Source organism: Notolepis coatsorum (genome assembly GCF_963971535.1).
Source record: "Notolepis coatsorum genome assembly, chromosome: 5".
NCBI lineage: Eukaryota > Metazoa > Chordata > Actinopteri > Aulopiformes > Paralepididae > Notolepis > Notolepis coatsorum.
The window spans coordinates 113347461-113419549 of NC_140169.1; the positions used below are offsets into that span (position 1 = coordinate 113347461).

A 72089-nucleotide genomic window follows, 5' to 3' on the forward strand; every position below is an offset into this window, starting at 1 on the left:
TAGCTCTTTATACTCTCCCCTGCCTTTGTCAATCAAAACAACCAATCGCGTGAATACATGCCCCCTACCCTATAGTATAGGCAAATGCATGGGCCCCCATGGAGGTGGACTTATGCTTGAGGGAGGTTTAAATCAAATAGACACATGCATGCATCATGCATAAATACACACACATCCATGCACGCACCAAGACACTAAACTGGCGGTTTGAACTCCAGTCACAGTATACCACGCCACCCTATATAGGTAGAGCTGACTCACCGTGGTTTGAATTCCAAACAGGACCATGCCCGCCAGCAGCGGCTCTGAATTATGCGGTGTTTAGAAGTCGACAAGACATCAAGAGTGCACTTGAGCTGAAATAATACTTGCCCTACTTTTGGCTTTTCTTCTGCCTCAAATCTATTGCACGTCCTCAAAAGGAATGAATGGGACAATGAGTTAACTATTGTCTATTGTGACAGCAAGAAACTCTTTAAACAGCGTTTCTAGACTATTTCAGCTGGACAGTTATAGGTACGCTATTTGATCATAAACGGCTGGAGTTGTTCAGCACCTTGGACAGCGCTCAACAATGGCCCCGGGTCCATACCACATTTCGCCGGTAGATGTCAGTAAAAAGCTGGTGTGAACGGAATTCAGGATGAGTGCAGCAGGATGAACCAGCATCAGGCCAAAAAGCCATTCCTGGAAGAAGGATCTTAGCAGGATGCTGAGGCAGGCAGTGTGAAAATCCTGCAGCACGAGCAGAAAAACAATGAAGTTGGTGTAAATCCTAATCAGCCGGCAGGGACTAGTTAAGGGCACTGTATGCAGGAGAGCAGAGGAATATCCACCAGGCGATTAACACTTTGATCAGATATATTATGTTTATCCAGTGCTACTAGCCTCTCCTTAAAGCAGGTTATCCCAGGAAATATACAGGGTGTACTAGGGCATATGGGAAGCAGCTAAAGATTGGAATATGATCTTATCCGGTTGCATTATTAATAACCTTCACCATTCAGCAACAAACCCTCACAAGGCCACCTCTTCAGGCTATCCCTCACCACTAAGGTAATATGATATGACATACTTGTGTTGGGACTAAATCTTGCCCTTGAACAGGTTATCATTACGGGAATCCAGTATTTTTCTATCCCATCAGGACCCATTGTTGAAATACCATTGTTTCTCACATACCTTCCACAAATAACACCACCCCTCAAATACACACACAAGCAAAACATTCCATCTTTTCCAACAGGCTTGGGATGACCCATTTTATTGTGGGCAATTGAGATACATGGGTGTAAATATAAACAAAGGAAGAGTTATGGCTGACGCCTGTACATTACATTCTAACAAATAAAGTGATGGTCACGCTGTCGATTTGATGTGTGTTCGATGTACTTCTACTGAGACGAGAGTACTTTTACATTATTCATTTATCCGCATGAAAAGAGTCCATAAAAAAAATAAGGATAAAGCAACTGGAAAACTAAAAAGTTTAATCGGTTAACACTTTAAATCACGCCTCTATGTCTACAATATTTTCAATACAGCCATACAATACAAGTATACAAGGTTATTTTGTGGTTAAGAGAAAATTACAACCAAGGTGGGGATGGAAAGGCAAACAAACATTTGAAATTTTTTTCCACTTCTGAAAACATAGACGTAGGTCGCTCACAACTGCTCTGAGGCCGTTCCTTACATTAGGTATAGATCTCATAATAACTCAGGAGAATAAAATAATAATAATAATAATAATAATAATAATCACATAGTCTTAGTAAACAGCCCAAAATAAGTGTACAATATGCACACTTGGAGAAGAAAAATAAAAAGAAGGAAAAATGACAAGTTATGCAGCGAAAATTAGATTAAAGTGAAAAGATGACCAATCGCTCTCTCCTTCTCTCGGCTCAGGGGGTGAAAAGAGGAGTCTCTGATGTTTGTCCATGAATCCCATCTTCTGGCAACAAAGTGCCACTGGAAACACAGAAGGATGTAGTGACAGGGGATGTGGGCATTCGAGTAGTCACTGTGTTCCTCAGCCAATACAGCAGCAGAAGAGGGGGGGGGGGGGGGGCTGGTAAAATGTCACCGTTTGTCAAGTCTTTTAATTTCTCTGGTTTAATCAAAAAGTCTCAATCCATGAGTTCATGTCCTCTTCAGAGTAGGTGTCTGGCTTTTGGATGAGATGCTTTCCTTTCTTCTTCCCTCCTTTCTTTTTGGGGATAAGTGGTTGGGGGGGAAACAGACACAGGAAAGGGCTTCTCATTGGTTGTTTTTGGCTTTGGCATGTGTGAGGATGTGGGACTTGAGGTTGGTGGACTGGGCGAACTTCTTATTGCAGCCGTCGAAGGGGCAGACGTACGGCCGGTCCCCGGTGTGGATCCTCACGTGCGTGCGCAGGTTGAAGTCCAGGGAGAACCTCTTCCCACAGCCCTCGAAGGTGCACTGAGGAGAGGCAGGAGGGGGACATGGTTAACCGCGGCGATACTGACCATCCATTTTCTGTTATTTTAACGCTTTAAATCATTTAAATTAATCTCCAAAATTAAAGCATCAACTTTGACAGCCCTAATAAATAAAAGGTTCCTACGGTAATCTTATTTTGCACAAGATATAATAATCAGTTGTTCACATTCATCCAGTTCTTCTCATCGGAATGATACCAATACAAATAAATTCATTCATTCATTTGAATAAAATAATCGGTCGACACGGATACCGTGGGCAATATAAACGCAAGGAATTCCATGATTAAACGTTTTTATAATACCGGTACTTAGTTTTCAAGTGTTCGTGCGTGAAAGGCCAATGTAAGTCAGCTTTATGCTTACTGTGGGAGGTTATTCACATTGCACAACCTCTTATCTACCAGTGAAGTGGCAACATGTGTGATAAGAGCAGGGATTCAGACCCACGAATCCACTATATCTAACGTTATCTCCATCTTAGCTTGATGGATCGAAGCACAGACAAACACACACGGACACAAGTGCAGCAACATTATGTTACTAACATTGTTAGAGCGGTTCTTCCTCGTTGGTAACATTATTGATAGCATTCGGAATCCTGTTAATTTTAGCCAACTTAATCATTTATTAGGCTATCTAACCCATTAACAAATGCAGCATGACTTATCATCATGTCCCAAAAGACAAATAAAAAGAAAAGGTACAGCTTCGGGACAATAGGATGCCGCTCATATAGTTTCTAAAGGGGAAAAAAAATTTAGAATATATTTCTGTCGTTTTGTAAGAGCAGTTGTTGTACCTGGAAGGGTTTCTCCCCCGTGTGAACGAGTTGGTGACGTTTGAGTTTAGAACTCTCCACAAAAGCCTTGCCACACTCGGCGCAGACGTGCACGCGGGGCCCGTGGGTGTGGAGATGCTTCCTCATGGCCGAGTTGTCCCTGAACATCTTGGTGCAGCCCTGGAGACCACAAGGAAAAGTGCAGCAGGGTAAATATGAGGAGGAAGGCATCCCTTCACATCATACAAACACATGGAGCTGAATGAGGCCTTGAATATTCTTACCACATTCTGCTACTTTTCAGTTAGCCTTTCCAGAAATTCTCAGTTTTACAGGCAGAATAAAAACATGGCAGACCCTGCCCATGTGGTGACAAGTAGGGGAGGGAATCACCCAGAGGCGCTCCCCGTTTAATATGATCACAATGCCAACACAATATGCTCATAAATGCCATTCTTAATACTTTTGCAGTGTTGTGGTTCTATAATGTGACCATACTGTGATCTGTTCGTTTGATTCGGTCTGTCAGCGGGCTGCAGTAACAGGCAGGCTTGCGCAGCGAGCTCCAGAAGTAATTGGAAGGCTACATATTTCACAGTGACTGAATGTCAAACGGTTGAGTTGACTAGGAGTGTGCGGTCCTCCCACTGCAGCGTCCCACAGTTTGGACAGATTAAGATGATTCTCACTAAAGATTCTACCCGACAGGGTTTTTCCTGGCTCAGAACGGGAATTCAACCGTAACAGTCTTGCACAGTTGGTATTTGCCCAAAGGGCAATTTATTTGACTATATGCATTTTGGTTGAATGCACAATGAATTATTGAGGACTTTGTCCTGCAGGTGGAAACATAAGCAGTTTTCATAACTCAAAATACCAATACATTTTTGGCCAATGTTTACAAATGTAAATAACTCTTCACAGCAACGGAACACATACAAAGTTCAGGTTTAAGAAAGTTTAGCTGACAGATGTATGAAACCCCCATGGTGTGGCTTTCAGTGGTGGGTCGATCCATTTGTTTACATTAGGACTACAGATTGCACCTGCTTCAAGATTATGTAGACATGTGATTTTTCTGCCCATATGCTGAACTGACAGGCTTGCAGAACTGCCAATATACAGTCAGGTCCATAAATATTTAGACATTGACACAATTTCCACAATTTAATTTAAGGGTATTTTAAATGTTAAGCTTTAATTTGAGGGTATTTACATCCAAATCAGGTGAACCGTGTAGGCATTACAACAGTTTCTACACGCTTTAAGGGACCAAAAGTAATTGGACAAACTTGACAATCAAACAAATTGGTTTTGACGCAGAGTTTCATCCCTGGTGATGCTCTGCCAGTCCTCTACAACAACTGTCTTCAGTTCCTGCTTGTTCTTGGGGCATTGTCCACAGCGTTGTCTTCGGCAAGTGAAATGCATGCTCAATTGGATTCAAGTCAGACTTGGCCATTGCATAACATTCCAATTCTTTGCCTTAAAAAAACTCTTTGGTTGCTTTCACAGTATGCTTTGGGTCATTGTCCATTTGCACTGTGAAGCGCCATCCAGCGAGTTCTGAAGCATTTGGCTGAATATGAGCAGATCATATTGCCCCGAAACACTTCAGAATTCATCCGGCTGCTTTTGTCAGCAGTCACATCATCAATAAATACAAGGGAACCAGTTCCATTGGCAGCCATACATGCCCACGCCATAACAGTACCACCACCATGCATCACAATGCTTAGTTCCTGTCCTTCTCCATACTCTTCTCTTCCCATCATTCTGGTATAAATTTATCTTTGTCTCATCCGTCCATAGGATGTACAGGCTTTTTAAGATGTGTTTTGGCTAAATCTAATCTGGTCTTCCCGTTTTTCAGGCTCACCAATGCTTTGTTTACATCTTGTGGTGAACCCTCTGTATTCACTTTGGCGAAGTCTTCTCTTGATTTGTTGACTTTGACACAGATATGCCTACCTCCTGGAGAGTGCTCTTAATCTGGCCAACTGTTGTGAAGGGGTTCTTCCCAAGGGAAAGAATTATTCTGTCATCCACCACAGTTGTTTTCTGTGGTCCTCCAGCTCTTTTGGTGTTGCTGAGCTCACCAGTGTGTTCTTTCTTTTTAAGAGTATACCAAGCAGTTGATTTGGCCACACCTAATGTTTTTGCCATCTCACTGATGGGTTTGTTTTGATTTTTCAGCCTAATGATGGCTTGCTTCACTGATAGTGACAGTTCTTTGGACTTCATATTGAGAGTTGACAGCAACAAATCCCAAATACCACACTTGAAATTAACTCTAGACCTTGTATCTGCTCCTTGTAAATGAAATAACGAGGGAATAACTCACACCAGGCAATGGAACAGCTGAGCAGCCAATTGTCTAATTACTTTTGGTCCCAAGCGGGAACCATATATAGAAATTGTTTTAATTCCTACACCGTTCACCTGATTTGGATGCAAATATCCTCACGTTAAAGCTGAAAGTCTGCACTTAAAGCAGATCAAATCCATTGGGGTGGTGTACAAAGCCAAAACGAAGAAAACTGTGTTGACTGTATCTCTTCCAAACTTGGACTTGGAACGCATTGCTTATTCAGGCCTTAGTTGGCTGGCATTTAAATATTCAGATAATATGAAGGGAAGAGGATTTATTTGAACTATGATTTATATATATATGGCCCCTCTGGAAGAATGTATACAAAAAATATGATATACTACTATATGCATGTATATATTATATATAACCTTATAAGAACCAATGGGTGGCCTGTGCACAGCTGTGCTCTCTATCCAGAGTGCAGCCAGAGCAAGAACAATACAACGTTTCAAGATCAAAGTAATCCATCAGCACACCAGGAGTGTTCAAATCCACTTTCATTTAACTCATAAAATACATTGGCAAGAACAACCTCCAAGAGCAAATTCTTTATTATGAATTACACTAAAGTGAATTTGCACTCCTGGTGTGCACTGGATTACTTTGATCTTGAAACAATATAAAACCATATATATATATATATATATATACACACACACACACATACACAGTATATATATATATAATATACATAGACACACACAAATATATATTGTTAATTGCCAATCTTAATGACAGATTTCATATTATTATTATTATTTCATAATCTCATAATTGTTCAAGGCATCAAAAAGACTGCGCCCACTGTGTGTAGAAAGGCCCAGTTATGCAAGGCTAGCACACCCATTGAACGTACACAAGCTAACCCCATAGGGTCTGAAAGCACCGCATTGAGAAATAAACAAATAGCTTGGAGGCGAAAATGGCCTTCAATAAAGTCAATTTGACTTGTCTCTCATGCGGCAATGAATTCATGGTGCTGTAATCGTATTAAAGTGTGAGAAAAGAGATTTTGTGCCCCTCTGTGTACTAACAACAGCAGCAAGGCACAGCTTGTGCATGAAGGCTATTCTAAACATTAATATAAAAACCCCTTGTCTGATTTCACACAGACAGCCTTGGTAATGGAGAAATTGTATTTTTCCTGTACTTTAATGTGATCCCAGCGCGAGGAATTCAATGCAGCATGAGAGACAAGACACCATCACATCCCCATGGTCAGTCAAATCGACTTTATCGACGACCGTTTTTGCCCGGCAAGCTATTAATTTATTTCTCAATGTGCCGCTTTCAGACCCAGTGGCGAGCTAGCTTCCATGGGCCTGACGTGTCAGGCAAGTGAGGCAACCCATGCTCCAGTTTTGTATGCGTGTTTTACTGCAGCCAAAAAACACCCTGCAGTGGGCTCCTTCTCCTTGCTGTTGAGCTTTTTGCAGTAAAACGGCAGGGACTGGTGAAAAAATACCCAGCGTCAACAAAGTGTCATATGCATGAACACACAGCCTGCCTGCCAGCCTCGCTCACACAGGTTATTAAGCTACTGACTGAATCCTACACTTTCATTCTTTAAACGCCTTTCACCTTCGCTACCATCTGGTAGCCTCCATGAAATTTATTTCTTGCTTCCTGTCCTGTGAAATTGTTTGTTTGGAAATTTCTTTCTTCCCCCAGATGAGATTCAGTTGTCAAATTGCTTGTGTGGATTGTTGCCTTTGTTCTGCCACAGTATTGTACATGGGGTGCCAGACACCCCCCCCACCCCCCCCCAAATCATTGAGAATTAGCTGGCTGGCCAAAACTGGCATGTTTACAGACATACCAATTAATGTGCATTTTCCCTGTAAATAAATCAAAACTAAATGCTAAGACACTGGGAATTTTGTTATGGTTTACAAATATGCTAATGCACTGATGAAGAATACAGTTTGGATATGTTGGATATGACCGGACTGGATCGGTTTGCATGGTAAGGTTCAATAATTGGTCACAGCTGCAAGCACTTTGTTGATTTTTTATGTTGAAAAATTGTGGAGATTGGGAAACTGGCAAATGTTACAGGGATTGGTTGAAGTCGGACTAACTCATAATTTTCTTGACTCTGGTGTGAAGGAGCTCACATTTGAGGGGCAAACCAACAATTTCCTATGAAGGAGAAACCTTGATACAGGTGCTTTTAGCATTATTTCACATCAAAAGACCGGTATAAGCTCCTGAAGCCAAACCTAAAAAAGCCCTATAAAGTCAATAAAATGTCATACTAGAAAATAAAAAAGGACCATTTCCACCAACATCATTTCACTTAACATCTTGATAAGGGATGTGCAAGAACATCCGTTTAGTCAGTCATTTTAAAATAACCGGATATCCTTAACACTTTGATTGCCTAAGGCTAAATTCATGATATACCATCCCTTGCCAGCTCTATTTGTCTATGGAAAAGTTCCCCTTCTTTGCAGGGCTATAACTTTTTAAATTCTATTGCTAAATTGCCATTATTAGGGCCCATTCAAGGTCCTATATGTATTGTTCATTGTGTAGCAACGTTAAACTTTTTCATTCACATATTCATAGTAAAATATGGTCTAAAGTATAAGTATGTTTTCATCTCTTTCTGCAGCTTTCTCCAGAACGTGATTTATAGCCCCAAATGCATTATATTGATGATGAAATACAGTTTGGTAGGAATCTGTGCGAGATCAAAAATTTCAATTGGACGTACTTCTAGAAGTTTCTACGTATCATCTGATGATGACCGGATGGGCGGGGGATCGTTTATAATTCCGTGGGCAGCGTTATATCATTAATCTAGTGTGGGTGATATGATCATCAGAGCAGTTTATATCGAACACGTTCAAAAATAACGCTGAATCTTACCGTATCTTCCTCGCGCCGTTGGACGATGAGCGTGGAACTGAAATATTCCTATTATGGGATGTAGAAATACGCTATCTATTTCCAGGTTGTATAATAGTATATACGTCCAAATCATGTTGTTTATCGAGTTATTGGCAACGGATCGCTATGTATTGTGTCGAGATCGAGTCCCGGGACCTATAGAGAGTGCCCGGAAGTAATATGGACGATCAGCACTTCAACCACATAACTTCCTGTTTGGCGCTTCTGCCGATCGGCCACCAGATGGCGCTCTTGAACCGCTAGAGGTTTGAGAGGAGCTCAGAACTGTGTGTGAAGGCTGCGGATGGAAAATATGATTCCGATCACAGATTTTTGAAATATTGATATTAAAGACGAGTTACGGCGTCCTCGGCAACTTGAGCATGGCGGGGAAGGACGCCTAAACACGTTTTCGGCACTTAAAGTGTTAACGGTTAATCAGTTTAAAATATTATTTTGTATAAATTGTATAGGGAGAATGTGTATACCGACGTCTTCGATTTAGAGCGGAGTAAATGTTTTCCGTCTAAATGACCATTTTTATCACAGCCACAGAAAGAATTTTCATCTACACTACCTCTCCTGAAAACACATATCTCAAGACCCTTCACTACACTAAGGCTGTCCCCGAAGCCTGTTTTTGGGATTCGAACTTCGTCAGGGTTTTACGAACGAACGTTCGAACCTTCGTTTTTAATTAAAAAAAATAATTTTTTTATATTTTTTAAAAAATATCCTCAAACTAAATCCTCAATTTGAATAAAGTGATTAATCTGATTAAATGAGTATATTTTTTTTATTAAATCAACTTTCTTTAATGAATATAACGTTTTTTTTAATACTATAATATTAGTGTAGCCTAATATTTATCTGAAACTGTGAAGAAAAACCACATTGGTTCAAACAGAATGAATAGACGCATAAAAAAAATATATATATATATATTTATTTTTTTAATTAAAAATTAAAAATTCGAATTTTGATTTAGAATTCTAATGATAACATAACGAATGAACGTTCGAACATTCAGGCTCAGCCTTACACTACACTGGGCCTCAGTTTGTAGTCGAGTTCTAACAGCGCTTGCCTGTGAAGTAGGCAATATGGTGGAAAACTGGTAAAATGTCAAAAAGATATTTGTTGAATCAACAGACTGGCGATTCTCAAAAGGACTGGCTGATCATGAATTATCAAAGGACATACAATACTGCCCGAGAGACACCCTGGGAATAAAGCTATGAAGCAGAACGAGACGGATGGCTCCATGGCTGTTTTGTGGGCTTTTGAATAAAATGGTATGCACGCTTTTCATTGCCATTCTCTGAGTAGTATTGATGATCAATAAGGATGATTGGTGACAAGCATATCACTGTAAACCCCACAGCTAGTGGGCGCTTGTGCAGTGTGGTGAAATGAGTACGGTCAATTATAAGTCCCATCGTTGTGGGCATAAGTGTTTACTTGTAGTCTCTGCCCATTCACAACTACCATGCAACCCTTGAATTAGCTAATTAAGACGGGGTCTGCACTATGGACATGAGTTGTATTCAGTTTTACTGTAAGTCGTGTAAGTAAGTGTTGCTACTAATGATGAGTGATTTAGTTAACTTGCAGACGCGCTGTATTTTTGGAGTTAACATTATGCACTAGCGAGCATTGTTGTGACGATGAGCAGCGTTGTATGGATGTCATCTGGCAACTTTAGATAGATGTGGATTGTCGTGTTGAGAGAGAGATCATTAGAAAGTGAAATGGGGGTCCTGGGGGAGGAAATGTCTTGTGGTGTCTGTAATATAATAAAGTTTTTATGTTCTGCATTTATTCTTTTTGTTATTCTATTGTCATTAGTACAATTATTGTCCTGTGAAGTCCTGTTTATTATTATTATTATTATTATTATTATTATTATTATTATTATTATTATTATTATTATTATTATTATTATTATTATTATTATTATTATTATTATTATTATTATGTTATATTTCATGTAAAAGAAAAGAAAGAAAATTCAAAAATTTGATTAAAAAAAAGAAAACAAGCTTTGATTAGCTCAGCTCTTCCGTTAAAATTGGATGCATACCGACATAACCAGATAGTGCATCACTCTCTTAGAATCTGGATACAATGTAGGAAAAGGTTCGGTCTACAATCAATGTCGTCTCGGGCACCAATCCCTTGCAATCATATGTTCCCACCGTCCCTATTGGACTCTGCTTTTAAGATCTGGAGCAATAAGGGTATATCTAGTTTTAAAGATCTGTATATTGACAATGTTTTTGCCTCATTTACTCAGCTGACTCAAAAGCACGACATCCCCCGGACTAATTTCTTCCGCTATATGCAAATTCGTGACTTTGTACGCAACAGATATCCTACATTTCCCAACTTGCCTGAAAAAACAACTTTAGATGAATTTCTAGATGTTAATGTATATAGAAGGGGAGCGATTGGAGTATTGTATGATATATTGTCGACCCTATATTCCCCCTCTCTCACTATTATCAAATCACATTGGGAGGATGATCTGTCTGTAGAATTTTCGGATGAACAATGGCAATCTATTCTCCGGAATGTTCACTCTTCCTCAATATGTGCCAGACATGGGCTCATACAGTTTAAGGTGCTACACCGTCTACATTTCTCAAAGGAGAAGTTGGCTAAGTTTTATCCAGGGACAGATCCTTTGTGCAATAGGTGCAAGACGATGACGGGTTCTCTCGTTCATACATTCTGGACGTGTCCAAATCTATATAATTATTGGACATCTATATTTGATACTTTTTCTGCAATATTTGGAACCAAAATTGACCCTTCCCCTATAATTGCAATCTTTGGAGTGGCACCAGAGGATATACCTATTCACATAAAACACTAGAAAATCATTGCTTTTTCTACTTTAATTGCTAGGCGTGTAATACTTATGATGTGGAAGCAGGAGGCCTCTCCCACACATGTTCAATGGACCAGAGATGTAATGGGGTTCCTGCACTTGGAAAAGATGAGATGCACCTTAGGAGGCTCTACGGATAGATTCTATAAGACATGGCAACCCTTTTTGACGTATATGGAGAATGAAAGGTTGGGTACACTCCCATAGTGGAATCTATGAGACTATGTTGGGACCTCGGAGCAAGTTGAAGATGTGAATGTGTTTTTGTTTCGTTATGTTTGCATTTTCTGTTAGTTTAGTGTTTGCCTAATGTGAGTCTGAGTTGAATCTGGGAGGGGGGGGGATGGGCTGGTGGGAGGGAACTGGTGGGGGGATGGGCTGGTGGGAGGGAGAGGGAGTGGGGGTGGGGGGGAAGAACCAAAATGGATGATTCTATATTTTGACACTGACCATATCATGTATGTATCCATGCTGGTTGAAAATGAAAATAAAATTATCAAAAAAAAAAAAAACAGTGAAATGGGCAGATTGTGCGCACGGCAGACCACTTGGTTAATGCCAATGGAGCCGGCTTTCAAAATAACCGCTACGCACATCCCTAATTCAAGTTGCCCAATGGACCAAAAACACGGGACTCACTTTGTGAGGGCAGGCTATCGTCCTGGGAGCATCGTCCTCTTTGATTTTCCTTGGCTTCATCCTGTAAAAACACACATCAGACACAGCTTGAAATTTGACACCCGCCGAGAAGACACACACACGGCACCCCATTAAAGAAGATGTCCGGGTACTCTACCATCACAATCCATCCCATGTCAATAGCCAGTGGGAGCCAGTGACTCGACTCGCTCACTCATGTGTTCTGTGAAGTTGACTCGAGAGTAACTCTGTTTCAAAATGTGATTTGTGCGTTTATCTGGCTCTGTGGAGCGCAGCGAGTTAGACCGACCTTTGGAATAGAAAAGACATGTTCTAACGACGGTAACATGAGCCTGTTGACAGCGCATTTGGAGAAGGCTGCATAGGCCATCTGGTCATTCTGGGAAATGCAACAAGGGCCACTCCACATTTGGTCTAATCTGGGATGTCACTTGCCAGAGATGTTTCACCGACAATAGATAAGTGGGCTGGTAGAGGCATGAACTACCATGGCCAAATGATCAGACTCTGCACTAGCCATTAACTACTAGGTTGCTTTTGGCAGGTGAAAATGTTTAAACCCTGGATAATTCAAATCCAGCAGGACGTGTGAATATTAAAGGCAACCAACTTGTGTTCGGCTTTTCTCTGATTGGCCGCGACCCCCCGCCCCCACGCGCAGGCAAGCGGCAGTCGTCCCACGTCCCAAATGAAATCCAAGGAGCAAGCGAGCGGCAGCGCGGGCAACCAACTTGTGTACCAACCAACTTGTGTTCGCTGTTCCAACCAACTTGTGTTCAGCTGCGGTAGCAGTGGAGCGCTATGAAATGCGCTGAACTAGAAAGCGTAACGTTATTATGTTTCGCGTTTTTAACAACCAACTACCAGATTCACTCGTACCAGATTCACTCGTGTATAAACAAAGCCCATACAGTTATGAAATGCGCTGAACTAGAAAGCGTAACGTTATTATGTTACGCGTTTTTAACAACCAACTACCAGATTCACTCGTCACTGTACATCACTTCAGCTCCAGCAGCAGCGGGCTCCGTTGTAGGAAGCCCTTCAATGACAGCGCTCTCATATTTTGCGAATGCATAAACTATATCTTAAATTATGGCTATGTGTCTAATATGGCTGTCGCTTATCAATGACTTCGCGACAGCCATATTAGACACATCGCCATAATTTAAGATATAGTTTATGCATTCGCAAATATGAGAGCTCTGTCATTGAAGTGGGTGGTGGCACTAACAGTAGCGATTTTTATTGTTTTGTCATGAACAAACATAATCCCAACATAGATAGGAGGTGTACTGTATGTCAAATGTCGGTCATGTGGTGGAAGAGTTTAGTACAGTCACACAACAGAACACCAGTGTTTCTAGTAGATATGTTTATTAATATAAATAAACACCTCTGTCTGAACTGGTTCGACCAGCGCGTTGGTTCGACCAGCGCTTCTGCCGCGTCTCTCAGCGGAAAAGGGCGTGTGCTAGGGCGGTCACGTGGCCAATCAGAGAAACGCTGAACGAAAAGCTGAACACAAGTTGGTTGCCTTTAATATTCACGCCACCAGCGTACACAAACTGCCAGGAGACCGTAGCCTTAACGATGTCTCTTCCAGTATTTGAAGTGTTCTGTAATTGACTGGAAGTAGATTAAAGTAAGTCAGGTTATTTGTAAGCAAAAACAGCTCATCCAACAACCTACTAATAGACCTGTGAGCGTTGCTAATTAGCGTTCCTCTTCAAAGCCTCCAGCTTGCAGTAGTAAACACACTGAATAAATGCCAGTGCATAGCTCTGTCCAAGCACACACCTTGAGATTTTACACAATAAACATGTTTCCATCAATATGGCCTAATTGCAATATGTGACATTATGATTCAAGAGCCCAGTCTACCTACCTAACAGATTGTGTCCTCTTTTTTTCCCCTTTATTTACCAGGGTAGGTTCTCGAAGCACAGGTGCTCTTTTTCAGCAACACCCTGCTTCACATTCACACAGTTCCATTCACACCTGGGAGCTGCCCTGTACAACCACAGTCTGACACTGTAGGCCACTGAGCAGCTCCACTGGAGCAGTTGGGGGTTAAGTGCCTTGCTCAAGGGCACTTCAGCGGTTGGTGTTGAGGGACGGGAAAGGGTTATTCACGTCTCGATTTTTCCTGCTGGTCTGGGGGATCAAACCAACAACCTTCCACTCACAAACCAGCTTCTATCCTCTAGGCCAGCGGTTCCCAAACTTTTTTGGCCGTGCACCCCCGGTCACCTCCCGACCTAGCTGACGCACCCCCCAATGGGTTTCTGTTAGAAAAAATTGTTGCTGGTCTCCGTGCACAGATGAAGCACACCTGTGTCAGACACGCCCGAGACATTATTGTTTATTATTATTATTAAAACGTAAATTTTTTATTAAAACGTTTCTTGAATTTCATGATTTACACAGTGAAAATCCCCATTTGAAATAATGTATATTAGTTATATTTATTAGGCATAAAAAAAATATTGTTTGGTTCCTGTTGGTTGTCAGTTAAGTAGGTAGGGAATTTATTTAATTTAATTTTTTATTTTATCTCTTCCCACGGCGACTATGGATAGGGAATTTCTTTATTTAATTAAAATGTTCACGACAACATGGATGCATGTACTCTGCCAGCATGTTTAATATCCATAATACTAAAGGTTTGACTAAGAAATGTTATTGTAAAATAAAAATAAAAATGATTTACCACCATTAGCCTCTTCATGTCACGCACCACCACAGTTTGGAAACCACTGCTCTAGGCCACTCCTGCAGCGCTCCACATACGTTTCTTACATTTGTATGTATATTACAATGTATGCCTCTATACGTTTCTCTGGCTGGTGCTCTACCATTCCTCAGATCCAGAAAATAAATATGCATGAAGGTTGGATTGAATATAGCATTTAAAACTATTTTAGTTATAGATGTTATGGATATGCTGGACTGCCACATAAGACTTTATTGTACTGTATCGCACAGCTCCAGGACAGCAGCAGCCCAATTCTGAATTGAATTCCCCGACAGTCGATCTTATCCAAAAGGAGGGAAGAAGCTTAAGTTTTTAAATGGGACACTTTGCAGCTCTAGGACATAATACACTGCACTGTGAAATGGATGAATGAGAGTCAGAGGCTGCTCATCATGTTATTCCCTCCATGCTGTTATACAACGTGTATCTACAACATATAGAGAAACATGTGCTAACTGCTTGCGACAGTCCAAATCTAATTAATGCAAGAGCATTATGGTTCTATTATTTCACACATAATATTGTCAACATTTTAAAATGTTTTCTGACAAAGAGAAACACAGCCAGACACCTGCTGGCAAGGATTATATATATATTTTATTTTTTATTTTTTAATTATAACAAACTAAATTAATTCTAACTAAAGTTTCCTTAATTCTGGTTACGTCCATCCGTATGTGTCAGAACTACTTATTTGTCGATTTGAAAATAAAACACACAAGTAAATCAGCACCTGTCAACGCTCGCCAAAATATACATTGAAATGTTTTTCATACTTAAATTGTCTGGCTTTGCTGCACCTGAATGAAAATGTATGGTGTGTGTTAGGGGTGCACCGATATGAAAATTGGCCACCGATACCGATTGTCCAACTAACACAATCGGCCGATACCGATACCGATACTTGTGGCAAAAAATAAGTTTTAAATTTTTTTTAATATTTTTTAATTTTTTAATGAAACTACTGTATATTTGTATGTGTATGTTTGTATTTGTAGGCCTCTTTACTTACTTAAAAAAAGGAAACATCAAGAAATATGTTTATGGTATCACTGATCCCTCTCCCAGTATCGTCTGGCGGCCTGCAGAGGGATACTATTTTCTCAACCAGAGCTTTCAACCAATGCAATGGAACCATTCTGGCGGCCTGCAGCGGGATACTATTCTCTCAACCAGAGCTTTCAACCAATGCAATGGAACCATTTTGATTGACAGTCGATTCGGCCAATTACGCCACACCGCTAGCACCCACCTCCTGCTGTTCTTACCACCAATCGGCAAGCGTTTATTCATTTTCTACTTCGGGGCATGCCGCCATTGATCTGCTTGAGAGAATGCGAGTCAAACTCAGAACCACAACAAGCTAATACGTTAGCTGCCCGGCAGTGCCCGCCGACCAGCGCGCTCCACAGGATGGCTAAACGAGACACAATGATTTTACGGCAACAAATGTTATAATAAAACAAAGCCTTTCTATACATTTGTCTGGTTGGAAACTTTATTAACAGATTGCAGAATGTGTAGTTGGGTACGGAATGAGCAACGGAATGGAACCGAGCTATGAACGGCTTGCTTGCTATCTTCGGGTAAATACTATGCTGATGTAATTGAACGTGTAACTAACTATATAACGTTAATGCCACAAAACGAATGTTTGTGTCATTTTAACAGCAGATACTTTCTTAAATGCCATCCTCCCGACAGAGCGGTGTTGATGGGGAGCTCTGATGGGTTCGCTTGGTTGTGTTATTAGCATTGAACAGCTAACCGAAAGCTAGCGTTAACTAATGTTAAAGGTTTAGCCATAACGTTACGTTGGCTAAAGTTGGGGCTATTCATAATCCAGCAATAATGGCTGCAGACCTGCAAGCAAAGTACAGCAAGTTGGCAAAGGAGTATTCCAACGTAAATCACATTTAACTTTAAATCACCAGTAACGTTAGTCTTCTGCCTCCCGGCTATGAACGGACTCGGAGTAATGCCTTGCTGCTATGGGTAATAATAATATGCTGATGTTATTGTCCGTGTAACACTAACTATATAACGTTAATGCCACAAAACGAATGCCTTGTTAATCATAAATAGTAACTTTGATGCAGTAGCTTGTGTGTGTGTGTGGGGGACGGCGGGCGTTGTGCAGGTAGGTCGCGAGTGAATTTTTATTTTTTTGCCTTTTGACGCTACACAAATTGATGGTTAGTTATCGGCGACTGCTATCGGCACATTTGAGCTTATCGGCCGATAGGCCGATAGCAGTCAACAAGGCACTTATCGGCCGATACCGATACCCGACCGATATATCGGTGCACCCCTAGTGTGTGTGTGTGTGTGAAATGCAAATCACAGGTAGAGGTAAAACTAGAGAAAATGTGAGATCATGCCTACTTTTAGTGGCCTAAATGACCAGCAACATGTCTATGAATGATAACACTGTGGGATGGGTAGCAGCCGGGACAGGATGAGACTGCAAGCCGCAAGGAGAAGTTCATGCATAAACGACTAAACAATAATTGTGTGTTGTGTATCACATCGATCAAGCATGATGAACTAAACAAAGTGGGCTTATTAGTATTGTGGGAATTAACAGTCTCCTTGAATTGTGTCACCACAGAAGATCCAGCAGTATTTTGTTAAAAGTACTCAAATGTAAATTGTTATGCATCAGGCACGGTTATTTGATTGTGTGCGTGTAGTACACGCATATCTCGCCAACTAAAAGGCTGAGGTAGATGAAACGTTGGGACAGGGATGTGGCTTGTGCAATACTTCTCAAACCGGTCAACGATAAGTATCCTATTTGAATTGATTTCAATCGTTGTCCATTCAAATAGATATTCAGTATAAAGTTACACCTTTTGAACACAAGAGGGCAATACTACACAGGTTCGCTGCTCAAGAGCCTCAGGGAATCAGCTCTCTGGCCCCTGTTTACAACATGGAAATGCCACAGTGAACCTATTGTCGTTGCTATACCTATGAATTAAAAACAGTTACGCATTAATCAAATTGCCATCATTGTCAATTGAAATAAGCCCTGCGCCCTCATGATTGGAACCTGTTTCTAACATACTTCCTATCACCTCTCAAATGCTTCCCGACATCCTCCCCATCACCCTTCTGATGCTTCCTATTACAGTCTAGTGTTAGCATGCTAATGCTAATTATTATAATTAGAGTAGTCATTGTGTTTGTTAGCATTAGCTATTAACTATACAGAGAGCGCTCAGTGTTTATGTATTCTGCATGCCGCCTGGTGGAGATCTGCGCTCTACAGTGCGCACCCATCTAGTTAAATTGAGTAACAGATTGAGCTATTACTGGAGGGAAAGCGTTCACATTAAGCCACTTTCTCTTCCAACCCTGGTCCGACAGAAACAATTACGTGAGCCAGGAGAAGTTCAGTGTGGCACTTATTCCCTCAGCCTGTAAAACCTAACGAGGCATATAGAATTGTAATGTGCTGCAGAAACACTGCAGACTGAGTCTTAAGATGTATCATAAGCAAGCATTCGTGTTATGACGCTGGCAGGAGGACATCTTAGTTGATTCGACTGAAGTGGCTACCCGAAGATGTGTGCAACCAAATGCGCTGCCGGCAATGCGGTCAGTCTGATATATTATATATATTTCAATTTATTTGTATATACGGCTTTGGCCTACTATATCACTGCTAGCCTAGGCTACTTGTTGCTGCTGGGAGAGGTGCCTCACAAGAGTGCAGCAAGATTTTAAGAGCCGGCAATAAATCGACAAGAACTGTCAAATGTGTGGTGTCATTTTTACGATGGATAGACAAAGAATGAATGGGTTAAACCAACGTTGCGCTTGGCCACGTCCCTTCTTGGAATAGGCAATGACCCCATGGGTTTATTAATATTTAGTCATTTAGCTGACGCTTTTATCCAAAGCTACTTATAAGTTGTGTACAACAGGGCAGCAGGAAGGGTACAACTCTGGCAGCCAAGTAACAATGTTCACCAAACAGTGTTCAACTTGGGTGCGACAGTCTTGAGTGCATACCAGGTAGTAATATAGGGTTGACTTTGAAATTATTTTATAGGCATGATTCCTTACACCACAATTTGTAATGATGACTGGACTAAGGGTAGAGGAGTTAGACAGCCGTGTGCTACACAACACAGCATTTTATCAGTTAACGGCAGCCATGTAATTTATCTGAGTAAATACATTTGATGCCGACTGGTCCAAAAAGGCTGCTGCATTGACACCCCTCCAATTATGACAGTGAGACTGGTGTTTATTTGCAGTAGCGTGCGACTGCCAGTCATAGTTAATTATGTTTCCATGTGTAAGCAGTTATATGCTGCTCACTGCTGAGTTAGCATACCTGCTGCTGAAATAGTGTCAAACACATCCGTCTGCTGTCGTTTTTCATATTGCACTACACTTCATTGTTGTTGTTCATCTCGAGCATCCTCAGTTGTGTAAGCCAGGTGTTATAAAAGTACTGTAAGCTTGAAAGGTCTTCATTCTATTTGGTTGAATTGCATAGCATCATTCCTTTGCATTGTTGAATCGTATCACGTTGTGTTGAATTAAATAGTGTTGAATCGTACCACAGCGGTAGTTCCTGCGTGTGTATCTTTAATGTATTGGGTCGTTTGCACTGTCGAGATACACGTCCCATCGGCCTCCGACAAGAAATGCACAACCCTACTGTCACGTCAGTGACACACAACATGGACTCCCTGTCACTGTAATCAATGAGAGGTGCTTCACCTCGGAGCACAAGTCTAGTATGTCTATCCGGAACACCGGATCCTATGTTTATTCGAGCGGCCCATACTCAGTTGTTTTCTGTCGTAACTGGAAACAAACAATCATGGTTGGTGAACCAGGTAATATGTTGTGCCGTGCTCCACCTCGGCAACAAACCATGCTCAGTGGAGCCCATGCGAGTTCCATGCAGCCTCCTGTCATGGTAGAGATTGGGCTCAAATTTGCTCCGAGGCATTTACACACATAAATCTGTAATTGTGGAAAATTGTATGTCATGTACCATCTTATATCGAGTAGCCTAGTTATAGCATGTGGTGGTGACATATCAATTGTCTGAAAATTATACCTTCATTATATTATGTCCTAGAACTTGAAAGTAGGGCTGGGCGATAAAACGATAACGATAACTATCGCGATAAATTATTTCCTCGAAATAAACATGAAACGTGGTCGCAAAGTTTCGATATATCGATTTTCCAAGCTTGGATATGAGCACACGCACTAACAACCAATCGGTGAAGGAGATGGCCGATAGAGGAAGGAGACCCGGAAGGAGGTAGGACTCGGTAAACAAGGCTGGCTATGGCTAATTAGCTTGCACGCCGCTATTTCACAGGTTACCTGCCGAGTTGGTGTGTGTTTTGAATTCTGAGGGTAACTGTTATAGTAGTGTGGGGTATACGGTGGACGTCGTTGCAATGAATTGGGCGGAACAGAGTATTTTAGGGTCATTTTTTAGTACATTGTCATGAAATACTCCGCTTGGAAACGGGGCTGGCTATGGCTAATTAGCTTGCACGCCGCTATTTCACAGGTTACCTGCCGAGTTGGTGTGTGTTTTGAATTCTGAGGGTAACTGTTATAGTAGTGTGGGGTATACGGTGGACGTCGTTGCAATGAATTGGGCGGAACAGAGTATTTTAGGGTCATTTTTGAGTCATGAGATACTCCGCTTGAGATACTCCGCTCTGCTAACGTGCGCGGACTGATGACGACATCAATTCGACTCTCGAGACATTCACAGCAGCAAAACAAGTCAGCCCGCGTATCGGCGCCGGGCATAATAAGTTAATTAAACTTGACAGACATTATATCGACGATAATTATCGATATCGAGTTATATGAAAATAATTTTATAATTTTATCGCGATAACGTTTTTGGTCATATCGCCCAGCCCTACTTGAAAGCAAAACTTGGGAGCCCTGTTTCACGTTATTATTCATTACCACATAGACTCTTCTAAGTAGCTTGGGTTCCTGCTTCACATTGTTATTTATTACATTTACCACATACACGACTTCTGAGTAGCATGTGAACATAGCCTGTGCCTTGTTGTGAACAATAATCTGTTTATCTTACAATGAGTATTTGTACTTAATTAACATGTTATATATATATATAAACAAAAAAAAACTCTGAACATTAAACAATGTTTTTTCTGAAGTCCCCCCTCCCCCACTCCCAAGCTGACCACTAGGAGGTGTGCACCGGGTGCATTATCTTAACAAGCATCTAACTGGCATAGAACTAAAGGTGGCATCTAAATGACCAACTGTGTGCAGTGCACTGGTTGGGAGTCAGTAATGACTTGTATTTGTTTATTTGACTTGAGCCAAACATGGTAATAATAAGTAACCATTGGTATGCAAGCTTAATATGTGCGTTTACCCTGGGTCTGTCAGACTTCTCTTGACTGCGATTCTTCACGTTAACTTGTGTGTGTTTTTGTTTTAAATAAACAGACGTGTTAGTAGCAATAGATCCCCCAATAATCATTCACATATCTCACCTGGCGAACTCGGCCAGCTGTTTGGGGTCCGAGAGGTCTATGCCCGGGATGCCGCCAGGGGGCAGCTTCTTCCCCGTCATGTATTCAGAGTAGTCTGGAGGAGAGTTCTCTCCGATGATCTGTTCTTCCACCACTGACTCATGGTCAATGTCTTTATGGTCATCTAGAACACATTGTAGACACTGAACCGATAACACATGGACATTTTCCTAGCTACAACTCTATGGGGACAGGGATAGTAGTAGTAGCCTCGGCTGTGACTTTTAGTAGCCTCGGCTATGGCTTCCTTGGCTATACGAAGCAATCGTTGTCATATTTAGCTTTAGATTTATTAAAATGTATTGTTAAAGGCTACTCTGCATTCCTGCTTGACGGGTGCACGTCGAGGCGTTCTGGTAATAGCAGTTGAACTGGGCTCACTTGGGAATCGTGATGAATGTATTTTGATTATTACTAGAATTGCGTTACAGCTACTACAGACCCATCGCGCTATTGAGAGGCGACATCATGTGATTACTTCCATCGCCACTGGACATAATAATAACCAATACATATGGTTCCCTTGCGAAATTATTATCACTTATTTACATCCCAGACATGCCCCAGTGATGGTGTTATTAAAGCCAGAGCCCCGTGTTGTTTATGTGCGCCACAGTGTGCGGCCTACTGCTCTCTGTCTGCCGCCGAGGCGCCGCCGCCATCTCTCTCTGCTGACCGAGCCGTCGCCATGTTGTCGGGCCGCCGCCATACTTACTAGTCTCGGGGAATATGGCGGCGCCCAGCGACACATAAAACATGGCCTCCCTTCAAAACAAAAACATTTCAATCTGCTAAAGCTGCCTCTCTGCATCGAAAACTTAGCAATATTTGTGCACTTGACGACGGCGCGACGGACTAGTGCAGGAAGTAGTGTGGTGCAGCAGGACAACGCCCTGCAACAAGGCCTCAGTGTCGGTGCTAAACACCCAGACACTGGGGCTGCTGACAACACAACCAGGCTAGCGTTACTTACCCGAGGCCCACATCGTAACAGAGAACTCCCCCTCCAGTGTCTTTATCTGCACCTGCTTCTGTTCCCATTTTCTACCACTAGCCTCCGCACCGCTCAGATAGCTCTTTTTGCCCGCTTTCTTCCCCCCGCCGCCGCCGGCTCTCTTCATCCGCCCCACCGAGCTCTTCCCGGCCACGGTCACCAGAGTCTGCTCGATGTACTCGTCCTCCACACCGGGAGCAGGCACGGGGATGAGGATCTGATCCTCGAAACTCCCGTCTGCGTGCATGTCCGAATCATCATCCCCCCCGACAACCTCCTCTCTCGTCTGCACCAAGATCACCTCTTGGTGGTGGTGGTGGTGATGGTGGTGGTGGTGCATCGGGTCGTCTGTGACCAGCGGCTGGAGTGCGATCATGGGCTGATCGTCGTCGTCCTCCTCCCCGACCACCGTGGTCTCGATCGTTTCCACCGGTATCGTCTCCACCTCGATCTCGTGGAGTTCCACTATTTCGGCCGGCATCTCCGAGCCGTCCGCCTCGATATACAGTGTGTCTCCCGATGCCATATTGAATTCCGCCAGCTTGCCTTTGTCATTCACGCCGCGCTGTGCTCGTTTTGCCCCACAAACACACCCCCTGTTCCAGCTTCTGTTCTCCCTCTTCGACGATAACAACTCTCCACTCCGTCCCACACCAGCTCTCGTCGTCACTATGGTCTCACGTCAACTATCGCGAGATCTGGCGGTCATATACCATAATTATACCCGGGGTCCCCTCTTATTTATATGCTAATGAATGCTATGGAAATGCTGCCACATTTTCACTATTCAGAGTATATGAGTATGGTGGAGAAACAATGCCACCTCCTTGCCTCTGTGTATCCGGAAAGCACTAAGCACAAGAACAACATTTTACCACAGACCTTTTACTTTTATGAATTGAAAATGGGGGACCCTGATGTAAACAAGACGGAAGTCTTTCTCTGGTCTGCATACCCTTAACAATTGTGTGTATTGAGCTATACTGTATTGTAACCATTCTACAATCTGTTAATACAGTTTTCAATCAATCAATCAATCAATCAATCAATCAATCAATCAATCAATACTATTACAAATTATATTATATCTGGGTTCCCTCTGGGTGGTGTTGTGTTATCAACATGCCACATTTTGACTTTTATTTGATGCATGAGGGTGATGATAATGTGTTTTACCTCCTTTATATCTCAAAATCACAAACAAATATTTTATAGGCTATATTGGCTATATACAAATGTGTCGAATAACTTTAGCCTATACCTAGAGACATGTGCATTTTTTGCTATTGTGCATTTGATTACTGGTCACTGGGCAATATTTTGATTACTAGTCACTGGTCACTGTCCTCCAGATGGCAGCATAGACAGGTCAATTGTGGCCCAGTTCGTCCTGCTTTAGACATCAGCACGACTACTGTATGCTACAGTATGTACTGTAATAGAACTCTTTGCTAAGAGTGGCTCTAATTAGGGCCTTTTTATGCTTTTGTCAGGACAAACTTGCTCCACATAACCGTCAGATCATTGTAGGCTTTGGGGGATTGCTACTTCCAAAAGGTCTGGGGTGTAAACGGCACACCTTGCATTACACAAGGCATTCACAAGGCACACAAGGCATTCTTACAACAAGCATTCTGAATGTCAGAAATAATAATGTCCAGAAAGCAATAATACATAGAGCATTAGTTCAGAAAATAGCCTATTGTTTAATCGTCCTGAGCCTATTGTCTAATAGTCCTGAGCCTATTGTCTGCCTTTTTATGTTATACATTCACATTAATGTTAGTAAAGTGACACTTCACCAACAAACAATGCTGATTTATTTTGCACATAATCTTACACACATCCAAAAACAGTTTTGCATACATTAATTTCGTTTGACAGTTATTGTTATCAGGGGTGCGTTGGTCATGGGACGGGGTTGCACGCGCAACCGGCTCTGTGAGCAGAAGCACGCGCACACACATACAGATGTGCACGTGCGTGCACACAGGAATGCGCTGCACTCGACTGATGCGCCAACTCGCCAAGTACCCACCTGGCTACTTTGCATAACAATAGATCAGGCCGTCAGGTGTGTTCAAATACGTCCTCAGATACATTCACACAAAACTTGTGAATGAAATGTTTTACATAGAGGAAATTAGGCATTGTCTTTAGTCTGTGCGCACACGAGGGAACATTTATGCGCATGCGCGGGAGCGAGTGCACGCGCCCGGGAGCGTGCATGCACGTGGCGTCATTAAAACACAGTGCAACCAGGTATGAAACCACCAACGCACCACTGATTGTTATTGACAGTTATATACAGGGCACCGGTCAAGAGAGTGAACAGTTTTAAGTACCTCGGAGTCCACATATCCGAGGACTTGACATGGACCACACACATTGACAGTGTAATAAAGAAGGCACGACAGCGCCTCTACTTCCTTAGGCGCCTAAGGAAGTTCAAAGTGAGTCAGAAGATCCTTAAGAAAGAACTTCTACTCATGCACAATAGAGAGCATCCTGACTGATAACATCACCTCCTGGTTTGGGAATGGCACCGCACAAGACCGCAGCAGACTACAGAGAGTGGCTCGATCAGCCGAACGCACAATTGGAGGTGGGCTTCCCACTCTCCAGGACATTTATAACAAGTGTTGCAGGGCCAAGGCTAATATAATAACCAAAGACTCTAGTCACCCAAACAACTGCCTCTTTGAACTGCTGCGGTCAGGCAAGCGCTACCTACCGGAGTCTCATGGCCAGTACAGAGAGACTCAGAAGGAGCTTCTATCCCCAGGCCGTCAGGATGCTCAATGACTCTAAGTAACATCAACCCATCCATCTACACTCATTGCACACACATCCACATGCACACACTCACTTTAGACAAACACTCACCTTAACCCTTTCACTACCACACTACAGAAGGTTAACCTTTCACTACCACACTACAGACGGTTATAACCTGTCTGTAGTGTGGTTGTGAAAGGGTTAACCCTTTGTCATGTGGCAGTGAAAGTGTTACCTTCTGTATTGTCGCAGTGAAATGGTTAACCCTTTGGTAGTGTGGTAGTGAAAGGGTTAATAACACTCACTTTAGACACTAACAATACATTATATTTATCTATTTATTAAAAAGATTTGCACTACATTCATACCTCATTTGAATTTTCACCTTGCCTTAAAACGTTTTTGTACCTCATTGTCTGCTTTTGTACCTCATTGTCTGCATTTTTACTTCATTGTACTTAGATTGTACTTAGTTTGTATATTGTATTCTATATTGTATAGTGTTATTCCTCTTTTACTTAATTTTTTACTGTATGAAGCACATGCTCAGGGGCTCATACAGAACCAAGCATTTCACTGTAAAGTACATGTACCTTATATGTGACAAATAAAAACAAACTTGAACTTGAGAGTACATTTGTTGATTTGTGATGTCATCGGGGACATTGAACCCTTGTGTTGTGTTAATTACAGCTCAATTAAATGATAAAAAGATAGCAATACCTTGTCTTATGGGACTGCTACCTTATCATTTCATTGTGCTGCAATTAACACACCACAAGGATTCAATGTACTCGATGACATCACTGGTGGCAATATTCAAACTCATTTACTATCAATAACTGTCCAACCAAATTCATGTATGCAAAACTGTTTAGAGTTTTTGGATGTGTGTGTGAGATTATGTGCAAAATAAATCAGCTTTGTTTTTTTGGTGAAGTGCCACTTTAATGACAGATAATACTCGGATTGACAGATTGCAACGGCAATCTGTCAATCTGACATACTGTAAGTCCGACTGCAAAACATCAACTCCAACTCCAACTCCAACCACCCTCAAACGGATTACTGCATTCCTCACTCACAGAAGCCGTGGATGAACAGAGACGTCAACTGCAAAAGCCATGTGACAGCGCTTTTAGATCTGGTGATGCGCAGGCCTACTGTACAACCAAGTCTAACTAGGGGAATCAAGCGGGCCAAGCATAGCCACAAGCTAAGGATTGAAGAGAACTTCAGCAACTCCGATCCCCGACACATGTTGCAGGGCATCCAGGACATTAGCAATTACAAACCCATCAACAACTCTCCCTCAATCACTGACCCCTCCTTCCCTGATGAGCTCAATTACTTTTAAGCCCGCTTTGACAGGGACAACCAGGAAAAGCCTACCAAGGCTGACCTCCCTGCTGACCTCCAACCCCTCACTCTCTCCCCCACAACATGTGTGTCACACTGAGCAGGACTAATGGAACTGTGCTGAGCAGCTGATTGAGGTCTTAACTGACATTTCACTTGCCCAGGCAGTTGTTTCTGCATGCTTCAAGACCGACTCCATTGTACCAGTGCCAACACACTCCTCTGCAATGAGCCTTAATGACTTGCCCCTGTTGCACTCACCCCCATTATCATGAAGTGCTTCAAGGGGCTGGTCCTGGCTCATCTCAAATCTGGCCTTTCACCCTCATTGGATAAACACCAATTTGCACCAAACAGTGTTGAAACTTGGGGGCTGCAGTGTTGAGTGCATAGTAGTAGAGACATATTAGTATAGTAGGTAATAATATAGACAAGGAAGATTAACCATTAGACCAACACCATTATCAAGTTTGCAGATTACACAACGGTGGTGGGCCTAATAAAAAACAGTGATGAGTCGGCCTACAGTTGTACAGTGTCCCCCACCCACCCCTCCTACCCAACCTCCCCCCCACCCACCCAACCACCTCCAATGTACAGTCCCCCCCCCCCCCCCCCCCACCTACCCAACCTCCTCCAATGTACAGTTTCTATGTCAAATGTATATACTCTCTTTTTTGGACTCTTTTCGTATCACAAACAGTACTGTATTTGCAAATCTGGTATGTCATAAATGTATAGATGTAGCAGTACTGTCTATCTGTATGTCATGTATGTCATATATGTTATGATGAATTGAAAATGGGGGACCCTGATGTAAACAAGACGAAAGTCTTTCTCTGGTCTGCATCCCCTTAACAATTGTATGTATTGAGCTGTACTGTACTGTACCCATTCTGCAATCTGTTAATAAAGTTTTCAATCAATCAATCAAACAGGGAGGAGGTCCACCACCTGATGGCATGGTGCACTGACAACAACCTTGCCCTTTAATACCAAGAAAACCAAAGAGCTCATCGTGGACTTCATGAAGAGCTGGCACGTACACCCCCATCTCCATGCATATCAATGGGATGTCAATGTGTTTGCTACCCATCCCAACACTTTCTTCCACCAGACCAGCTTCAAGCCACTATCGCCAACCCTGCAAACCTCTCCTACCTCCCCACAGGCACAAATATACCTATCAATGTACGTGGAAGCTTATGGAATTGTCAGTGTTACATCCCAATGTATATATTCCCCAGTGTGTGTCTCCATGTGTGTGTGTTCTCCATTTTGTTTCCTCCCTCCAGCCATTGTTCCCTTTACCATTGGTCCCTGCCAGGCCAATCCTTCCATTATTGCAAAACAGCACCGATTGGTGGATGGCTTTCCAGACTCCAACACTCAATCCACACCACCCAATCATGGATCACCCCACACCTGTTAAAACATGGCTTCTCACTTCAGTCTCTCTCTCTCTCTGGCATGAGGCTAGGCATGTTGTGATTTTGGTAAACCTGTAAACTTTGACAGTATTGCATCTCGTTTATTGGCCTTTGGTGCTTGGTAGTAATTTCCTTGTGTGTGTATGGCCACAGAGAGAGCATTGTTAGTTATAGTTTGTTTTTGTATATATTCTGCTTTTGTTTCTGTATAATTAATGTGTTTTTCTCTCTTTCTCAGGAAGCACAGATGGGGTGAGCTGCCATTTCCTTTGGACATTGTTTTCTCCTGTTTTGGTTAGGTAAGAGTAGTTTAGGTAATGTAATCTCTTTTACCATAGATTAGATTGTGTTTATTTGGAGTATAGTGGTGTTTGTTTGTTGTTTTGGCCTGGGCTCACCCCTGAGTTACATGTGCTTCCTTTGCCTCTATTCAATAAATATCATTGTTGTTTACAAACCTGGTCCATCTTTTCTGTCAACCAACTGTTATGTTACAGCCCTTTACCCTTAGACTCACAGGGGTCGTAACATAAATGGGGGCTCTGCCTGGATCTTGTAACCCGTGTTCAATTGTTGGTTGATGGATTTGGTGAACTGTGTTTGTTTACACTTGTATAGTAATTAATTGATTTGTGTGTAAAAATGGCATTTGTGTAAAAAAAAATAATGGCAGTTAGTACTTTTGATCTGGGGAAATTCTTGAGCAATCCTACTTGGGAAGCGCTGGATAGCTTCCCAAGGCAGACTTAGTGGAGATTGCCACACATTTTCAACTCTCGGTTCAACAAAAGCATCTTAAGCAGGATATCAGGTGTCTTGTGGTAGATAAGCTGTTGGAGCAGGGGACGCTTGTTTTACCTGCGGTCTCTGATGAACATGCAAGTCCTCCTGGTGAACCTACGGAAGCACCGCCTTCTGGGGAGCAAGCCCATGGTGCTGAAAAGGCAGGTGTGAACGTCACATTGCCACATTTTCACTTGACCTCTCCTGTGTCAACTGGGTCTCGAGAAGGGGCCCAGGTCAAGGTTAGAATAGCACGTCTCCAGATGGAGGCTCAGGAGAAGGCACAAGCACGTGAGGCGGAGTATCGGCTTCGTAAAATGGAGCTTGAGGCGGAAAATGAAAGGGCTGTTAACATTCGTAGGTTGGAGCTTGAGCATGAAGTGGAAAAAGAGCTCAGACTGCGGAGGTTGGAGCTGGAAGTCCTAAGGAGTGAATCCAACTATGCTACACCGACTCCTCCACAAGGCCCGGGTATGTCCTCCTCCACAGCTTATTCATCACACACTTTTGATATAAGTAAACACATTGCTTTGGTGCCTCCGTTCCGAGAGACAGAAGTTGATACTTATTTTAGTGTGTTTGAGCGTATTGCTGCTTCATTGCGCTGGCCAAGAGAGGTCTGGCCTTTGTTGCTTCAATGCAAATTGACTGGTAAAGCCCAAGAGGTTTGTTCAACACTTTCCCTAGAAGATAGTCTATTGTATGATACTGTGAAGGCTGCCATCCTTCGTGCATATGAGCTTGTGCCCGAAGCTTATAGGCAGAGGTTTCGCAGTCACAAGAGAGCTGTCAACCAGACCTTTGTAGAGTTTGCTAGAGAGAAGGGAACTCTCTTTAATAAATGGTGTGCAGCAAGCAAGGCCTCAGATCTTAACTCTCTCAGAGAACTCATTCTATTAGAAGAGTTTAAGAATCGTTTGCCAGAGCGTATTGTAATTTACCTGAGTGAGCAGAAAGTGTCCACTCTGCAGCAAGCTGCTGTATTAGCTGATGAGTTTGCGCTAACCCATAAAACTGTGTTTGTAGATAGGCGTGACTCGTTTCTCCCCCATGATTTCTCTCAGAGACCTTCTGTCCCCAACCATTCAGAATTCACACACCCCCGACCAAGAATGTCACCTCCACGCTCAAAAGAGGAGCGGACATGTTACTACTGTCATAAATCTGGTCATGTTATTTCTGACTGTTTAACATTGAAACGTAAGCAGCAACCGTCCTCTCAGAACTTTAGGCAACCCAAAGGGGTTGGTCTGATTAAAATGGCACCTGATTCCGATCAACAGATGCACAATGATCAGGATGTTCTCGATCCTTGTTTCAGGCCATTTACTTCCAAGGGTTTAGTTTCCTTGACAGGGGATCCAAAAGATCAGTGTACAGTTCAGATCTTACGAGATACTGGAGCCTCACAATCCTTTATCCTCTCTGATGTACTACCTCTGTCTGAGAAATCTTCCTGTGGTTCTAGTGTCCTAGTTCAAGGTATTGAGATGGGTTTCGTGCCAGCCCCGTTACACTGTATTCATGTACAATCTGATTTGGTCACTGGTTTCTTTAAAATAGGGGTGAGACCTTCCTTGCCAGTTAAAGGCATTTCCTTTATCATGGGAAATGATTTAGCTGGAGGACAGGTGAACGCTGTGCTGGAAGTGTTGGATCACCCAGACACAGATTCTCTGCCTGATGACTTGTCACAGAACTTCCCTGAAGTTTTTTCTGCAAGTGTTGTCACTCGGGCTCAATTGAAAAAGAGAGGTGATGAAATTAATTTGTCTGACTCTGTTTTTGCTTCAGCCTTTGTCAGGGAGGAGTTGCTGGCTCCAACTTCTGATACCGCTGACAAACCACAGACTCATAGTAAGGTACCCCCACAGACAACTGTAACTAGTTCCGACGCATTGAAGTTACCCGTTACTCGTGAAATGCTAATTACTGCCCAGAAGGCTGACCCTTCTCTTGCAAAATGTTTCTCTTCTCTTGAAACAGAACAGAGGAGAGAGTTGCATTCTTATTTTGTGGATGAAGGAGTTTTGATGCGTACATGGAGGTCCCATGGTACTAGACTGGCAGAGCATGCACAATCAGAGATAGGGCTACCAGATCAGGTACCAGACTGGAGCACTGTTTATCAGATTGTTGTCCCTGCAGTTTATCGTCAGCATGTACTGTTCTTGGCCCATGACCACCCTTGGTCTGGACACTTGGGAGTCACTAAAACATACAACAGAATACTTCAACATTTCTTTTGGCCCGGTTTGAAGTCCGATGTAGCACAGTACTGTCGTACCTGTAGTACTTGTCAGATCACCGGAAAGCCAAACCAGGTAATTCCACCTGCTCCACTCTGTCCTATACCAGCGGTCGGTGAACCATTTGAACATGTCATAGTTGACTGTGTTGGTCCGTTGCCAAGGACCAAAGCCGGCAATCAGTTTTTGTTGACAATAATGTGTACCGCCACCCGTTTCCCTGAGGCTATCCCTCTTCGCAGAATTACAGCGCCTGTAATAATTAAGGCTTTGACGAAGTTCTTCTCCACGTTTGGACTGCCTAAGGTAGTACAAACGGACCAAGGCACCAACTTCCTGTCTAGGTTATTTGAGCAAGTGTTACAGTCCCTGGGTATCCGACATATAGTGTCCAGTGCCTACCACCCTGAAACTCAGGGGGCTCTAGAACGTTGGCATCAGACCTTAAAGTCCATGCTGCGTAAATATTGCTTAGACACAGAGAAAGATTGGGATGAGGGTGTCCCCCTTGTTCTATTTGCTGCGCGAGAGACCATACAGGAGTCTCTTGGTTTCAGTCCTGCTGAGCTCGTTTTTGGGCACACTGTTAGAGGGCCTCTGAAAGTTCTTAAAGAGCGGTTCATGTCAAAGGGTGCCAGCACACCCACTAATGTTCTAGATTTTGTTAGCCAGTTTCGAGAGCGACTGCATCAGGCGTGCTCTCTCGCAAAAGAAGCGCTCTCTTCTTCCCAGAGAACTATGAAACGGCACTATGACGAGAAAGCTGTTTCTCGATCTTTCCAGCCAGGTGATAAGGTTCTAGTCCTGTTACCTATCCTTGGTTCTGCTCTTTCCGCTCGTTTTTCTGGACCGTATGCAATAGACAAGAAGATAAGTGATACAGACTATGTGGTTCGCACCCCTGATCGTAAACGTCACTCTCGTGTTTGCCACATCAATATGCTTAAACCATATTTTTCCAGAGATGGTGTGCAGGTGAAGACCTCAGACCAGACAGCCGGACTGGCCGTCTCTGCTGTTGCCTCAACTCCAATAGTTCCGGACTCTCCTGACGTTAGTGGTGAGGATGTAGATGGCTTGGAGTTGCGCAATGCAGCCCATCAGGGTGCTAGATTGTCCAACACTGAGATGTTATTGAACCTGCCCACTTACTTAGCACACTTACCTGAGGAGCAGCGAGAGGACATCACAAATTTGATTCAGGCCTACATGGCTCTGTTTGGTGATGTTCCCTCCTGTACTTCTGTATTGGCCCATGATATTAAAGTTAACAATGCTGTGCCTATCAAGCAACATGCATACCGTGTTAACATCACCAAGAGGGCCATGATGCAACAGGAGGTTGACTATTTGTTAAAACATGGTTTAGCCAAGCCAAGTTGCAGTCCCTGGAGTTCACCTTGCTTGTTAGCTCCCAAATCGGATGGAACTCCTAGATTTTGTACTGATTTCCGAAAGGTAAATGCTGTCACCGTGCCTGATTCCTTCCCACTGCCCCGCATGGAAGATTGTATTGACAACCTTGGATCTGCCACCTATGTTAGCAAACTAGATTTGTTAAAGGGTTACTGGCATGTCCCTTTGACCCCCCGTGCCTCGGAAATCTCGGCGTTTGTTACTCCTGACAATTTTTTGCAATATACTGTAATGCCTTTTGGAATGCGTAATGCCCCGGCCACTTTCCAGCGACTGGTGACCCTAGTCCTGGCTGGTGTTCCAAATTGTAATGCCTATCTCGATGACCTGGTTGTCTATTCGACCAACTGGCGTGACCACATGACAACCTTGCAAACTGTCTTTGACCGCTTAGCTGGAGCCTCCCTGACCCTTAACCTTGCCAAGTGTGAGTTCGGCAAGGCTACGGTTACCTATCTTGGTAAGCAGGTAGGACAAGGCCAAGTGCGTCCGGTGGATGCAAAAATATCTGCAATCACAACTTTTCCAGTGCCTACTACTAGGCGGGAATTGCGTAGATTCCTTGGGATGGCTGGGTATTACCGTGGTTTTTGCCGAAACTTTTCTTCTGTCGTCACTTCTCTCACTAGCCTGTGTAGCCCGTCCAAACCATTCATTTGGACAGCTGATTGTCAAAATGCATTTGATAGTGTTAAAGCTCTCTTATGCAGTTCCCCTGTTCTCTCTGCTCCAGATTTCTCCCTGCCGTTCCAGCTGGAGGTGGATGCCAGCGGGGTGGGAGCTGGAGGGGTGTTATTACAGGAAGATCATGATGGTGTCAGTCACCCGGTTTGTTATTTCTCCCGGAAATTTAACAAACATCAACTAAACTATTCCACTATTGAAAAGGAGACTTTGGCTATGTTGTATGCGTTGCAACATTTTGAGGTGTATGTCGGTTCGAGCATATTACCAGTGGTAGTATACACCGACCACAACCCATTGGTTTTTCTGTCGCGGATGTACAACCACAATCAGCGCCTCATGCGTTGGGCGCTCATAGTGCAAAATTATAACCTCAGCATAAAGCATAAGAAGGGGTCTGATAATGTGTTGGCGGATGCTCTGTCTCGGAGTTAAATCTCTCGTGCTGTCGACTTGTTCTATTTTGCTGTCGACTCGCTGTCTGTTGCTGTCGACTCGTTCTACTGTATATTGCTGTCGACTTGATCTATTTTTGCTGTCTGCTCGGTCTATGTTGCTGTGGACTCGTTTTATGTTGCTGCTAGTTTTTTCATAGCTCTTTGTTTTGGAGTGCATGTTATCTCGGGGATGTTATCTCGTTGTTAAAGAAAAAAAAAAAAACATGTTTAGTTGGTAGTTTATGTAGACATGTTTTTGTCTTATGTATGGGGGTGTTACATCCCAATGTATATATTCCCCAGTGTGTGTCTCCATGTGTGTGTGTTCTCCATTTTGTTTCCTCCCTCCAGCCATTGTTCCCTTTACCATTGGTCCCTGCCAGGCCAATCCTTCCATTATTGCAAAACAGCACCGATTGGTGGATGGCTTTCCAGACTCCAACACTCAATCCACACCACGCAATCATGGATCACCCCACACCTGTTAAAACATGGCTTCTCACTTCAGTCTCTCTCTCTCTCTGGCATGAGGCTAGGCATGTTGTGATTTTGGTAAACCTGTAAACTTTGACAGTATTGCATCTCGTTTATTGGCCTTTGGTGCTTGGTAGTAATTTCCTTGTGTGTGTATGGCCACAGAGAGAGCATTGTTAGTTATAGTTTGTTTTTGTATATATTCTGCTTTTGTTTCTGTATAATTAATGTGTTTTTCTCTCTTTCTCAGGAAGCACAGATGGGGTGAGCTGCCATTTCCTTTGGACATTGTTTTCTCCTGTTTTGGTTAGGTAAGAGTAGTTTAGGTAATGTAATCTCTTTTACCATAGATTAGATTGTGTTTATTTGGAGTATAGTGGTGTTTGTTTGTTGTTTTGGCCTGGGCTCACCCCTGAGTTACATGTGCTTCCTTTGCCTCTATTCAATAAATATCATTGTTGTTTACAAACCTGGTCCATCTTTTCTGTCAACCAACTGTTATGTTACAGCCCTTTACCCTTAGACTCACAGGGGTCGTAACAGTCAGCTTTCAGGAAAGCAGACTTCATTACTGCCTATGCCCATAGTCAAAACCTCCAGCTTCTAGCTCTAACTGAGACCTGGATTACGCCAGATAATTCAACAACACCGGCAGCCTTATCTATTAACTATAACTTCTCTCACACAGCACGACCCTCCAGACGTGGTGGAGGCACCGGCCTTCTGACCTCTCCCTCATGGTCCACAAACACAATATCACTTCCAACTCTGTCACTCTCCTCTCTCGAATATCATGCAGTATCTGTCTCTAATCCATTCAAACTCACCATTGTTACTCTCTATCGCCCCCCAGGTCCGCTCGATCAGTTCCCAGATGAGCTGGACATGCTTCTAAGCTCTCTTCAAAGATGGCACCCCCTCCTTCTAATGGGCGATTTCAACTTGCCTGACTCATCTCAGTCAGACACAGTGGTCTGGTCTCCCTCCTACAAACCTTTGACCTGACTCCCACTGTCATGCCTCCCACTCACAAAGCAGGCAGCTCCTTGGATCTCATATTCTCCAGTAACTCCAGCTTCATTAACACCACGCATGTGTCTGACCATTTCTTCATTTCCTTCTCACTAACTCTCATGCTTAACCCCAAGCCATCCACTCCAACTCAAAACGTCTCAGTCAGATGCAACCTGCGCTCCCTATCCCCCTCCACCCTCTCCTCTGACATACTATCCGCTCTACTTTTGAGTGACACCGTCTCTGCTCTCCCCCCAGATATGGCAACCTCCACCCTCCTCTCAGCCCTCTCAACCGCCTTTGACAAGCTCTATCCACTCGCTGATAAACCTGCCCGCTGTTCCCCACCCAGTCCATGGCTGACGGATGCAATGAGAGAAGAAAGACAGGTCCTGAGAGCGGCCGAGAGGAAGTATAGAAAGTCACACCTCACTGCTGACATCGCCAAATATCACAACCTCTTGTTAGCATTCTCCAAAACCATTACTACTGCCAAAGCTTCTTTCTTTCACCATAGGATCGAGGCCTCTGCCAAGAACCTTCGCAAACTGCACAATTCCATGTCCTCCCTCCTCACCCCCCCCCACCCCCTCCCCCTCCTCTCTCTCTGCTGAAGACTTTGCGATCTTCGAGAAAAAAGTGTAGAACATCCGCAGCTCCTTCTCCCAACCCCCACCCATTCCAAATGCTGAATCGAGAACCTCATCTTTCACTCTGTCATCTTTCTCTCCCATTACAGACACCGAGACCCTGACACTGGTAACGTTGAACCGTCCCACTACATGCCAGCTGGACCAGTTACCCTCCCCGCTCCTCCAGACCATAGCACCAGACATTCTCCCATTCCTAACTGCAACCATCAACTCCTCACTCAACTCGGGGGTGGTCCCCACCTCACTAAAACAAGCCAGAGTCACACCGCTCATAAAAAACCCAACCATGAACCCCACCATCATAGACAACTATCGTCCTGTCTCTCTTCTCTCTCTCCTTCCTTTGATTGATTGATTGATTTTATTTGACATAATAAAATACAATACACAGGTGCATACAGTATAAAAATATATCAGGATAGCGCAAGAAAGTCCTTATTTCCATTGCGGTCCCATGACCTCCTAGACCCTAATCAGTCAGGCTTCAAGACTAGTCACTCCACAAAGACGGCCCTCATTTCGGTCACAGAGACTCTTCACTTCTCTTCTCCTCCGTCGATTCTCCTAGACCTGTCTGCAGCCTTCGACACACTCAACCATCAGATCTTCCTCACGTCCCTCGCAGGAATGGGAGTGGCTGGCTCTGCACTGACATGGCTGACATCATACCTCTCAATGACCGCTCCTACCAAGTGTCATGGAGAGGGTCCCTATCGGCCCCCCGCCCCCTTTGGACAGGTGTCCCCCAGGGCTCGGTCCTTGGACTCCTCCTCTTCTCCATCTACTCTTAAGTCTCTGGGTAACATCATCACGTCTCATGTCTTCTCGTATCATTGCTATGCCGATGATACTCAACTCTTCCTCTCCTTTCCTCCCTCAGATAGCCACGTCCCTGAGCGGATCTCGGCCTGTCTGTCCGACATCTCCGCCTGGATGACGGCCAACCACCTTAAACTGAACCTAAGCAAGACAGAATTGCTTCACCTGCCGGCCAAATCCTCCCCCCTGACCGACCTTTCCATCACAGTGGAGAATGTAGCTGTGGCCGCATCCCCGATGCCAAGAACCTTGGTCTTGTCCTTGATGACCAGTTGAACTTCTCCGCTCACATCGCAGCGACAACCAGAACCTGCAGATTCCTCCTGAGCAACGTCAGAAGGATCCGCCTCTTCCTGACAAAAGAACCCACCCAACTCCTCGTCCAATCAACAGTCATCTCCCGCCTCGACTACTGCAATGTACTGCTTGCTGGCCTTCCAACCACTGCCACCAAGCCTCTTCAACTCATTCAGAACGCAGCCGCCCGCCTGATCTCAAACCTACCAAAGTCAGCCCATGTCACCCCACTTCTTAGAGACCTGTACTGGCTCCCCATCGCCGCACGAATCCGCTTCAAGGCCCTCGACCTGGCATATTGTGCGGCGAAGGGAACGGCTCCCGCCTACTTCCGGTCGATGGTCTCTAACTACACACCCTCAAGACCCCTACACTCTGCATCCTCTGGCCACCTCCGACTCCTATCCGAGGGTCATCAAAGAAAAGCCGCCTATTCTTGGTCCTTGCCCCACAATGGTGGAACGAACTTTCCACAACAATTAGGACAGCCGAAACCCGATCAATCTTTCGCCGTCGACTGAAGACACACTTCTTAAATCAATATCTGAAATTTAAAAAAAATTAAAGAAAAATAACCCTCTTACCCTCTTGCACTCTTCCTAATATACTAACATACACTCAACACTATAGCACTCAAGTCTTAATACTTTGATGAACATTGTTACTCAGCTGATAGAGTTGTACCCTTCCTACTGACTTGTTGTACAAAACTTGTAAGTCACTTTGGATAAAAGCGTCAGCTAAATGACAAAATGTAAAATGTAAAATGATGGAGGTTGAGCATGTCTCCAGACCTATACCCAGACCTCTCTTGGACCATCAACACCTCCACACTAGTCGAGAAAGCCCACCAGCGTCTCTTTTTCCTGAGGAGACAGAGGAAAGCCCACCTGTGTCCTCAGATTCTGGTGAACTTTTACTGCATTCAATGCTGGATCCAATATGGCCACCATAATCCAGTATGGCTGCCAAGATATCACTCAATTGAGGTTTATGCACCCATACATGTAAAGGTTCACGATACAGTGAGTTGATTGATTTATTATTGGGTAGTGTACCCCCATGTTCTTATCCGCTTTTTAAAAAGGAATCCTCAGTTACTTATAGGCAGGAACTAGAAGACACAAGACTAAGAAGGCAGTAAGCAGTCTGCAACGCTGCCTGGCACTGGGAATGGTGCACATAGGGCGGACAGAGATCGTCACCAACTGGGAAGTCACCTGGGCTGATGTTTGGAAGACCCCTCGGGCAAGGCTCTTAGTTTCCTGATGAGGGCCACATATTGCTGCTGTCGGCTGAAAATGTTGTCACTTTTCAGGAATGAAGAAAAACAACCTAATTTTAAATACCTTGTGTATTTATGAAGTTCTATGTTTTTGCTCTCATATCCCCCAATTGAGTCATTATGCCAATTACCTTCCTGGTTTTTGCGCTACCCTACACGTCTGGGGAGGTCCGATACATGTGGAGTCGCCAGCCGCAACTTTCACCTGACAGCTAGTAGTTTCACTGGGAGAGCGTAACGCGCACAAAGGTTCACGCTATCTCCCCCAGATCCCCTTCCTGCTGAACAAGTGCCCTGACCAACCAGTAGGAGTCACTATTGCAACGACCAGGACTTATACCCCACGTCTTCCCACTTGCGAATACTACCAATTGTGTTTGTAGGGACTGACTATACCAGAGGTACCACTGCTGGGAATAAAACCTGCATCTCTGCAGTGGTAGGTGGGTGCTTAGACCTCTACACTACTCAGCCACCCCCCTGCATTGGGTTTTGAGTAGGTTTCAAGGTCATTTGGATCATCAAATGTAGTCATAACATAGAGCCATGTAAACTTAAAATTTAAGTAATCACCAAAATTGGAGATACAAGGCTTTCACTAGATAGTAGTGGTACCTGCAGCTGTGGTATGGTACATCATACAGTGGCACAATGAAACCACAAACACAGATCTCCATCATAATATTATTCTCTCAAGCTGCAAGATCACCTAGTAGCACAAGCACTCTGCATTAGTAGTTGAGTGCAGAGCCATTGGTTGGAGAACTCAGATCTACCCTGTGGAAGTTGGGGTGTGAGGCTTTGTTAGAACCTGGACAATATGCCTCACAAGAGATGGACAATAAAAGTGCTGTATAAATGTTTTTTTATAATGTTAATAGTAGCCTATAATCTTTTGCTGCCTATGGTATGTGAAAAAACATCAAAGGTGTTCTGAAGTCAGTTTATCGACAGTTGAGTAAGCTATTAAAAGTAGGTATTCATAGTAGGCTGTTCTGTGTTTTGCCATACAATATATGGTGCAATGCCACAGTTCATTGGCCACGGCTGTTATTTAATGATAATCACCTGTTGTTTTTGTGACCAAGATGCCCGCAATGGCATACTAATAGAGGACATGAATAACAGCCTACAGTATGTTGTGTTTACACGGTTGGTGGGTGGCCCCTTTACTGAGGCTAATGCCTGCTAATTGATCATCTTTATAAGTAGCCTTTACTTCTGTTTATTAATGAATGAATCATCATTGCATTTATATAGCACTTTTCTAGACATGCAAAGCGCTTTTGAGACTTGTTTAACTCCCCAAAGATGTTTTTTTCTTCATGTTATATATCGTATAGCTTACGCTCTTAGTGGAACTATCCCTTTATCAAATCTAATAATGAATAATTTTCTCCACATGCACACACCCATCCGCCTGGCCACACCCACATCCGCTCCTCTACATAAGCGGGGTCGTGGCCACACCATCAGCTCCTTCCCTATTTTCACCACCGAAAAAGTGTCTGTAACACACCACTTTAGAGTTTAGTGCCAAAATAGTTGTTGGAAAGGAGCTACGTTTTTGTTTTTTCTCTCTCGCAAATTTCCGAAAAAGCAAAGAGATAATGTCTTCACCGTCGGAGGGTCTAGACGGTTACAACGCTACCATCCACCAGCGCTTCACTATCGCGGCGTCCTCCGTGCATCGTGGGGCGTCTCTGGTTCCACGGTCGTGGCAGCCAGGTACGCCTGGGCGGCGCCCGGAGGAGAGTGTGCTTCGCAGAGGGGCCGTTGAGCCCCCATCTCCTGTGAGGTGGCCGGGTTCCGGCCCTGGTTCCCCCGCCAGGGGACAGTCGGTCGATAGGCCAACAGTTCCTCTGGTGGCCGAGGATTTGCGTCGCAGACTCTTCGCCTCGGCTCGCTCTCGTCGTAAGACGGCGAGCAGCGGGGGTGAACGGCCTGGTTTTAGTGTTGTGCTGGAGCCGAGCGAGAGTTCTCTCGCCTCTTCTCCATTTCCGATGGAAACTGAGGATTACATGGAGGGGGCGGGAGCTCTCTTGTTCGAAGGCCCGGCGGAGACGTGTCACTCTCCTCCTCGGGGAGTGGCAGGGAGTGCTACGTCTCCCTGGGGTTCCTTGTACTCTGGGACTGGGTTAAAACCTCCACCCCGAGACGATATGCCCAGCTATATGCCGCGTCGCGATGGCGCCCGGTGCCGCCTCCCGTACGCGAGGGACGCGAGTGACGTGGAAGAAGGTATGCAAGGGGAGTTGCTTGCCTTGTTCCCCGAGCTCATGGCGGCCACCGCAGCCGCTAATGGTTGTGGCGTTGCCGCAGCCACTGCCGGCACCTGTTCCTGATGACATGATAGGCCATCTCTGGCAACGTCGTCCTGTGAGAGACAGGCGTTGTCTGCCCATTCTTCCCAGCAATGGAGGCTTACGTGGCACAGGGACAGGTAATATCCCGCATCGTTGGCCTTGTTTGTTTGTACAGTGTCTCCCCCCCCCCCCCCCCCTCAATGTACAGTTTTGCTTGTATATACAGTGTGCCCCCCCCCCCCCCCCAACCACCTCCAATGTAGATTACCCAGTATGGTTGTCAATATCCCAGTGTACCCAACCCCCCCCCCACCCAACCTCCTCCAATGTACAGTTTCTACGTCAAATGTATATACTCCCTTTTCCTGACTCCTTCTGTATCACAAACAGTACTGTATTTGCAAATCTGGTATGTCATAAATGTATAGATGTAGCAGTACTGACTATCTGTATGTCATGTATGTCATATATGTCCAGATGAATTGAAAATGGGGGACCCTGATGTAAACAAGACGAAAGTCTTTCTCTGGTCTGCATCCCCTTAACAATTGTGTGTATTGAGCTGTACTGTATTGTACCCATTCTGCAATCTGTTAATAAAGTTTTCAATCAATCAATCAATCAATCATTTCCCCCGCCTACGTGCCAGTCACGCGGGTGGTGGGTTTGGTCCAGGGGCTAAAGGACGGGGTGCCTCGGCTTGATAGCCCGATGGCAGCCATACTTTGCCCCGAAATGGTGTGGGAGCCGTTAAGAAAGCCGGTTCCCCAGGGGAAGTCGGCTAGGCAGTTGGCATTGTGGAGTGACCAGGTGTACATCGCCTCGACACAGAGCCTGGCTGCGACCTCCAACATCGCGCAGCTGGCGCGCTACATGTCGGGGCTGATGGCGGGCGGGACGGTACTAGATGACCATCAACGGTACCTTCACGCCCAGGCGGCTGGAGCCATCCTGCACCTAACCCAGCTGCAGGCGATAGCCGCCGGGAAGGAGCGCGCCCTGGCCACTCTCATCCAGCGCCACCTTTGGCTGGAGCAGGCGCAGGTGCCGGACCAGAGGAGGATTCCGCTGCTCACGGCCCCCCTCTCCAATGCTGGACTCTTCGGGTCGGCCATGCAGCAGATGACGGCAGCCTGCAGGGAGATGGAGGAGGAGCGCTCCGTGCTCCAGCGCCATTTCCCCCGACCCGATGCCATCGGTGATGTCCGGAGGAAGCAATAATAATTACATATATCTTTTTCAATTGTTACTCACGTGGAGGTCTCTCTGGGGGATTCTCTGTCTTTCCCTCTTGTGTACAGAGCGGTATTGACAGGGTTTATCCTCAGACGCGTCGTATGAGACCCATATCTGTGTCTTATTGACCGGCTTCTTGCTGCTCGTCCCAGACAGCATGGAGGGAACGTTGTCTGGTTTTCTTATTAGAATTCACCATTGATGTGTTTTTTGGGTCTCAACGTGTACATAGGGCTGGCCCTGGGTGCTTTCGATGTGAAACCACGTTATGGGCTGGCACGCCTTGGTTGCCCATTTTATGGAAACAGCGTTTTTTTATGCAGGCGGCTGGGAAGGAGATTTTTTTATCTCTACCGAGCGCCAGTGTACTAGGTTAGACTTGACGGCTCACGTACATCTCCGGGGGGAGATGACGGGGTAGATCAATACATTGGCGGAGGGGTCTCACGCCCGTGGGGTGGGCCACCAGGAGCAGTGCATTCGCGTGCTGACCATCTTGGTGGCGCCCTCTGTGATGTTTTGGATCGACGCGCGTACCTACACCCCTCTTAGGACTGGGGATGGCGGCGTGACTAGGACGTGGGACTGGTTCTGGTCGCGCTGGACCAGGTAAGTTAACCCGTTGTCCGTCGGGGCGCAGATCTACTGTTCTGGTACCCCGAAGGACTTTGTGCTTTTCTGGGGGGAAATCGCGGTGTTATGTGGGGGTATGTTTGTGCCCTGATCAGGCGCTCCTAATGTGAGTTGTCATGTCTAGATGTAGTCCTCTGTCATGGTGTGGAGTCCCTATTGTTTTCCCCCCCAGGTGTACCCAATTACCATTACCCCAGGTGTGTGTTGTCTCGTCATTCCCTTGTGTATAAGTAGTCTGTCATCCCTTCCGTCTGGTGCTGATCCTGTCTGTATAGTCCTGTGTTTGTCTGTCTATTATTTGATGTTCATTTCAGTTACGAACTATTAATTAAAATATTCTTTATTTAGATACTTTGGCTGCCGTCTCCTTATTGTGTAACATTGACAAGTTAACGAGCCTTCCTGTAGTCAATGGTTACGTAATATGGGGGCTCGGCCAAACGACTCGGAGCAAGCATTTGGTGATGGCCGCTGGGCTTGGTCCACACTGTGAGGTATGGTTGGCATTGTCGTGTGTGTGACCCATGTTTTAGACCCCCTTGGCAAATACTTCTCCAATAGGGAGCGTTCTCAACCAGCTAGGGCAGTTGGACCATTTTATATATGGTACCTTCCATCGCCTGGGGACACACCACATGCGGGTGGGGCTATTAGAAGGACCCTGTCAGGCTCCTCCTAGGCCGGCGTGTGTATAGTGGTTACTTATATAGGGGTACTATAGTGAGGGTTGAGAACGTTTGGGGATGGGTTTTTTTTTTTTTTTTACACATGGCAGTGGTTGATTTGCGAATACCTCTAGGTGTGGAGGCGTTAGGCGGTCATGCCAGCGGTTGTTTATATATCGTACATACAGTACCAGGGTTGGTAGTGGAGCGGTGGCCGAAGTAGGTAGGGACCAGGACTATACAGACGCATAGGGTGAAGCCGTTTTTCTTTTGTTTGTTGGGGTTATTTAGGGGTTGATTGTTTTCGTTTGTTTTGATATATGGTGGTTGTGGTTGTAGGTATCCCTCGTTTTCTCCTTCCCTGTTTCTGGGTGGGTTAAAGGAACAACCGCCTCCTGTTAAACTAAACATAGGGGGGTGGTTGGTTCCCCGGTGTGTTGGTAGCAGAGTCGACGCTCGGGTTGAGGCCCGTCTGCCCGAGAGTGTGCCCCCACACCTTCCGTGACGTCTGCCAATTGTGTCAGCCTTCTCTTGAACCTCGACCCCGCTGGAGGGGTCGGGTTTGTGGAGGTTACGACATGGTGCACAGCATACCGAACGCCCCTTCCGCCGGGATACTGTTCTCACAGTAGACCCTTTAGGCGCCTGTCTAGTCCGCAGTGCTCCGGGCGCAGGTCGAGTTATGCTCTTGGGGCGTTGCCTGGATTGAGGGATCAACCTCCTTGGGGGTTGTCTCCCCGGCACGCAGAGGCCCCACAGTGTTGTGGGGGTGTAGCCTCTTGTGGAGTGCTTCAGAGCGGCGTGCCAAGGGGGGAAGGGCCTGCTCTTGATTTGGGCCCTGTCCGATACGCTGGCGATGTGGGGGGTGGTGTCACCAGTGACCGTCTGGTGGGGTCTCGATGCTACGGCATCGTTGGCCTCACCGGGCCCCCTTTTTTCGGGGGGTCCTGGCCCTCAGGTTGTTCCTAGGGCTGGGACCTCCTCCGCGCTCCGCTGCTACGGCCTTGCCACCGGGTTGGGTTCTTGACCTTCGACCCCGTGATGTTGGGGGCTGTGACGGAGGTGTTTTGCTTCCCGTCCGTTCCCTGGTGGCATGTGGGATGCGCGCCTGAGTGGTTGCGGGTCCTTCTGAGTGAAGGTAAGTCCCACGGTCTGCTCACCCTGTGCGTTTTGAGGTGCTAAACCCTCTTGGCACAGTCGGATCCGATTCCCTCCCATCCTCCTCTAGGGGGGTCCAGAGGGCTCGGGTCCTCCCCGGTTCTGATGGTTGTGGGGGGCCTCAGTGGGTACATTTGTCGAGCTTCCGCTCTGCTCAGCTCCTGTGTTCCACTAAGAGCAGAGCGTAAGCTATACGATATATAACGTAAGGTTATTCTATAACCTAGTTATATGAGTATAGCGAGCGATCTGCTCTGACTCACTGAGGACCCTGTGGTCTTCGCCTTCGGTGGTGAAAGACTTGGGAAGGAGCTGATGGTGTGGCCACGACCCCGCTTATGTAGAGGTGCGGATGTGGGTGTGGCCATCGAATGGGTGTGTGCATGTGGAGAAAACTATTCATTATTAGATTGGATAAAGGGATAGTTCCACTAAGAGCAGAGCGCTCGCTATACTCATATAACTAGGGTTATAGAATAACCTTACGTTCTATATTGAACTTGCTAAAGCAATAAGGCATTTTTTTATCTATTGTTTTTTGTTTGTTTTTACTAAATGTTGAGTAGGCTACCCTGGTGCCTCTCATCCTTTTAAGTGGAGTATTTATACCCGCTAGATCATCCTTTAGGCCTACAGGTTCAGTGTGGTACATTATATACATACATAATTGACCATGATAAAAGTATTGTATCGCCATGGTACCACTTTTGTACTTAAATAACAAAATGGTATAATCAATATACTGATGGTACATGGGGTATTGTTTTGGTCACAGATGATTTTTTTTGTAAGAGTATGTTCCTCTGTTCTCAGTGCCAGCAAGGTATTTAGACTTAAAGGGAGTAAGTACTCCTATAACCACAACTGTACTACAATCGTGCGTTAACACTTTCTGCGCCATCCACGTATATATACGTGTTTATACAATGGCATGCAAATGTATTGATTCTGATCGGCTGAAACAGTCAAGTTACCGGTTGTTATTTTGTATAACACACTCCACGTGACCCCAGATCCCTCCCACAACCGAATTACTTTTTTTTTCTGTCTGAATCAATCTGCCATAGATAGAAAAATGGAAGTATAAATAGCTTTTGAACGAATCCTCCAAAAAAGATACAGTCAACTGGAATATGTTAGTTCGTTACATACACATGGATTATGTAATACATGTTACATACACATGGATTATGTAATTAATTTGTCATGACAATGTTATTGGCGAGGTGTAACGCATGGGAGGCTCACACTGTCCTCGCCACTTCCTGTCTCTGCTGTGCAGGCGTCTCCTGTAAAGAACCAAATTCCTCTGTTTATAACGTTAAGACTTGATTTTACGTGGAATTGTTTTATGCTGTCTTTTATTTTGAAATGCTGTCTTTTATTTTTGAAGATACTGGTGGTCCCGCTCGCGCTGTGTCTAACTTGCGTTTGATTGATTGATTGATTGAAAACTTCATTAACAGACTGCAGAATGGGTACAGTACAGTACAGCTCAATACATACAATTGTTAAGGGGATGCAGACCAGAGAAAGACTTTAGTCTTGTTTACATCAGGGTCCCCCATTTTCAATTCATCGTAACATATGTGACATACATGACATACAGATAGACAGTACTGCTACATCTATACATTTATGACATACCAGATTTGCAATTACAGTACTGTTTGTGATACAAAAAGAGTCCAGAAAGAAAAGAGTATATACATTAGACGTAGAAACTGTACATTGGATTGGGTAGGTGGGGGTGGGGGGGGACTGTACATTGGAGGTGGTTGGGTGGGTGGGGGGGGGGGGGGGGGGTTGGGTAGGAGTGGGGGGGGGGGGGGGGGGTTGGGTAGGAGGGGTGGGGGGGGGACACTGTACAACTGTACAAACAACACTGTACATTGGATTATTGACAAGACCATACTTGGTAATTTACTGTACATTGGAGGGGGTTGTGTTCGGACATTTACAGGGGCCAGTTTCGAGTTGCAGTCTCCCTTAGGTGTTTTTTGAGAGTGTTTTTGAAAGTGGGTAGTGATTCACATTCCTTTACAGCTTTGGGTAGGGCGTTCCACATTGATGTGGCATAATTGCGAAACGTGTTTAGTCCCTTGTTTGAGCCGAATCTGGGTTTAACATGATTTGTGGAGCTCCCTCTGGTGTTGTGATAACAACGACTTCCGGTTAACGTGGTACAGGTTCAGAGAAAATGGTTGACGGGAGAGAGTACTAATGTAAATAACGGATATCTCTCATTAATATAACAGTTTGTGAAGGAAACCCCCCTTTTTACCTTGTTTAGCACCTAGCTGGAAGGCGAAGAGGTATGTGTTCATTTATGGATTGTGTTATTTCTTTGTGTTATATTGGCTGTTATGTATTGAGCTGAACTAGCTAAGATGCTAGCCGGTGCTACACTTTTCTATGAAAACGTGGTTTGGACAAACGAATGACTGTATGTGTATGTCTGTGTATGTCCGCACCATAGCCATCAGTCTCACAGAGTTCATTTTGTCTGAAGTAAAGTCCAGCTTGGGAAATGCTACATCTCCCAACCGACCTGTAGGGTCCTTCTCCTTCTTCGTCCAGCTGCTTGCTCCACATCTCCAGCCAGCTCAACTCTGAGTCTTCCATCTGTTGAAACACATCCATGTTAATTTTACTACTTTTTAATAGTGACATTACATTAGCAAACAGGATTATTTGAATGGAGAGAAAGAAATAATCCTAAATTATTAACCTTCAAAAGTTCAGTTGTTTTACAGAAAAGGATTCTCTTACTTTGCAGTACTTGTTGATATGTCTTTCTTTACTGTCTGTGGTGGACTGATGTACCTTATTTGCTGTGCATCTGAGGCCATGTTTAGACGCTCGCGGGTGAACCCGGCAAAATATTTTTTCGGATGTGCCTTTTGTTTATACGGCAACAGCATTTTTGCAGGGAGAATGCGCAAAAAAATGAAACCACCTTCCTGGGTGAAAATCCTAGAAACTATACACCTTCGCACTATCAACTGAACAGTCAAACCGCATAAAACTATGACGAAAGGGTTCTCAAGGCTCTCGGCGCGTACTGCGTACGTCACAGGCATGCACCAGTAGCAGCCTAGAAGCGTAAACAAAGCGAACAAGCATGTCTGATTCTATCCATGGAGATCACCTGAAGGCTACACTGGCAGTACTTTTAAATACACAAGAATCAGTCCAGCGGCTATCACAACTATTAGTGACTGGAGCCACTGTCTGTGTGCCTCTGCTTTGGTCCAATCACATTCCCCCACCCACACTCTGCGAATCAGAGACAGAGTAGGGCGGGTCCTGCGAATGCGCATTTAATGTCCCCTCGCTTGAGCACAGACTACAGACAGTGCCTAATTGCCTCTACGAATGGAATGTAACACATGTCATTCACAACAAGTTAGGTGTGAATGTATCTGAGAACGTATTTAACACACCTGACGACCGGCGCTATTGATATGCAAATAGCGAGTACTTATCTGGGCTTGCACATAGTGCACCCCCGTCCCATGAAGAACGCATGCCTGCGTATGGGTTAGCGGGGCTCCGTCGTCTCGAGTCGACTACACTTTTACTACACTTTTACAGCCTCGTCTGCACGAAGAATTCCCTCCCAAAACACTAGTCTAAACGCAAAATTTTAAGTGAGACCACAAGACGACTTCTGCGGTTTCTGTTGAGACTCTCTCCGTCTAAACATGGCCTGAGTTATCAATTAAACATGTTCTGTTGTGATGTCACAGTATGATGTCATAATCAAACATTCTAGAACATTTGTGTATCTATTCAACATGTGCTGTTGTAATGTCACAGTATGACATAGGTGTCAAACTCACGGCCCGCGGGCCAAATGCGGCCCGCCACGTCATTTGATGTGGCCCCCCAAGAGCTCAGGTAAAAAAAAAAATCTTTTTTTTACACTAATATTGGGTTAAAAAATAGCAGTGTTAAAATAATTGTGGGTTAATGCGTTAATAAAGCTTTAACTTTGACAGCCTTAGTTATTACACATTCTTACACATACATGTATGTTGAACATCTGAGGTATTGATGAAGTAACAAAGGAAAAAAGCCAAAAGCACTTACTCCTCAGCATCGGCGTATTTAGACCACTATCACTAGGGCACGTGCCCTAGTGATCATAATTTGTGCCCCAGTGATTACATAATAATTTTTTTTTTTTTACTTCGCTTTGAAATATTATAGTGAAATATTTTGCACTGTTTTTGATTTATCTTGTTGAAATCCTCCAACAGGCTCTTTTTTGTAGGTTGAATGGTTTGCACACCCCTATGACAGAGGCTGAGCATACATGGTACATCCCACCAGCTGACTGAGTCAGCTGGCAGCGCAGTTGAGCCAGGTAAACAGTAAACACACACACAGTGCTCGATGAGGCACCACGTTTCAAATGGACATCAGAAAGTGCTTCGCCAAAGCGTTGCAGAGTAAAAATGAGAGAGGTAAGAGTTATAAGGCTGTCAAGAAAGCCAGCATGAATTTGAAGAATCTCCCATCCCTTAAGTTTAACCACAACGTTACCGGAGGAATTAGCTGCTAGAATATAGGCACCGACTATATCTGGTAAGCACGTTGTCGTATGGTCGTAACGTGCGTGCATACCAGATATAGGCTAGCCTAGCTAGGACCTTTATACAGTAATAGCCTATCTATCTGCCTATGCCAGTAATTTTTATATTCTGCAGTTGTCTTTTGGAACAGTCTGCCCAGTGACTTGAAAATCGTCAATGCTGTTAGATTCAACTAAGTCCAGCCTGAAGACTGGATGAATGAATGAAAACTGTATTTAACAGATTGCAGAATGGATACAATACAGTACGGCTCAATACACACAATTGTTAAGGGGATGCAGACCAGAGAAAGACGTTTGTCTTGTTTACATCAGGGTCCCCCATTTTCAATTCATAGTGACATTTATGACATAGGGACATACATGACATTATAGGTATTTTAGTACTGTTACATTTGTGACATATACGATATGCAAATATAGTTGTTACGAAGGATCAGATTAAACCGAATATATATATTTATTTATTGATATATATTGCATAGTATTTGTATATCGTTTGATATCCCTTGTATATTCCTTGTACATATACACGGAATATCCCTTTAGTCCAGCCCATAATAGTTCATTCTCCTATTGGACAGCGGTCCACCGGCGCCAGGGACCGGCCCCCGGAGCCAAGTTCAAAGTCACCGACACGACATGTCTGTACTTGCCCCGGCCCTGCCCAGGGATACGGCGACAGAAATGAGAGTGGCACTATTTGTTCACCGTGCGTATAAATACGGCGCAGGTGAATGTAGAAGACCCTTAGCCCCTTACCTCCGTACCCTTCGTGCACTTAGCATGTTACCAATAAGTTGAAGCCTCACCCACGATACAACGTGCAGTGAAGTATGGCCTGTTTGGCCCCAGAATAGCATCGAGACCGCGTGCGAATTAATAACTGAATTGTCAGAGTTTGGCACTATACCGTCGAGTGCGACATTTACATTTACATTTAGTCATTTAGCTGACGCTTTTATCCAAAGCGACTTACAAGTTCTGTACGACAAGCCATCAGGAAGGGCACAACTCTATCAGCTGAGCAACAATGTTCATCAAAGTGTTGAGTGCTACAGTGTAGGTTAGTTTATTAGGACAAGTGCATGACAGTACGGTTAGTTAGGGTTAGATTTTTTTTTTTTTTTTTTAATTCAATTGAATGTATGCTCAGCCTCTGTCATAGGGGTGTGCAAACCATTCAACCTACAAAAAAGAGCCTGTTGGAGGATTTCAACAAGATAAATCAAAAACAGTGCAAAATATTTCACTATAATATTTCAAAGCGAAGTAAAAAAAAAAAAATTATTATGTAATCACTGGGGCACAAATTATGATCACTAGGGCACGTGCCCTAGTGATAGTGGTCTAAATACGCCGATGCTGAGGAGTAAGTGCTTTTGGCTTTTTTCCTTTGTTACTTCATCAATTCAATTGAATTCAGATAATGAGTGCGACATATTTCTATTGAGTCTTTAATAGTCTATTTGTGTATAGTGTATCGTGCGGTTAGAATTCTATAGTGACCAGCATCTCCAACGCTTTCTCGTATTAGCTAGAGTTCTTATCCAGGCTGGGCCGACCGCATGGCGCCTTCACCCGAGGAGACCTAGGCGAGAACCGTATGGACATGTACACTGGATTAATCTACCCGACGACTACATAGCCTTTGCGGCTGGAATATATTTGCTTTGGTCCTATGATTTATGGAGCGGATAATCGCAGACGCCTGCACGTGTTGGATTTACCCCGAGAGGAGTCAAGTCGAGTCGGCGCTCAGAGAGCCTGAGGCCGCCTAGCTTTCTTCACTGTAGAGCTACAGTCTACAAGAGAACCAAGCTGTATTCGTCTGTGGATCAAGAGACTACTGCACCGGCTTCTGTACCTGAAGTCTCCCTAGTCATCGTTGACCAGACGTCCTACTACCGACAGATCTTCTACCCCCTTGCTGGCTTACAACCAGTGGGAACCCCTTTCCAGTATCTCCCGCTATTACTAGTGTACCATAGATATAATTCCCTAAGATTCAGGTTGTATAATTACCTCCTGCGTAACCAGAGAATGGACATTCGTTGTTGATTTGCCTACGCATACTCCTTTGCCTTACAAGTGCATTCAAAGAATAATGTAAAGTATCCTATGTACCTTTTGCTCCATTAAATACTTGATTAATACCTTTGACTGGAACCGATTTCATTGTGGGAAGTGTTCATCATATTCATATATCGTGTACTGTATGGCCAGTAATTAAAGTACATAAAGCGGTAGTGGTTTAATGATACCATACTTATCAATACAGTCAGGGAATTGTACCCCTCAGTTACAATTGGTCCTTCGAGCCGGAGAATAACTAGTGTAATATTAATATAGTGGTATTAATATTGAAATGGCCTATGATGAACACTCCACAAAACGGTTCTCCTAAAGTAGATCGCCCGCAGCGTAGACGGCAGACACCTCAGTACTTAGAGGATTACGTTGCCAGTATACTACCTAGCCTTCTACAGACGGTAAACGCGGAAAAAGTAGAAAGTAAAATTATGTCCGACCCTATCAACCAGGCTACCCCGCCAACAGAGGCCCTAGTGGGTTCTAATGTAACTGACCAAGCTCACGGTAGGGACCAGGAGGGAACTGACACGACTTTACCCCCCGCCAAGACCGAAGAAGTAGTCCCCGGAGAGCTCCAGGAGAAAGATAACCCTCCAGAGATGGAACTCTGCCCGGTACAAGAAGAGGAGAGCGCCCAGGAGATAGAGCTCCAGGACTCCCCGCAGGAGAACGCATCTCCAACGAGTACTGCCAGGAGCGGATCACCTCAACCAGCGTCTTCCCCCAGCGAGGCGGACAAGATGCTGGCACAGGCGTTCCTCGCCAGCCTAGCAGCCTCAACAGAGCGCGATCGACTCCAAGCACAGACGCTTAGTGAGCGCGAACATTCTTCCATGGAAAGAGAACGCCTCCAAGCGCAGCAACGGAGCGACGAAGATCGTATATGTCTAGAGATTAGACGCCTTCAGACGGAAGAGAATATGGTAAGAGACCACGCCGAAGCCCAGCGCGCCGCCGCCGAAGCCCAGCGCGCCGCTGCCGGTGCCCAAAGAGAAGCAGAGCGCGACATCGCTCTCACCAAGCGCGAAGCCGAGCGCGACCGATTACAAGCGCAGCTAATGGAGCAGCTGATCGCCAGGGCAACACCCCCTCCCTCCGCACGGGGTTCCAGGGCCTCGTCAAGACACGGGTCAAGGGCACCCTCCCCTAACCGATTAAGCGACCCTGAGCCCGACCACCAGAGAGAGCCTATACCCCCCTCCGAACTCCTTCCCCGACCGGTCCCAGTGAGACCCAGCTACAAGGAAGGAACGGTATACACCGCGGAGAGGCTAAATAGACGACTACAGGATCTAGAGGACCTGACAGAGGAAGAGGAAGAGGGAGAGGAGGAGAGTCAAGCCCGACAGCAGCACAGTACTCCACAGGACCAGGAGGTCCAGTACAGCCCAGGCTCTACCCCCGCGGCTCTGCGCTACAGACCCCCGACTCAATTCACGGGTGAGATTGACGCACGACCAGTCCCGAGGAATAGCACCTGGATACGCGGGCCATGGTACCCTGCCGGTACCAGCCCACCGAGAGGCGTAAGAGGAGACTCGCCTAGGAGGCCTCTCTTCCAACGCTCACCGATGTGCCAGCCATCTACGGCATCATACATTGGCACACCGACGTTTCCAGACTTCACCCATGAGAACAGAGCACAGTACACGGAGCTACGGATGTGCTTAGAGACAATGATGGCTGATGTAGCTGATGAACGCCACAAGTATGCTATCCTATTGAAGCACCTCAAGGTGCCCCGAGCGCACAATATAGCGCTGGCCTATGCCACCTCTACTACCCCATACACAGCGGCTCTAGCAGCACTCGACCAAAGATATGGACGCATATGGGACTACGTAATACAAGAGATAAGGCATATTGACCGCCTACCCCCAGCAACAGACAATCGCTCACTAGACGACCTGTCTATCAAGGTACAATCCCTGGTAGGGATGCTGGGGGCGCAACGAGAAAAGGGTATGCACGAACTATACGCAAACTCTAATGTCGAGAGGATTTTAGAGAAGCTTCCGCCCGCCCGACAAGAGCGCTTCAGGCGGCAAAGAGACCACCGTGATCCTAACGGTCCCGAGCCATCCCTCCTAGACCTAGCCGACTTCCTGGCGAGAGAAGTCAGCAGCCTGCGATTGGATACGTTCGTGCGGAGCACACCAAGCTCCAGAGAGGGACCTAGGAGAGCAAACGATGGCCGAAGATCGGTGACTGTCATGCACCAATCAGAACCAGTACCGAGCAGCAAGAACCACAGTACCCCCTCGATGAAAGAGAAGTGGAAGATGGTGTGCCCGTACTGCGAGAAAGAACACTGGTTGTCACAATGTGACACATTCAAGAAGATGACCGCCGATGAAGTGGGTCAATGGATAAAGTCCAACCGACGCTGTTACCGATGTGCGCGCAGTCACATGGCAGCCGAGTGCCGCTTAAAGAAGAGGTGTAGTCGGTGTGACGGAGCCCACCTAGATGTCCTACACGACAGTAACAGAAGAAAGCCTGCACCCTCAAGCAGCACAAAGGCAAGTGTTATGTACATTGACCCCGCCAGCAGCGGGGGCGCCCGAGTGCTCTTAAAGGTGGTCCGCGTAACACTGAGTTACCAAGACAAGGTCATGGACACTTACGCCGTCCTTGACGACGGGTCAGAGAAGACCCTTCTCCTCGCATCCGCTGCGGCCCAGCTGGGGCTGCGGGGGAGCGAAAACCAGATGACGATTCGGACAATAAGAAGAGATCTAAAGACGATAAAGGGCGAGAATGTCTCCTTCACTATCGCAGCAAGCGGGCAGCCAGAGAGACGGTATAGGATTACTAATGCTTTCACCAGCCAAGAAATAGGCCTGTCGCAGTACACCTACCCCATCGCCAAGCTGATGGATAAATATGTGCACCTGCGTCAACTACCTATCCCGCTCATAGACGGTGCCACCCCGACCCTGCTGATAGGCTCCGACCATGCAGACCTCATAGTCCCGATAGACCGGGTCCACACAGGGCCCAGAGGCTGTCCTGCAGCAGTCGAGACCCGCCTAGGATGGACATTACAAGGCCCCCTCGCTAAGTCTCTTAACCGAACAGCAGCCACTAGCTGCCTCCACTCCAGAGTGACAGAAGAAGACACCACCCTCCTACAGCATGTCGAGAGGCTATGGACACTAGAGACAATGCCCTTTAAGAACGAAAAGAAAGACATTCGTTCCAAGGAAGACATTTACGCCATAGCACTCCTCGAGCAAGGGACAAAGAGAGTCAAAGTCAACGGAGTGATGAGATACGCAACTCCACTCCTGAGGCGAGAGGGTATGCCCACCTTCCACGCCCCAGAGGAAGCGACGGAGCGGTGTCTATTGAGCACGGAGCGGCGCCTAGCCAGAGACCCCGCTCAAGAGACTGTGTACCGCGCTGAGATTAACAAGCTAATCACAGCGGGACACATAAAGAAAATTTACTGGCGACGTCGTGCGCTGCTCCGCGCCTCCCTGATCAAAGACGGCTTTGATCTCCGGCAGCGGGCCAGCAGCGACCCCCCAGTATTGCGCAGCCTCTCCCCAGAGGACAAGCCCATGCTGCGGTTCCTATGGAGAGAGAGGATCGGGGATGAGCAACCAGCCATCTATCAATGGGAAGTCCTCCCTTTCGGAACCACATGCAGCCCATGCTGTGCTACGTTTGCACTGCAAAAACAAGTCGCAGAGGACCCAGCAGCTGATGAAGAGGTCCGAAAAAGTGTAGAAAATAGTTTCTACGTGGACAACTGTCTGCAAAGCGTCTCGACGCCAGAAGAAGCCGAGGCCCTGCTACTCAAGCTCTGCGCCTCCCTGATCAAAGGCGGCTTTGATCTCAGGCAGTGGGCCAGCAGCGACCCGCAAGTATTGCGCAGCCTCTCCCCCGAGGACAAGGCAGCAAGCAGCGAGACCTGGATGGCAACCATCCCAGGAGAAGCCCAAGAAATGACATTAGGACTAGTCTGGCGCTTCAAAACAGACTCGCTCCATTATAAACACACACCCCTGACCAAGGAGCAGGGAAGGTCGACTGCACTACCGACCACCAGACGGAGTGTATACAGAACACTCGCCAGACAATATGACCCGTTGGGATGTATTCTACCTTACACCACCAGGGCAAAGATGATTGTAAGAGCGTTATGGGACAAGGACCAGGGCTGGGACGACCCCATACCCGAACACCTTGCATCCACATGGAGAGAGTGGGAGACGGAACTCAGCTCACTCCCAGGTGTTAACATACGCTGCAGCTACTTCCCACCCACAGTGAGGCCGGAGACGTGCCAGATGGACCTGCACGTCTTCAGCGACGCCTCCGAAGTAGCCTACGGCTCGGTGGCCTACTTGCGTGCCCGAGAGGAGGGAGGAGAAATACATACTGCTTTCATCCTGGCTCGCTCAAGAATAGCCCCACGAAAGCAACAATCTATCCCGCGTCTAGAGCTCTGCGCAGCCCTAGCAGGAGCGCACCTCGCCACGTTAATCCAACGTGAACTCACCATTCCAGTGCAAAGAACAATCTTGTGGTCAGACTCCACGACAGTACTCACATGGATCCGGTCTGATTCGTGCGGATACAAGGTCTTCGTGGGGGTCAGAGTCACAGAGATTCAAGAGTTAACAGAAGTAGCAAGCTGGAGGTATGTGGACACAAAACACAACCCAGCTGACGTCATCACCCGGGGAATGTCCCTGGATGACCTCACCCGTCACAACCCATACAGTGACGGACCAGAGTTTCTCAAGCTCCCGGAAGAAGAGTGGCCTACACCCACCCCACAGGAGGCGAGTAAAGAGGAGGCCGAAAACAAGAAATCTGTGTTCTGTGGATTGAACACACTCGTCTCCACAGACCCCGACATAGACGATTGCCTCACCCTAGAAAGTGCGCAGCTAAAGACATTCCTGTGGCACCACCCAGAGGTTCAGCTCACTACTGACATTACTGCAGCTGACTACGAAGAAGCAGAACTTCTTCTACTACAACGAGCCCAGAGAGACTCGTTCCCCGATGAGCTAGACTGTCTACAGGGAGCAAAGCCTGTCCCATCAGACAGCAGACTGCTCCACCTAGCCCCCGAGAGCGACGCCCATGGTCTCATCAGAGTGGGTGGTCGTCTGCGGAGAGCCCCAGACTTACCGGATGACGTCAAGTACCCGATAGTCTTGAACAGCCGACACAAGGTCACAGAGCTGATCATAAAGAAATACGACGAGGATGTGCATCACGCCGGGGCAGAGAGAGTCTTCGCGGAGATCAGACGTCGTTATTGGATACTGCAAGGGAGAGAAGCAGTGCGGCACTTCCAGCGAACCTGTCTAGACTGTCGTAAGTGGCGAGCGCAGCCCAGTATACCCCGGATGGCTGACCTACCTCCCTGTCGCCTCCGACTCGGCGACAAGCCTTTTCACTCCACCGGTATGGACTGTTTCGGCCCGCTGTATATAAAGAAAGGAAGAGGAACCGAGAAGCGGTGGGGTATTGTATTCAAATGCATGACCACCCGAGCGATACATATAGAACTCCTTCCAACCATGAGCACAGACTCATTCCTTATGGCCTTCCGAAGATTCACATCGCGGAAAGGCAAACCGTCTATATTGTTGTCTGATCACAGGACAAACTTCAAAGGCGGAGAAAGAGAGCTGAGAGAGAGCTTCCAAGCTATGGGCCCAGAACTTAAGACCCACCTCGCTCCATCCCAGATTGACTTCCAGTTTAATCCCCCGAACGCACCTCACTTCGGTGGAACTTGGGAACGAGAAGTACGTTCAATAAAGACAGCCCTGTACGCCGTGCTTGGGGCCCAGACCGTGGCGGAAGAAGTCCTAATGACAGTCCTCACGGAGATCGAGGGAGTATTGAACTCAAAGCCCCTCGGTTACGTCTCAAGTGATGTAGCAGATGTCGACCCAGTCACCCCCAACACACTCTTGATGGAGCGGCTGGACCCCGCGCTACCCCAGACAATGTACAGGCCTGAAGAAGCGAACGGCCGAAGAATGTGGAGGTACAGTCAAGTATTGGCTGACAAGTTTTGGAACAGCTTCCTACTCCACTACCTACCGTCTCTACAGACCCGCCAGAAATGGGTAAAAGAGAGAGACAATTTGACAGAAGGAACAGTCGTCATGATTATCGACCAGTCACTACCCCGAGCTATGTGGCCGGCTGGCCGCGTAAGCAAAGTGATCACCGGTGCCGACGGAAAGGTCCGAGCAGCTGAAGTGCTCGTCCAAGGGCGGACCTACACCCGACCCGTGGCGAGGCTAATAGAACTGCCTAAGCTCCCCGATACTATCGATGACGACCATGACCCCATGACTTTGTGAACTGACTGACCCTCACAACAGACATTGAGTAGAGGACAGTGCGGTTAATCTGTCTCTGCTTAGCTAATTAGGTGGGACTAATTAGGGGGCGGCTGTTACGAAGGATCAGATTAAACCGAATATATATATTTATTTATTGATATATATTGCATAGTATTTGTATATCGTTTGATATCCCTTGTATATTCCTTGTACATATACACGGAATATCCCTTTAGTCCAGCCCATAATAGTTCATTCTCCTATTGGACAGCGGTCCACCGGCGCCAGGGACCGGCCCCCGGAGCCAAGTTCAAAGTCACCGACACGACATGTCTGTACTTGCCCCGGCCCTGCCCAGGGATACGGCGACAGAAATGAGAGTGGCACTATTTGTTCACCGTGCGTATAAATACGGCGCAGGTGAATGTAGAAGACCCTTAGCCCCTTACCTCCGTACCCTTCGTGCACTTAGCATGTTACCGATAAGTTGAAGCCTCACCCACGATACAACGTGCGGTGAAGTATGGCCTGTTTGGCCCCAGAATAGCATCGAGACCGCGTGCGAATTAATAACTGAATTGTCAGAGTTTGGCACTATACCGTTGAGTGCGACATATTTCTATTGAGTCTTTAATAGTCTATTTGTGTATAGTGTATCGTGCGGTTAGAATTCTATAGTGACCAGCATCTCCAACGCTTTCTCGTATTAGCTAGAGTTCTTATCCAGGCTGGGCCGACCGCATGGCGCCTTCACCCGAGGAGACCTAGGCGAGAACCGTATGGACATGTACACTGGATTAATCTACCCGATGACTACATAGCCTTTGCGGCTGGAATATATTTGCTTTGGTCCTATGATTTATGGAGCGGATAATCGCCGACGCCTGCACGTGTTGGATTTACCCCGAGAGGAGTCAAGTCGAGTCGGCGCTCAGAGAGCCTGAGGCCGCCTAGCTTTCTTCACTGTAGAGCTACAGTCTACAAGAGAACCAAGCTGTATTCGTCTGTGGATCAAGAGACTACTGCACCGGCTTCTGTACCTGAAGTCTCCCTAGTCATCGTTGACCAGACGTCCTACTACCGACAGATCTTCTACCCCCTTGCTGGCTTACAACCAGTGGGAACCCCTTTCCAGTATCTCCCGCTATTACTAGTGTACCATAGATATAATTCCCTAAGATTCAGGTTGTATAATTACCTCCTGCGTAACCAGAGAATGGACATTCGTTGTTGATTTGCCTACGCATACTCCTTTGCCTTACAAGTGCATTCAAAGAATAATGTAAAGTATCCTATGTACCTTTTGCTCCATTAAATACTTGATTAATACCTTTGACTGGAACCGATTTCATTGTGGGAAGTGTTCATCATATTCATATATCGTGTACTGTATGGCCAGTAATTAAAGTACATAAAGCGGTAGTGGTTTAATGATACCATACTTATCAATACAGTCAGGGAATTGTACCCCTCAGTTACAATAGTACTGTTACCCATAGATCCTGACAGAGTATATGATGGGCAAGGCTCAAAAGGGACTATAATTAACCTAGACACTCAGCAAAAAGGCACCCTTGCATGTTTATGAGTCTGTTATGTATAAATAGTAAATGGTATATGTGATGTGTTGTGATGTGATGTCATGTCTGTATGATGCATGTCTAAGCATGTCATTCCTATCTATATATCTTTTTAAATCTATTCTATTCTACAATGAACACTACACAACAACCATCAAACACACATAGCACACACATCCACACGCACACACTCACTTTAAACAAACACACTGTAGCACCCACTCCCCACACTTTATAGCACACACTCACTTTAAACAAACACACTGTAGCACCCACTCCCCACACTTTATATTTATTGATAAAGGATTGCGCTACAACTCGTACACCTTACTGTAAATTGTACCTAAATTGTACCTCATCCCATTTCTGCTTTGCACTATATAGTATTGTATATTAGTACACTGCATAGTATTGTATATTATATGGTAACTCAGTTACGTCTATTCTGCATCGAACATTGTACATATGTCTATACTGAACACTGTGACCTCATTTTCTACTTCTAATTTACATGCTATACTATGTTATTTGATACTTATCTTGTCTAGCACAGTCTCTGGAGCGTAACAGTAAGAAGCATTTTGTATAAAAGTATTCTGTACTTCTGTATGACAACTATTAAAGAAACTTGAAACTTGCAATGTTCAATGCAAGTAAAGCACTTTAAACTTTAAGTATGACTAAATGCTTTCTTGACTATATATATAGTAACTGTTCCAAAATGCATATTTCTATGTATTTTAGGGGTTTGGGGGGCTAGCTCTTTTTAATATAAATGTCAGATTGTTTTATTTATTTCATAGATTTCTATGCATTTCAGGAGTTTGGGGGGCTGGCTCCGCAAAATAATTAAATAACATAACCCTAACCTAACCCTAAAACCGAAATAAAGTTAAAAAAAATAGTTACAAAATCCACCCATTTTCGCCCACAAACCGGCCAAAACCGGCCAGCTACGCGCGGCCGCTTCAGAATTATTTGGTGCCCTTCTGTGCCCTAGTGAAGTGCTGGGTCTAGATACGCCCCTGCTCCTCAGACATTCTTTGACAATTTTACAGCCCAAAATACAAAAAAGATCCAGGCGGAATAGGTATCAAAGGGTTGAAGAAATATTGTCTGAACTGTCAGATGCAAACTGGCTGTGTGACATAACCGAGCATCTCGCTCAATTGAATAAGAAGCTGTAGGGACGCAAACAAGTCCCACCCAAAACTTGACCAATATAGTTGTGAACTGAGACAACCCTTATTTTGTTATTTTTTAGTACAGTTACAGTTGTGTGTTCATGCAGACACATAATAGCAATTTCATTACGAATTGAAAATGGGGGACCCTGATGTAAACAAGTCGAAAGTCTTTCTCTGGTCTGCATCCCCTTAACAATTGTGTGTATTGTGTGTATTGAGCTGTACTATACTGTACCCATTCTGCAATCTGTTAATTAAAGTTAATTAAACTATCTTCCATTAGTTGGATGTATGGCCTCTGCAAGGTTGTGTGCAGCCATTTGTTTTTGTAACATCTGCTACATCTGTCCCACGTGTTCTTTGCAGCTCACAGTTGTTAGTTCTGCCCCTCTTGACTGTGACAAAAAGGTTTTGAACAAACTTAATGTCATAGCTTGTATTTGATGATATTCTTCTTTGTTATTTACATTGATTGATGGAGTAATATGGGGTTCTGATAAACTAAAATTATTTGTTAAAATAACATAAGCTAACATATATTTTTACATTTATGCAAATGCATATGCAATATGTATAACTTGAATAAGTAATAAATACAGAAACAACATGTTTAACAATATGTAAATGTGTAGCTACATTTATTTTACATTACATTAACATTTATACGGTCTTTGGCCCTTTGAGGGCAACCATAATGCTGATGTGGCCCTCTGTGAAAATGAGTTTGACACCCCTGCAGTATGATGTCAAAATAAAACATTCTAGAACATTTGTGTATCTATTCAACATGTTCTGTTGTGATGTCACAGTATGATGTCATAATCAAACATTCTAGAAAAAAAACTTCGTTTTAAATTTAAAAAAAAAAGAAAAGAAAAAAATTATAAATATCCTCACACTATTTAGTTTGAGGATATTTTTTTACAAAAAATCAAAAAAAAAATAAACACACACCTCACTCTTTACTCTGTAGTGTATATATGTATTCTCGAAGACACTCTGATGTCACGAGACCGCCGCCATCTTGGTATAGGGGGGCCATATGGATTTCTACCATCAAATGCATGTGTTGAGGTCCGTTTTTATTACATGTTTTTATCACATTCTTGTTCATTTCATAACATTTTCATACGATTTGTTTTGAAAATATTGAGGCCAACATGGCATTTCACTATTTCGAACGCCTTTCTGGTGATTCTAAGGCGAGATATGATTCAAAGAAGCTCCCCCTGATTGACTTGACATAATGTCCATACAAAACACATACAGACATGGCCATCTCTCGAATACCCAAATTGAAGCTGCTATGTTACGTTTTGTACTAATAACAAAACAAACACAGAAATCCAAATCGCAAGTTTTATACCATCACGGAGGAAAAAGTGTCTGGCGGCTAACGTTTGGCTAACTAGCTCTGGTGTTGTGGTCGTGGTAGCTACATGCTAAGCTAACGTTAATCACATCATATCGAACCGATAGGAGCTTATCTTATCTAATCTTACGTGGTGGTACCACGTGTGCCACTACCCGATCAAACATCCACGTAAGATTAGATAAGATAAGCTCCTATCGGTTCGATATGATGTGATTAACGTTAGCTTAGCATGTAGCTACCACGACCACAACACCAGAGCTAGTTAGCCAAACGTTAGCCACAGCCACTTTTTCCTCCGTGATGGTATAAAACTTGCGATTTGGATTTCTGTTTTTGTCATTAGTACAACGCGTACTAACACAGCAGCTCTTTGGCATTGTGAAGGACTGAAGAAAATTCCGCTTGATTGTCTTTAATTTGCCGCTTTAACAATCCGTTTCTCCACTAAATGAACCGTACACAATGTACCAGGCTGGGCAGTTTCCCCCCACGCTGCAGTTGCGTAGCAACAACAGGCAGGAAGTTGACTTCGAGAATATTGAATATTCCTCTTTACTTTAATTTTACTTAATGTGAGTGTAATTTCATAAGTTCTCCCCATGAAGTCATGCTTATGCTTGCTACAAGACTCTTGATACAAAACACTGCGGCCATTCATTATACTCAGAAAATCCTGCAAGGTTGCAACATCCAAGGTCAGCATGGTCCTGGGAGAGTTTCACGATTCATGTCACTTCAGAAACCTGTCTTCCGTCTTCAGATGCCCATATAAAACTTGACCCAATCAGAACTATTCTCCCAAAAACTAAACGAACCAATGATACATCTATATTCCGTGTGTTTATAAACTAATACACTTAGCTTTTGTCTTTGCTTTCGCTCTGGCAAACCTGTGTTCATGTACCTTGATTACTCTGCCAAACTGAGAGTCCTCCATGGATGTAAAATTTTTTTGTTCAAATAAACCATTGTGAGTATTCAGAGCCTTATCTCCTTGCTTCATTTGATTACTTGATTCTTGTCTGACCATGTTACTGTTTGCTTTAATGCCGGGCGAGAACCTGTTGTGGTCTGACATTTACACGTGCTCATCAGGCCTATCTTGTGTCTATTCTGTATGCCTTAAGGCTTAAGCATTCTATGACCAGTCGAAATCCATGACATTACTTACTTTTTTTACTGTATGAAGAAGCACACTCTCAGGGGCTCATACAGAACCAAGCATTTCACCGTAAACTACCTATTTGACTATTTACTATATTTTATTGTGATAAATAATAAACAAACTTGAAACTTGTGTATGTATGTGACGAATAAACCTCTTGAATCTATTTTTGTACCTGCATCTATTTAGTCTTTAAATGGAAAATAAAAAGGTTAATGAGTAACTTATTGTGGGACCCTCTCGAAAACGAGATACTGTATCTCAATGTGGTTTTCCCAATAAAATAATTTCAATATATATTGATTTGTAAATTGTTTGACATTATTCCATTATTCCAAATTAAGTATTAATTCATTTTTGTCATTATACTATCCACTGAACTGTTTTGTGTACAACCTCAATCTTTAGAAAATTGTACCAGCATATTTAATATTGCAGGTTGGGAATCACAAAGTAAAGTGTTTTTGATACAAATGTGCTGCATGCATCACGGATTGTGTGTTTATGGAGGTTTATTGAATAATTGCCCCGACAGGACGTCATGCATCGGTGTGTGAAATGCTGTGTTGTTGGATAGAAGGCGATATGATTTAAATGTACAGTATGGTTAATAACACAAACGTTATCGCCCGTTTCACAGCTGTATTCAATCGATTGCCTATATCAAGTAGCGTATATGCATATAACATTGTTTTGAAACCTATTTTGCGAGTGTTCTATATATATTCAACAATTCTAGAACATTTAATGTTCTAGAATGTTCTATTATGCCATCATACTGTGACATCACAAATGTTCTAGAATGTGCTATTATGACATCATACTGTAACATCACAACAGACCATGTTTGAATGCCATTTGAATAATATAAATAATATGTATGGTAAGGCTGTCCCCGTAGCCTGTTTTTGGGATTCAAACTTCATCAGGGTTCTTCGAACGGACGTCCGAACCTTTGTTTTTAATAAGAAAATTAAAATTAAATAATTTTATAATTTTTTTTTATATCCTCAAACTAAATCCTCAATTTGAATTAAGTGATTCAAACTTCGTCAGGGTTTTTCGAACGGACATTCGAACCTTTGTTTTTAATAAAACATTTTAAATACATTTTTTTATTCTCATTTCTTTTTATAAATTCTTCTTTTTTTTTATATATCCTCAAACTAAATCCTCAATTTGAATAAAGTGATTCAAACTTCATCAGGGTTTTTCGAACGGACGTCCGAACCTTCGTTTTTAATTAAAAAAATGTAAATAAAAAGAATTATTCTCATTTCTTTTTATAAATTCTTAATTATTATAATTTTTTGTATATCCTCAAACTAACTCCTCAATTTGAATAAAGTGATTAATCTGATTAAATTAGTATTTTTTCTTTTATTAAATCAACTTTCCAGCCCCCTGTCAACTGTCAAATGATGTCAACTGTCAATCTGAATTAACATTCAGTATTCAATATTGTCTGATTCAATATTAACATTAGTATTCAAGTAGAACAGCTAGCTAGCCGTTGTGGACACTCACCTTTCCACAGCAAAACGGTAGGCAAGGCACCTTGGTTGAGAAATGCAGGCTTCAATCTATGTTGGTTAGTCTATCTGTTCAGTACTGTTCAGTACTGTTTCAAGATGCACAATGAGATCTTCTGAGAAAATTGTTGAATATATATAGAACACAAATGGTCTAGAATGATCTATTATGACATCATACTTTGACATCACAAATATTCTAGAATGTTCTATTATGACATCATACTTTGATATCACAAATGTTCTAGAATGTCCTATTATGACATAATACTGTGACATCACAAATGTTCTAGAATGTCCTATTATGACATCATACTTTGATATCACAAATGTTCTATTATGACATCATACTGTGACATCACAAATGTTCTAGAGTGTGCTATTATGACATCATACTGTAACATCACAACAGAACATGTTTGAATTCCATTTGAATAATATAAATAATATGTATGGTAAGGCTGTCCCCGTAGCCTGTTTTTGGGATTCAAACTTCATCAGGGTTCTTCGAACGGACGTCCGAACCTTCGTTTTTAATAAGAAAATTAAAATTAAATAATTTTATAATTTTTTTTTTATATCCTCAAACTAAATCCTCAATTTGAATTAAGTGATTCAAACTTCGTCAGGGTTTTTCAAACGGACATTCGAACCTTCGTTTTTAATAAAACATTTTAAATAAATTTTTTTATTCTCATTTCTTTTTATAAATTCTTATTTTTTTTTTATATATCCTCAAACAAAATCCTCAATTTGAATAAAGTGATTAATCTGATTAAATTAGTATTTTTTCTTTTATTAAATCAACTTTCCTGTCACACACAAAATAAACAAACTGGTCAAAAAAGCAAGCTCTGTGGTGGGAGCGGACCGGGACAGTCTGAATCACATTTTTTTTCTCTGTTTTTTTCTACCTTAAACAGATCTTTTTCAAGTTCCAAGTTTTAATACTCTTATCAACATGCAAGTCAACAAATGCTTGCTTTATGCAGCCATTTAACACAAAAGGATGACCCTCATGCATTGCAAATTTGCATCAAATTCAAAACAGAGTGATGCACAAAATAACTTAAAAGAAAATAATAATTTAAAACAATGAATAAAGTGTGCATGAAATAATAGGGGTAAGAAAACGTTAGGAACTTGTTACAGTATTGAGCCGTACTGTATTGTACCCATTCTGCAATCTGTTAAATAAAGTTTTCATTCATTCATTCACATTCACCCACACAAGGGCTGAGTAATCACCCCCCCCCTCTCTCTCTCACACACACTCTCCCAGCTCTCTTTCTCTCTTGCCCCTTCCTCATCTCTCTCACCCCCCCTCTCTCTATATATCTCACACACACGCACACACACCCACACACACTTCAGAAACAAACATAGTATCAATGAGAGCATCAATCATACACCTGAGTGATGTCTAGTGATGTCTAGTCTTCAGGGTATTCAGGCTGTCTGGAATGTTAAGTGTCACCACACCTATCCATTGACACCCCGGTCGGCCGACCCCAGCGCCCCCACACACACACTGGTACACAGGGGGGGAAAAGGTAATTTTTTTTTTAATAAATAAAAATAATGTGTCGACTGGTCTGGGAAGGCATAGCCTGCCCGTGCCTTACACACCCGCCGCCTATGCATAATACCTATTATATACATTTGATTTGGAAATAGTAGCGTGTCCAGGGATGAAACGCCAATGCTTTTAGCAGAATTCACGTAGCGCCCTATAACTCAGCTTTTCCAGGAATTAGCCCGGATCACTCTGAAATGATACAATATTCACCACGGGATAACGCGCAAACGTATACATGAAAACATTATTATTTTTTGCATGTTCGACGGAAGATACTGACTGTCAAATGACCATAGTATTGTCTCCATAGCTATAATATAGAATATATATAGCTCTACAAACAAGGTGACGCACCCCTATCTTTAAAGCGTGGCCTAGCTAGAATGGGATAAGGATAATGGCCGGCGCTGAATGAGGAGAGACAGATGTTATTGTTTGTTATTGCTTTAGGTTCCTATTTTCCCTCTGAGATTCAATTTATGGAAGAATTGATAGGGATCTTGGATCCCTTGAAGCCACAATACGTTGGCATCCCTTCAGTCAACCATATGCTTGGTACACAACAGAATCTTAGAAATCCAGAAAAGCAGGATTTTAGATGCATATTACCAATCAAAAGAGGCTGCAGCAGTGGCTTGACAATACATCCCAAAGGAATAGTGCAAAGTCACACTCATTATCTTGACGGTTGTATGAAGCAGTGATGTAACCTCAGTGGAATTGAACCAAACAACAAAGAATGAAGGGCTTTAATAAGCTTTGCGTCAAAGGCTGCCAAAAACAGTGAGAGCTATCCTTTATATATATATGACGTGTTATATTTTATATATAATAAGTCATTGCACACTTAAAATCAACCATTCGTCTGAATAATTGCTTTTAAATGTGAACATCGTTGGCCTGGGTATCTTTCATGTTTTTGTCACACCTTTACTGAGGGAAGCAGTCCTGTGCAGTCCTGGAAGCAGTTTGTGTAACAACATCGTATTATTAGCACAGGAGCAGCTCACATGTTGTCACAGTTGTCTTTCTTTTACGCTCACTAATCTAAGATGCAGCACATGAATATTGCATCCACCCACACACAATAAACCCAGGGCTTTAGCTGTACTGTATGTCAACGCTATACCCCAAAATCAAAGGGAAATTCTGACACAAACAACAGACGCATGAAACTAGATAAGACACAATCAAAGAGACCACCAAAGATTATCCAAGACATTGTTCACAGTTTTATTTGAATTCATTTTAAACTTTTTTTTATTTTTTTCAAACCAGGAAGCACTTGGTCATAAAAGGAAATAATAAAACGAACAATACTTCACCATATCCTTGCAGCCAATAGACATTTTATTAACAACATGATCACAAATACTCTGGTGTATGAATATCTTTTGTGTTTTTTTTGTTCATAAGATTGCAATATATCCAAAGCCCTCTGCTTCAGCTCGCCTGTCTTTAAAAATCTTTTTATCTTTTTATTTCTCCAGTCAGTGATTCCACACACAACTGTGTTGGCTAAAAGGATAAAAAACTATTTTTTCTTTTTAAAAATCTCCAGGTCAGATGATGAGAAAAGAAAACTTCATGTGCTTGTAATTGTATCTTAAACAAAATGAAACGGGGGAAAAAAGACCAATATAAAATACAAAAGGCTGACATAAAGTGATGTGCAATAACAACCATTATCATTATTATCATTGTCATCATTATTTCATCATTATTACCATTGTACTAAACTACTACTATTTATATTCACATCATTACATTGACAATAATAAAAAATGATTGTAATAATAACGACGATGATAGTAATAATAACACAAACAAAATGTAAAACAGTTCTGAGAAAACAAACAAAAAATGAAAAAGAAAAAAAAAGTAATTCAAATTTGTTTCTGTTTTCCTTTTAGGCCGAGAACATGACAGCAAAGTGGGCTAACAAATAGACAGAGATCATAAACAAATCGGATAATTCAGTGCGAGAGTGTACTCCATCCATCTCTTCCTCTCCAAACCAATCATTAAAGCAGCTACAAGGAGAATATCAACAAAATATATCATTGTCATATTGGTTGTGAATGATGCCTTCGTATATATAAAGTAAACAAATGAGACCATGGCTGAATCAACAGGTAGCCTAATTCTCTAATATGATAAGACCACATTTACCATAAACCCTGTTGCTTCCTGTTTTGCCGTTAGCTCCGCCCCACAGCGGTTTTGATGAGAGAGGAGAAGCTGAGAAGCCTTGCTAACGGTGAACATGAAGTTATTTTTGTTGATAAAAGCAAGTTTTGTCTGGAAAGGCTTCCTTTGCGCTGTATGCCTTCAGCAGACCTCTCGTGGAATGCTGCTTGGACACACACAATATCAATAGAAAATAGAGGACGTCGATGGACTGGTGGTGGTCACGGCAATTGTCTTTCAGTCTCTATCAATCTCACCATGTGTCTGCAGTAATCCTGCCGAGGTATGGTCATTGAATTTTGATGTGGAAATCTTCCTAGTAGCTGCTTTTTAAGGAGACATCCCTGCGGCGTTACAGCAACGTAACACCTCACCGAGATACAGGGTGAACAGGTGTCTTTGTTTGGCTCCTCCCTTCCTCCCTCTCTTCCTCAGGGCCACAGCGGTTGCTGCAGGGACGATGGTTCCAAAAGGTGGGTCACGTTGGGGGTCGGGGTAGGGGATGGGGAAGGGGGGGTCTGAAAGATTATGTCGTGCTAATTCTGCTGAGTTCATGTCTAATGGCTGAAAGAGAGAAAAGACATGAACACATGAGTCATAAAGGAGCAGAACCCTGCTCTGGCATTACTGCCTGGTAAGTGTCATTTCAACTGTCTTTGTACACATTTTATTGTTCAACCATGAGGATTCCAAATGTTAGTTTCAACATATCTGGTGCCACCTACTGGCTGTAATACTACCAAACACCTCTTGTACCACTATTTGATACAGTATATTCCAATGAAAAGTTAACCAAATGTAATGTACCGAGCTAAACCCTCTGCTATATAGGCTTACAGCTAAACTGTAGCAGGTCGTTGGTCTAGCAAAGTGTAATCTTAGCTACAGTAGCATCTGACCCAATGGGTATGCAGCCTGAATATGAGCATTAGGGATTTACTAGCTTGCAGCTTGACTCAAACGAGTCAATTTAGATTTTACGTAAAAGGGGTAGTTTAATCAGAACAATGTCTGTCGGTCACATGAACAACCCCCCCCTCCTGTCAACTATACCAAGGAAACTCACCAGACCCTTGAACCTGTTTTCAGTAAAAGAGCCTGGTTAAAGCCAGACTAAACCATGTTCCATTCCACACCGGCTGGTACATCTTCTCACAGAATCTTTAAAAAAGGAAATCAAAACGTACCATCAATGATCTCATCCTTCACTTTGTGCAATTCGCGGACAACTTCTTCCAAGATTTCCTGGTCGTGTAACGAAAAGAGGTTGTTGTTTATGACGACGCAGCACATACATATGAACATAATATATTATATATATATATATTTTGCAGCACAGACACACTGTATGACAAGGCTTCATAAAAGGTAAGTTAGTATGTGGTTATTATCAGTGTGTTTCACTCACTTGTTTCATTCTGTCGAGGTCTAAGGCGTCTGTATCGCTGCTACTCCCCACTGGTCGTACCCTACACACACACACACACACCACACACCACACACACACCACACACACCACACACACACACACACACACACACACACACACACACACACACACACACACACACACACACACACACACACACACACACACACACACACACACACACACACACACACACACACACACACACACACACACACACACACACACACACACACCACACACACACACACACACACACACACACACACGACACAGTCACACTCAGTTACAGTCCTTCTGTTAGAGGGCCACTTCACCAATAAACAATGCTGATTTATTTTACATATAATCTCACACACATCCAAAAACTGTAAACAGTTTTGCGCACATTAATTTAGTTTGACAGTTATTGAGAGTAAATGAGTTTGAATATGGCCACCATCAGTGATGTCATCGGGGACACTGCATCCTTGTGTTGTGTTTATTACAGCACCATGCAATTGTGTAGATGAAAAAATAGCAATACCTTGAGTTGTCTTATAGGGACTGCTACTTTATCATTTAATTCAGCTGTAATTAACACAACACAAGGATTCAGTGTCCCCGATGACATCACTGGCCATATTCAAACTCATTTACTCTCAATAACAAAATGAATGTGCACAAAACAGTTTAGAGTTGTTGGATGTGTGTGATAGTATGTGCAAAATAAATCAGCATTGTTTTTTGGCGAAGTGCCCCTTTAAATCACGTCTTAAAAATGTGTTTTCAATCCGTCTTTTGCCACTGCGCCAAGCTTCTTTGTGAACATCTATAGACATGTATGATGTATCGCAATGTTCAGTGATCATGACCAGGGAGTGGCCGCCGGTTCCCACCTTGACACCAGTGACGACCTCTCGGCAGAGTTGGAGCGATCCCACGGCTTCTTCACACCGTCTGCAGGGACCGGACAGCGGGGTCAGGGAGGTCAAGCCACTTCTCAAGCCTTTTCGCAAACCTCTTAACCCTTTCACTACCACACTGTCAAATGGTTAACCCTTTCACTGCGACAATACGAAAGGTTAACCCATTTCACTGCCACACAACAAAGGCTTAACCCTTTCACTACGACACTACAGAAGGTTAACCTTTCACTACCACACTACATAAGGTTAACCCTTTCACTACCACACTACATACGGTTAACCCTTTCACTACCACACTACAGACGGTTAACATTCTGTAGTGTGGTAGTGAAAGGGTTAATATGGGGGACCCCCATGTTATTACTAAAACCACAGTGAAATAAAGACCATTCTTTAAAGATCCCCTCCAATGAAAACCCTTTTTCTTTTCTGTGTCAAATGGGTTTTTGTTGGCTTTTTGTTGTATTTATTTGATTGTTTCGTAATACGTTTGACTGATGCATCCAAATCTGACTTGGATAAAACATTTTAATAATAATAATAATAATAATAATAATAATAATAAGCCCTTTTCTGTGCTTGTAGCAACCATAGCGTTGTGTGTCATTGGCCCACCTGTGGCGTTCTGTCCACCCCGGGTGCCGAGTGAGGGAGAATTTGGATCATCCTGCAGAAACACATGGAGACCAATCATTCATTCATATCATATCATCATATAATTATCATCTTTGTCATAATCACCAAAATAAAATTGTGAATCAACATAACTTGACAGCAGCTTTATATATAGTAAGGTCCGACTCACGTTTTGGCTGTCCTCAGGCTTCTCTGAAGCTGCTTTCCTTCTGGGGGCAAGAAGAGGCCTCAAGTCAGAACCATTCACTCACAGAACCTCATTCTTATCCTCAATTACGAGCATAGAAATGGCCATTACTGGTAAGAACTCCTGAATCATGAATCAATCCAAAGTTTGGTGACCAGTGTGGTGTCTAATGTGGCTACTGTATGGATAGGAGCTGGTTCTGTGGCTACTATAGTGTACTCTATCCCCCCCTCTCACAGTGAGCTGTGGTGTTCCACAAGGAAGCATACTAGGACCGCTACTGTTCCTAATTTATGCAAATGACATGTCGTCAGCTTGTGACTGCAACTTGTTCTTGTTCGCGGACGACTCAGCCCTGCTGGTCTCTGACAAGAACAAGTTACAGGTTGAAAAAACCCTCAGCTCTGAACTCGGCAGAATCTGCACCTGGCTCGCTGATAACAAACTATCATTACACCTGGGTAAAACAGAGTCCATTCTCTTCGGTTCAAATAACAAACTCAGCAAGACCGACGGATTCTCAGTTACAGTGGGTGACAATATTGTCACAAGGAAAGATGAAATTACATACCTAGGTTCCATCCTAGAGGCAAATCTTTCCTGTGACAAAATGGCATCCAAAGTAATAAAAAAAAGTCAACCAACGAACTAGATTCTTGTACCGGATCTCCTTTCTGGTAAACAAGAATACCCTGAAGACTGGCAGGAGCACTCATTCAAGGGTACTACGACTATGCTTGCACCTCATGGTACCAAAGCACCTCAAAGGCGCTAAAAACAAGATTACAAACATCACAAAACAAACTGGTCAGACTTCTACTTGACCTTACCCCTAGAACCCACCTCACCCCTGCCCACTTTGACAACCTAGGATGGCTTAGAGTAGACGACAGGGTACAGCAACTTGCAATGGGCCTGGTCTACAAGATACACTATACGACTAAGGTACCCATGTACATGTCAAAATACTTCCCAAAGGTCAGTGAATACCACGACCACAACACCAGAGGAAGCTCAACAAATCATATTAAACCCAGATTCGGCTCAAACAAGCCGAAACAAGATTTGGCTCAAACGTTTCGCAATTATGCCACATCAATGTGGAACGCCCTACCCAAAGCTGTAAAGGAATGTGAATCCCTACCCACATTCAAAACCGCTCTTTTTATATATATATATATATATATATATATATATATATATATTTTTTTTTTTTTTTATTTTTTTTTAAACATA

At 44.0% G+C, this 72089-nt stretch overlaps 2 protein-coding genes across 7 annotated transcripts in view; both read right to left on the bottom strand.

The window, feature by feature from the left end:
• Window positions 1–1241: 1241 nt before the first annotated feature.
• On the bottom strand, window positions 1242–23004 carry yy1b (YY1 transcription factor b). Its single transcript, XM_084314597.1, has 5 exons — window positions 22369–23004; window positions 21357–21507; window positions 12048–12108; window positions 3268–3426; window positions 1242–2445 (listed from the first exon to the last, which is right to left on the bottom strand). The coding sequence occupies exons 1-5, from the start codon at window positions 22913–22915 to the stop codon at window positions 2263–2265; spliced, it is 1101 nt and encodes a 366-aa protein (XP_084170723.1). The 5' UTR covers window positions 22916–23004; the 3' UTR covers window positions 1242–2262.
• A 43731-nt stretch (window positions 23005–66735) lies between these two features.
• Window positions 66736–72089, bottom strand: part of evlb (Enah/Vasp-like b) — a 199944-nt gene continuing 194590 nt past the window's right edge. For 5 of the 6 annotated variants that reach the window (XM_084315409.1, XM_084315412.1, XM_084315407.1 and 2 more), the window contains exons 8-13: window positions 70836–70875; window positions 70646–70697; window positions 70001–70061; window positions 69102–69162; window positions 68881–68938; window positions 66736–68257 (exon numbers count right to left, since the gene is read on the bottom strand). In XM_084315409.1, the coding sequence (XP_084171535.1) occupies window positions 68220–68257; window positions 68881–68938; window positions 69102–69162; window positions 70001–70061; window positions 70646–70697; window positions 70836–70875 (310 nt within the window). In that variant the 3' untranslated portion in view covers window positions 66736–68219. The remainder of the gene's footprint in view (window positions 68258–68880; window positions 68939–69101; window positions 69163–70000; window positions 70062–70645; window positions 70698–70835; window positions 70876–72089) is intronic. The other variant, XM_084315408.1, reaches the window with a different exon arrangement.

Bases quoted from the DNA above. Each gene is read 5' to 3' on its own strand.
- yy1b (XM_084314597.1), bottom strand. From the start codon at position 22,915: ATGGCATCGGGAGACACACTGTATATCGAGGCGGACGGCTCGGAGATG. The intron at 21,508-22,368 runs GTAAGTAACGCT...ATGACCATAAAG, and splicing joins TGTTACGATGTGGGCCTCGG to ACATTGACCATGAGTCAGTG. The intron at 12,109-21,356 runs GTGAGATATGTG...GTGTTTTTACAG, and splicing joins CAGCTGGCCGAGTTCGCCAG to GATGAAGCCAAGGAAAATCA.